Genomic DNA, 70049 nt, shown 5'->3' with positions numbered 1-70049 from the left:
TTCTCTGAGCACAGACACCATCTTCCACCGAAATCAGAAACAATAGAATTAGAAAATGACCCCCCCCCCCAAAAAAAAAAAGACAGAAATTTAACATTTAGAGTTATGTCTTCTTTCAAAATACATCTAAAAACTTTCCAGGTCTCATCTTGCCTTTTATCCGTAAAGCAAGAGCCGCTTGAATCATCCCATTAGCAGAATTATGACAAGCTTTTCCTTTGCCAAAAATAGATGAAGCGCAACAAGCCCCTAATCCTCTTGAGAGGACTGCACCCATCTCCAGATTCAACAGGTGGTCTTGTAAAGGATAGCACTTTTCCTGGATCCAGTTTCTGTTGTGCTACTTATGCTGATTGTCTCAGCTCTGCTATAAATCTTTAAGCAAGGTCCAGGAAACCGGCGTTACTGTGTCCAATCAATTCAAGCGCGTTGAATCGGACCATACACAAGGAAGCACACTGTATGGGATCTTTGATTTTGTAGGGTTCGGGGACCAAAAGGGTTATGTCTTTTCTTCTAACCCTTTTAACACTCAAAAATGATTAAAACAGATCTTTATACAGTGCTTTGTAAAAGTAGTCAGATGGGTAGATTTTTTTTCAGGTTTTATCACCAACAAACTCTTAGGGTTTCCATAGCTTATTCAGAAAACAGTATTATGAACATCAGGGAAGACAAACTCATAGAGTTTTAAAGCAGATTTGGGTTACAAAATCGTATACAAGCTTTGAACATCATTGTTCAGTCTATCACCTGAAAATAGAAAGAGTCTGGCATCCAGTTAATCAGGAAGCTCATGAAAAAGCCTGCAAAAATGTGGAGGAATGTGCTCTGGTTATACAGCACAAATGTTCATATAAAGCTAAACTTTGTGACCTTCTGACATAAATCTTGCAATGCATGTCATCTTGAACCCAGGGGAGTCAGGCAGAGCTGATGAAAAAAAAACATGGATGGGCCAAAACACAGGGCAGCTCTGGAGGAAAAACTGCTAGATGCCTGACAGCAGCACAACAGTGAACATACATCCAAAGTAACAAGAAAATGGTTGATATAAAAGCATAAAAGCTCATCTGTTTGCTCGAATGGCCTTGTCAAAGTCAAAAGGCTAATCTCTACAGACGACTGGTGCTCCCGTGTTTTTTTTTTTTTTTTTTTTATCCCTCCCTGAGTTCTGCCTCTCCCTTTTGCTGACCGTAATGGAGACCAGCAGGGGGTCCAGACTGGCTCTGAAGCGATGGCAGCGTTTTTATTTATTTATTTTATTTTTTCCAACATTGTCACCCAGAAACAGGAGCAGTGGCGGGGGACAGAGGGACACTTCAAATTCTGTCCACTTCAGAGAGCCCACTGATCAAGACTGACTGCCTGCAGGAGAAATAAAGCAAATGGATGCATTGCGATTGTATTAGATTTCTTCAACAGTCTAAATTTTCCGTCTGTAACATTTTAAGCGACCCGGTTGCATGCCGAACATTAATGACAGCAAAGCGACGCAGGAGGTTTGAACTAGGACCGGTGAGGGGGGCGGCTCGCCAGACTGCATGGCTGGTTGAAGGAGCTCCTCCCACCTTCTTCTGCTCCCCCTGACGCTGCAGCAGAGGACTTCAGCTGTTCTCCGGCAGCATTTCACCTCTGCACAGATCAGCAGCAGCAGCAGCGGCGGCGGCAGAGGCATGCAGCGCAGGAGAGAGAGCCAGCCCGCAGCAACGCACTCTGCCCCGGCTCTGTAGCCGGAGGGAGACCCGTCAGGACACTGAGAAATCAAAGGACCTTTTATCATTGGACACGTTTTCTCTCATTTCTTTTTTTCTTATTATTTTCTCACGGAAAAGCTTTTTGTGTTGCCAGGGAGGAGAAGGTCCGAGCAGGTAAGCAGCAGCAGCAGCAGCAGCAGACAATATAACCTTGAGCGCTCGATCATTTTGCAGCTGCATTTTTATTATGATTAGTATTTTTTTTTTCATTATTTGTTTTTGCTCGTTTGTTTCTTCCAGTATACCTGGCTTTCTGAACCACGCTCTTTATTCTCATTTGATTTGATGTGATAAAGATGAAGGGGGAAAAAAACGTATCAAAAATGTTCTGTTTACGGTAATGAAAAAGGGTGAATGGGGGGGGGGGGGGGGTTCTACCAATTTACTCTTTGGATCCAGTAAAAACGAAGCAATTTGATCGTTTTTCAGAGCCTCAACCCTCTTAACACGTGTAGTGTGTTCATGGCATACCTTACACGAGTTTAGTCAGAACCTGAAAAGATAAAACCCGCTGGGAGTTGGAAGTTTTTGGGAAGTTTTGGCGGACGCCCCCCAGCCACCCCCTTCTCTCTCTGACTATAAGCAGAAGAACAGGTTGCGCCCCCCTCACCTCCCCTCCACTCCCCTCCTCTTCCTCCCTCCTCTTCCTTGGTGAATGAAGGGGCTGCTGTGTGGGTGAGCAGGCGTGACGAATGCAGCGCCCGTTCAAAGTGAGTGTGTGCACACACTCCCGTGACCTGGTTATCAGACTGGAACATAGACAAATGCACGTCCTATTATTGTGATCATGAATGAATGGATGACTTTTTCAGAGTGTGATGTCCAATTAGGCTTTTGTGGACACTGCAGCACATAGACTGTAAGGCTCAAAAAGTGACCCCAGTGAGGGTCTAGTGCACGCTTTCTGTTAGCAGACAGATTGATTATTTAGATGAGGTGCAGCTTTACCTGTTTTCAGAGTGTTACTGTAAGACGCCTCGCTGCCACATCTTGTTTTTAAAGTGCACACATTTAGCTTGGAGCAATGCATACAACGCAAGACTTTGAAACCCTCATGAGGAACGAGGATGATCACTTCAAGGTCCATGATGTCTGCCTCAGGTGGCACCAAAAGCTTTAAATTCCACATCCACCCTCTAGCCAGTGACTCCTGACATACTAGTGAAAAATGTATTCATGTTTTTTTTTTTTTCGTCAGGGCTCGTTGCAAGGTTGATATTGTGCTTTTCTCTGCCTCTGTGTGTGTGCTTCATACAAGGAAGTGAGAAATGCTGGACCTTGAGCTTGAGGAGGTGTGGGGAATGTAGAATGAGGGGTCTATCTTCGATCAAAGGAGAACCGACCACGGTCAACAAGAAGCAAGAACACCGTTCCTTAAAAATCTTAAGTCTTGTGTGGCTCTATTTCAGACAACTCGTAAGAGGTTGTACAGTCCAGGACCCCCCACTAGGTCTATCAGCTCGTTGTGATAGTGTTCTGAAAACGTCTGAGTCTGTAGACGGCCATCTGATCGCATGACTCGTGGACAACACCACGAGATGTTGGACAATGCTCTGCTTCCTCTGATGTCGCAGGAACGGTTAAACAAACAGTGAGCTCGAGGGTGCTTTCCTGCTTCAGACTAAGTCAGAAAAAACAAAGAAAATGTAAACAGGTGTTATCTTTACCAACAGAGAAACTCCTTATGACTACTATAAAATTAGTAGATCTCAAGATTATTCTGCTGGTGCCATAGAAAATATCTTTTTTTTTCAAATCACAAAACACACAACTGCATTATTTTAATATGTATTACTTTTTATGTAGCTGTGCATTAAATACACAATTACAGCTTTCTTTCAAAAAGGTTTTGCTTATTGTCTCCCTTTCTCAAATATTCAGCCTCTGAATAATGAGCCGTATTCAGCTCAAGGTGCGACCACACCACTCAACAAGGTGTGGTCGCACCTTGTTGAGAAGCACTCGTACTGTGTTAAGATTATTAAAAGACCCTCAGTTACAAAGTGACAAACAAGTCCTCTGAAATGTTGTCAGTCCAGTCAAACAGGGCATGACCAATCAGAAGGAGGAGGTGTCCGCGTGTGTATGTGTGTGCGGCTCAGTTTTTGTTTGTTAGCAAGGGAGGACGCATGTGGAGCTGGAGATGTGGGTGTGCGTTGTTGCACATTGGCGGGGGAAGGGAGCTTGTTCTGGGTGTAAGATTCATCCTGGTGAGACTTGTGCCTTTAGACATTCCTGACATTCCGACCTCTGGGATGTTTGAGGCTCCTCCGTCTTCTCCTTGCTTGTCGGGGGGCTGCTGAGGACTCTTTGTAGGGCTTTCATGTTGCTGGGCTCACTTCGGCGAGCCTTTTGGTTGAACGGAGACCACATGCCCTCTAATTTAGGAGGCCATGGGAACATATAGCATAGCACATATTTGGTCATCTTGAGTTACATCTCGGGATGACCCTTAAGTTCTTATTGCTTGGCTGTCGTGGGGCTTGTTTCACTGAATTTCTTTTATCACTGGAGTCTTTGTTCTAAAGCCGACATTTAGACTTTTTTGTAAAACATTATTAGTTTTTGTAAAGCATTATTAGTTGCGAAATGTAAAGGGTGAGCTGATAAATGTTTGTTGTGGCACTCAAAGTTAAAATGATCTAATTTGATCTCATAATTTGATCTCTTAATTATGTCTCCTTCTCCTCCTTCTTCTCCCATCTTCTGATGTTCCTCCTCACCAGCCATGAGAGCTTGTCCTCTGTCTGGAAGATTCCTTCGCCACCTCCTCTGACCAAATCAGACTCTCAGCAAACCGAAGATGTCAGCCTGTGGCGACTTTGCAGAACACGTGTGGAAACCTGGCTCTTGCAAGAACTGCTTCCACCCGCTCAGTGCACACAAGACTGGCCGCGTCTCTGATGACAACGTCCCGCCGGCTTGTTTGAAGAGCAGCTTGGGAGGTGATGAGGAGGGTGGAGTGACTGCACCTTCGCCCTACAGCAAGCCGACCATTGCTGTCAAACCCACCATGATGAGCTTTGACACAAGTGAGACAAAAGATGTGAACATGAACATAGAACAGGTGAGCTTCTTAAATGATTGCCTTTACTTCACTTTCTGACTTTTTTTTTCCTGGCTTTTAATGAGGTCTCTTTATTTTATTTTTTTTTTTTGTAGCAGGACAACCCAAAGAGTCCAAGTGAGCGAATGGGTCTGAAGAAGCTTCAAAACATGTCGCCACTCTACATTGATGATAATAATGATTGCAACAAGGCCCATAAAGAGGCGGGTCTTCAAAACCCTAATGCCAAGATTGACTACAACAGCTGCCTCTCCTTGTCCCCCAGTATCCTGCCCAAAGACTCTCTCTTCATTAGTAATGTTTATGTCAGCCAGGAGGAAGGAAGAGGTTCAAAGAGTTTCAAGAAAAATGCCAATGGAGACTCATGCTGGCAGCAGAATAATGCATCAGCTATTGGGCCAAAGAGCACTTACAATGAAAGGAGTAATTTTAGGGAGTCCAATGAATCAACAGCGGAGATCCCTTTGTCAGTGGATGGTGTTCCTTCTGAACATACCACAGTTTATCGCAACCCTTTGTGCAGAAGTGGCATCAACACAATAATACCCAGCACTTCCACTGCCTACACCACAGTTTCCAGTGTGGACTCTACAAATCACATTAGTCCAACATCAATCAGTCCCATTCCTGCTCTGTCTAAACAGAACAGCTTCTCAGACTCTCCTTCTTCCTATCACAGCAGTACTGATTCCCTGCCTGGGCCTGATGGATCAATAGAACAACAGAATGGGCTAGGGATGCACCAAAGTCCATCAGCCAATGGTAGTCCAGAGTCAACTCCAAGCTCTCCGAGTGTTCAGGAAGACTCTGAACCAATATATGCTGAAAGCACCAAGAGGAAGCTTAAGCCCCAAGGAAATGGACCGGTTTCCTGTCCTGAGTCCCAAAACCAGATTAAGCAGTCCAAGTGCTCGGAATCTGAATGTTCTGGAGAGAGTCAGCGCGCCACCATCACCGTAATGGCTGCTCACACAGAGGAAAACAATAGAACATTTTTCCTAAGCAGCCCAGATTCAGGTGTTGGCACCCAGTGCCACTTTAGCCCTACAGCATGCAAAGATCCCAGTAGCCCAGCCTTCCGTTGGCCCAGTCCCAGCTACAGTGCACCTTCTCTTGGCAGAGAACCTTCTTTGTCCCCCAACCTGCACCCAAAGCCCCAGTCTAGTCCACCTATTCCACCCAAGAGAAGTTCTCGCTCCCCAAAACTAGGTACCTCTAGCCTCTCACCATCCATGTCTTCTCCAATCCTCCTTCCTGAATTCCCTAAACTTGGCACATCTAGTCTCTCAGCATCCTTATCCTCACCTATCCCGCTCCCAGAACTCCCCATGCTCTTCCTCGTCTCTGCGAGAGAAGGACACTTCAAGGGCCCCGCAGACAACCAGTGTGCAACATCCGGACAATTACACAAGTCCAGCCACCACAGCCCTGGCTGGAACTGCCGCATTGAGGAAGAAGAGGAGGAGGAAGACCGGAAAGGGATGGAGAAGAAGAAGAAGCAAGTTGCCACTAGTTTGGGAACAACCTCCCAGGGGACAGGACTCATCAATGGAGCTGCTGTCTGGAAGGAGGCCAATGACTGTAAGACCCACAGCAGTCCCCCTCCGACGACAGAGCCAGGCACGGCCCCCCCGGCTGCCTCCAACAATGATGCCTGTCAGCGGGAAACCGAGGGCACCAGCACAGAGGAGGAGGGCAAGCATAACGAGAGCATGCCGACCAAGCAGCCGTTGCATGGAGGCTCGACAGAGCTGCTGGCAGGGGGGAAAGGAGTTCCCAACCTTGACCTCAACCCACCACCTCCCCCACCTAAAAAGCTGCACAGGTAAGAATAACAAAGATGTTGTTTGGCTTTATGCTCTGGGTCAATAACATTCAAACTAGAATGCCCACAAACATGGCGTCTTGTTTTTTATTAAATTTCATAAATCCAAAAGCAATATAATTAACGTTTTTACATTTTTTTAAAAAAAAGTATGACATTGGCTGGCCAGGAGAAGTATGCAGAGGCAAAACTATAAAGATAAAGTCAAAACTATAAAGATAATGAGGTGTCAATGTTTAAAGTACAATTTTAGATGTTTGTGCTCTGAAAATCTGTACTTTCAGGAAAATTTGGGTTTTCAATTCCTCATACTTGTGTTGCAGTATAAACAATCTTTATCCACATGGTGGGCAAATTGCATCAAAATCTCAGACGTCTTAAGCAGCAGTGAGTCTAAATTATTATTTACCTTCAGACAGCGGCATTATCGAAAATCCTCTAGTTTAAACACAATTTGGATGTCGTTGCCCATTTGAGACCATTTTATTCCACTTTGGCATGCACAAGTCTAGGAAATGGTCTTAGCAGATAATTTAGCACTTTGCCCATGCAGTAGGTCTAAATTCAGATATGGGATTTGCTCCCATGTCTGGTGTGTATATATAGCTGCGTTGCCGCTACAGTGCACACTCTCACTTCTTGCGTTTAGATGCACCTTAGTGCAGTCATCTTCCATGTGAAACCTTCAGTGCCTTCTCCTTTCATAGCATCATTATTCAGCCTTGAATTGGCCTCCATTCTGACGCTGTGTGATCATTCAAACCATTGGGGCATAATCCTCAATGCATGCCTTGTTCTGTTCCTACTGGTATTGTGACTTCTTCAGTTCTAATTAATGCACAAAATAGGCCTGGTGGATAGTCCGCTGCTGTGTCACGTTGCTATAAACTGTTTTGGCTACTGAACAATAAGTGTCATTGTCAAATAAACTGGCTTTTTATTCAGTTTTTTGTTGTTGTTCATCATACACAGACAAAGCTTTTTTTAAAAAAACATTTGTTTACAGCCTTTCAATATTAACCAACATATTTGCACTGTAGACATACTTCATGTTCCTGAAGTCCACATCTGTTTTTTCTTCCACTTAACATTTGTATTTTTGCCCAGTTACCATGTGGACAAGAATACATTCTGCAGTCTGAGTCAGCAATCCACAGCAGAAAAAGAAAAGGGGCCCTCGGTTTGGTATTTAAAAGAGGATCAAATGATTCCCCTGAAATAGACTTTTCTTTGTCTGGGCTGGTGAAGATGAGGTGTAATTCACCTCCAACCAACTTTCTTTTAATAATAAGTTTTGTCCACTTGAATCAGACACCAAAAGTCTGCTATTGTCAAAAATGGCTGATCTGGTTCTGTGGAGTAGAGGGAGGGTTGAGAGGAATATCATCTTGACCTTTAAACCAGCAATAATAATAGGGCACAAGTTAATACTAATTAATAGGAACTGTTGCAAATGCAATACTAGCCACTTTGAATTTCTCAAACTGCTTTATCATAGATTCAACAAGGTGCTGGAAACCTTTTTAGAGCGTTTGGTCCCATCTTGGGATGATGGCAATACACGGTTGCTGCAGGTTTGTTGGATCATCCATGATACAAATCTCTTGTTCCAGCACATGTGATTGGTGAAGCTGAAATATAGGGAACTCCTCAAGATGTTCAAGAACCCAGTTTGAGATAATTTGTGGGCATAAAACCTCCCACCAATCTGCTTTAGGGTTCAACAATGTGTTTTCATAAATGCTATTCTGCTAACCTTGAGGGTATCAACCTTGAAATCAAAGGCATTTTTGCACACTCAACTGCCTTTCACTTAATATTTTCTCTCTTTTTTTGACCGTTTTCTATGACCCTGAGAAATGACTGTGCATGTAAATCCAACCTGGTCAGCAGTTTCTGAAATGTACAGACCTGCCCATCTTGGCAATAGTATGCTACATTCAAAGCGGCTTTAATGTGCCACTTTCTTCATTCTGGTGCTTGATTTTAACTTCAACAGCCTATCTTCACCACTAAACATCAGAAGGCATGAGTTGCTGCCACAAGCAATTGAAGAGCTTTGCCAGTGATTGTGGAGTGTAGTGTGGGTTATTTTATAGCTTCGTGTTTCAGTATCCATAATAATTTCTAGTTTGAAGTGTTCCAGTATACATTTGATACCATTCTTGATTATTGTTGGTCAGTAGAAAAAACTATTCTCATGTTTCAATTTGAAATATTTAACAGACACAACTATTGGTTTGCATCAAGCTTGATGCTGTATAGCTTGATGCAAACCAATATAGTTGATATTTTTTTCAGTTTTTCCCCAAGTACAAAAAATAAAACTATAAATAAACTGTCAGAAGATCCAAAATGCAAAAAAACACTGTAGTTTCTTTGATGCATCTGATAATAGATGCATTACCCTAACATAAAATGTTATTGTACTAAGTACATTCAATTTTGAGATATTGACATTCTAACCATCAACATTGTTTAAGTATATTTGAAGATTTCCTCTTATTCTCTACCATTTTGTGCTCATCAAATTTGATGAGCATATTGCATAAGATCTAAATGCTTTTTAAATCAAAATGGACAGATTGTTCACTTGGGTACATCTTGTGTTGGATTTTGAAGAGCATAAAACATTTTCATTTATAAGTCTGCAGGATTCATAAATAGTTGACCACATTTACATAGAAAACTGAGAACAGATGATGCACCAGCTTCGTGAAGGAGTGTCCCATTTCTCAGAACCCCCTACCTGACTTAAGTGCCAAGGCATACAGAGAGGTGTGAGAATGGCCTTAGGACATGGAAATGATATTCAGCCTTTAGTTTGGTCAAATAACAAGGGTGTTTATCAGAACAATAAGTCATAGAATATAATTTTTGTCTTTTTTTCAGATTTTATTGGCAGAAGTTGTATTAATATTTGTTTAATGAATGGAAAATCTTGACCACCACACAAAGTCACATGTACATTGTCTCTTGCGAGGGAACACTTTGATTCTCTGAATCATTTAAAAGCCACAGATGGCTGGAAGAATCTGCCTCCCAGAGTTTTATCATGGTTGCAAATGGCACATCGTTATCTTTGTTATCTATTATATCTGGCACCGCACTGCGTAGTGTGTCAGTCTAAGACGTCTGTGTTTGTACCTGTGCCCTGTGTCCGAAGTAGTTTTCATAACGAAGAAGGTGTGTCAGCTGGCCATTGATTGCTGCCAGGAGGCGGGGCTTAAGCGAGCAGATTGTTGCCCCTGGCAGCTCCCAAACTGTTCCCGCTTGGATATCAATTACAACCAGTAGAAGTAGAATTTATAGACCAGCCTCCTGGATTCAAGTCCAACGAGTTGGACTTCGGTTTGAGCTGCTTCCTACTCAGTAAACACATATTCCAAGATGCTCTGCCCCTCCCTTCACAGAGCCAACCTTGTTTTACGTTTTAATCTTTTTCTGCAGCACAACAGATAGCATCTTGTTGATGCTGGACACACTTAAAGTTTACTCCACTCTGGCCGCTGAACAAGAGAATGCTAAATATAAGACACAAGTGCTTATATTCCACACATCTATCGGATGCAGTTGCTTTTCCTGCTGAGACACTTTAAATATCCTCATGACTCGCGTGGAACCAGAGTTGTGTTACTACACATGACAGGGCTTTAGAGAGCCACCAGTCTGATCCAGGGGCCAATTCTGTGTGACTGCCGACCCGGCAAGGACCTCTGCTTCGGCAGCATGAGGTGAGCACCTGATAGCTGATTTCTTTTTCTTTTTTCTTTTTATGTTTTAGAATTAGACATGGAAATTTACTGGACTTTTTTTATGAGCAGACTCATGATGGGAAATGATGTGCTTGTGGTTCAGTATTGGCTATAAAAAAAAAGAAAAAAAAACTACACTGAACAACTTTTTTTTCAGAAGCGTATGTGTTTTCACACCTTAATCAACAGCTTGGTTACTGAAGTAAAAGTGCTGCTTTGACTTTTATTTTCCCAACCTGCATGTGTGTTAAGGTAGCTGTAAGCTGAAGAAAACCTGAAAGGTAACATGTACGTTTGCTCTTATAGATGAGAAGTGACAAAAGGAAATGTACAGAAAAGCCTCAGAGTGCCGTTAAGAAGTAGACGTCTGACTGAGGGGGGCAATAACAAGCCCGACTGGAGCCATGTACAAAAGATAACATGAATTTGTGTCAAACATTAATGGGTCTTTGGTTTATATGACTTGATAGCCATGGTAACTCTACTCCAGTCAAAGCAAAGGAACAATCGGTTTCTTTCTTCTCTGGACTATATTGTAATGTGCGGGAATTCCACAACAAGGGTAAAACGTAATCCAACACAGAAGATAATAAACTTTGTATTTCAGGATTAAAATTGATAGCAGAACAAAACAAAGTTTAATACCGATTAAGCATTTGAGTAGAACAATCTTAGTGTTCAAGTATCACTGCAGAAGCAACACTTTTTGTTTTTATATTACTATTGTTGTCCCTGAAACCATTATATTTTTACTCAAGGCTGTCCTACTCTGAGAATCGCAAAGCAGCCCTTGGGATAGATCATACAAATCTCTAATGTATATAAATTTAAGAATATTTTAATATAAAATCTTTGGTTAATTACTGTTTGTTAGGGGATATTAGAAAATGATTCAGTGATGTTGTGACAAATCTACATTTGGTGCAAATGTGATTTTAACTGTCAATGATCTTTCGTATCTGCATATGTTATTGCCATGCAAAGTCAATTCAATCTATCATGCAAGCAATTTGTGTTTGAATAACAGGCGAGTTGCTGAACTTTTGCGCACATTACCAAATGTGAGAAATGTGCTTCTCTGACGGCGTCACATCATTTGTTTCACCACAAATAGGGCCTCTAATTTCAATACAGGAAGCGAAACCAGTTGAATGAGTCACAACACCACCATGGCTGCAGCTTTAGTCTGTCTCTCCTTTAACCCAGAAGGCTATCTGCAGCCAGCTGCATGTAACTCCACTCTGGTCTGTTTTTAAAGTCCTGTTGCCCTGCTTCTTTTAAAGACAACGTCACGACTCGGTGTGTGTAAACAGACGGAGGCTGCCATGCACTGCAAGGGTATCTGTTGATATTTAGAGTCTGTGTGGTTTCTGGGTTGATAAGTGGAGACACCTCGCTTGACAAGTTTATCACAGTACTTTATGCCGGCAGGAAGGATGATTAAATCTACGTAGAGGAAATGGGCAGCCAGGATGTTTAGGCTAAAAGTGAGCGTTCCACTCGTGGGAATGAATGCGAAATTCACTGGCAAACCACAACGTTTTGAGAATACTTATCAATCTTCGCACATGTTTCAACACAGCAAAGGACAACAATTTTTTTATGCATGTTTTGAATACAAAATTGCTCAGCTTGAGAGACACACTCATGGACTTGCAATCCGTACATTCATTACCATTTGTCCCGTGCCTCAGCTCTTCCCCTGCCTTTCATCACATCTCTTTTGTCTGCAAAACGACAGCAGATCCTCTAGCTAGCACACTGGCCACTGAGCGAATACCTCACCCTTTGTCTCCCTCACTGCACTCAACTCCTCCTGTCCACCTCTTCTGTTTGTTCTGCTGATTTATGTAGGAATTGAAGTCATGGAGGAGTCATTTTGAAATGACAGAGAGGAACAATTATGATAAAGGATAGTAACGGGTTCTAGCCCTCCACCCCTCCGAGGCATTTAGGTGTATAATGAGGCGAGTGAATGGCTGTCAGTCGGCCTAATTTCTCAGCTTCTGGATTAAAACCCTGTTCATGGAGCCTTTTCGTTAGCAATGTGAAAGGCCGTCATGTCAGTCAGGAAGTAAAAAGAAGGAAGGAAACGCTTCTCCCTCAAATATGAAAAGGAATAAGTGTTAATGTTTTAAAAATTTGGGTGGTGTTTTATGTCCTACTTGCGATTATGAAACCAAAGCTCTGCTCCATCAAGGTTGAATGTTTTCCCACGTTTTATCACAGAACGGTTATAGTTTTTATGGGTATTTTATGTGCAAAGTAAATGGGAAATGGCTTGTACTTAGTGCTTCAATCACACACACACATCCACACGCTGATGGAGAGTAGCCATAGCTGTGAAGGAGAAAAAATGTGGCTGGCTTTCAGAGTTTGTTTTTTTTTAACAAAGAAAAATCTGTAAAATAGCATTGAGCCACTTTTACTCTGACATGCCTAAAAAAATCCAGTACAAACAATTGTCTTCTTGCTTGTGTTTCTTTTAATTAATTGTGTAATTGCCTTTCCTTTTTTCTCATGCAATAAGATGTTTTGTGTTTAGGATGTCAGGACATTGTAAACATCACTTTTGTTTTTTAAATCAACTTGTGGCCGCAGTGGTTAGAGTTCAGCAAAAGTTCCAGAGCTTCGACGAGTCACACGCTGCAGTTTTTATAAGTTTGTAAACATGTTATTCGTGAGGATCATTCTGTTTCAGCAATAAATAAGCTCAGAATAAAGAAGTGTACCTCACTGTGAGGAAGTGGAACCACTTCTGACCATTGAAAGTAATAACAAGTGTACTCTTTTGACCAGATTTATCCAAAACACAGAGGAAGTGAATCAGTTCCACATTTACAAACGGTCACATCAAAACATTACTATTTCTGCATCAAAAAGTGCAGATCCGCCGAACCAATCATTTTGAAATTAGTTCACAAAATAGTTTTTTTTTTCCCCTTGTTACTTTAATTTGCTACATTGTCTCTTTCAGGGTGAGTGGTAAGATGAGCGGCAGCACTGTGGAGTTGAACTGCAGCAGCCAGCGCGGGTCAGCAGAGAGCCCTGTGTCGTCCGTACGGAGCCTGGGCAGCATTAGCCTCCCAGCTGCATCCACTGACAACCTGACAGCTGACACCGGTAAGTCAGTCACAACAAATCGCGTCCAGGTAAGAGGATTTACTCCAGCAGGGACATGCACAGAGAATCCAAAGCATTGTCTCGTGTTTATAGGGGTTAGTCGCACCACTGCTCCCTCACGTTCGACCCACCGAAAGAGGAAATGTTGTGCTGCAAGGTTATGTTTGCCCACTTATCTCTTGCCTTCTTTATTTTGTTATGACTGGGTGTGTTGGAGATTTCTAAAGTCTTCAAACATGTGACGTGGCTCGCACAGTGAGTGGCATTTGTCCTTGGCGTATTGGCTTTAAACCTTGGTGGCTCCCAGACGCTTGTAATTGCTGCAACTTCCTGTGCAATGCTGTTTGAAGAGATAATTATGGACTCTGATAACGAGGAAAAAAAGGGTTTGGCTACATCCTACAGAGTACGTCTTTTTTTTTCTGCCTTTACGCGTCTCCCCTCACTGTGAAAGCGGTTATTGAAGACTGCACAGCGCAATTACCTTGTCGTCTGCCTCCTGTAATGCGAAGCCTTTAATTGAATTGAATGGATCATAATCGGGTGGAAGATGTTTTGAGTGTTGACGTGAATCAGAGGTTGTGGAAATTTCCAGCTCTTCTGAGGAAACGAGGTATGTGTTTATAGCTAAGCAGTTAGATAAGGGGGTTGGATGGCCTAACGAGGTTTACGGTAAGAAATATATGAATGAGTCAGATTTAGGCAAATAGGAATTAGGAATAGTACTTAGAATTCAGCTTGTTTTCTAGGTAGTCAAGGTATTCCTGGATGATCATTTTCATTTTTATTGCAAAGATCCTCCAAAAATAATTTTGGTAATATAAAAAAAAGTACTCAATCAGACTGAGATCATCACAGAAGCCACTAATGTAATTTTTTTTTCTCCTTCTTAGGGTCTCGAGATGCTACGTGGATGTCTTGTTCGTCACCGTTTCCCAGAACTCCTGTGGCATCAGCTCCTGGTTCTCCTCACTTGTCCTCCTTCAGCAGCGTAAGCACCCAACCGCCTCCTCTGCCAGAGAAGAAAATGGTCAACCGCACCGTGTCGGCTCCAGACACCGCCAATGGGAAATCTTTCATCCGAGCCTACCCGCGCCTTCCGTTCGCCGGATCGGAGAGCAATGTGTGTCGCTCCACTGATGCCGGTTCCCGCGCCAGCCTGCCATCGAGTCCTGTTGACCCCCGGCCTGTTTTCTCCTCCAACGAGTCCCTGGAGCGCTGCCACCTCCCTCTGGCTAGGCCCTCGAGGTCCCGGACTCTGGAAGAGCAGCAAAAGACCCAGGGGCGGTTAGGCGGGCACTGCCGAACCAGCATCACCTGCTTGTCCTCGCCGCAGCTTAGCGCGCCTTTTTCTGCCTCGGAAGCCGGCTCGGCGCCAAACCTTGGCTCCAGCATGCAGCTCCAGACTCTTCTGAGCAACATCGACAGCAGGGAAGGGGTGTACTCCAAACTGGGCGGCCTGTATGCGGAGTCCCTACGACGCTTGGCCCTGAAATGTGAAGATCACTTTACTCGCTCCCAGAAGAATCCGCTCAGGTTTGACGAAAGCAACTGGTCGCTATTCAGACTTACTTCCAACAAGCCGAGCTGCAACGCAGGAGATGCTGTGTACTACTCTGCTGCCTGCGCCTCAGACCCCAGGAACTCCTACGCTGTGAAGGTAATCCTTAAACAAAATAATGTTGCGCTTGGTCCAACTGACAACTGAACAGCTAGTGAACTGTCTGAGAATTTACAATAAAAAAGAGTTTTACTTTATTACAGAGCACTCAGAACATAGTTTGCATTAGGATTATCCCGATTCGATATTAATATTGGAAATTGGTCAGATATCAACCAAAAAAGGGAGTATTGGATTATATCGGCATGCATCCAAAATCTCCGACGTAAGCCCGCCAACAAAACTCTGTGCTCCAGCGTTTAGTCTTCCCCAGCATTTCTCTTCTGCAGTGCTTGTATCTTGCATGCAGATTCATTGGAAAATAATAAATAAGTCAGTTGTACTCTTACCTATTGTTGTTGACTATCGTTTTCTGTTCGAGTACTGTCACGTGATCAAGGCATTTTTAACACTCTACACTACAAAATAAGTAACACAATTACGTATGAGCCATATTGGGATCGTATTGAGTTAATATTGGTATTGGCCAATAGTGAAAGCTGTAATATTGGTATTGTATCAAAAGTGAAAAAGTCTCATCACCTGTAATGTTCGAGTTTTTCCATTTTTGTTACACCTTGAAAAGTTTGACTAAATTAGAAACTTAATAAAGTTACTAAAGAAGTAACTTAAAAAAGTTTTCAAACTTTTTTTAATGCCAGAATTAAAAAGAGAACTTCCTACCCGGCTAAACAATTATAATCTTGCCACTAAGTAACTAAGTTACATTTTCATCATGAAACAAATGAGCAAAAAAAGGTTTCTTGATGCCTTAATTCAGGCGTGAAACTCTAATTTTATAACACCCAGCAGCAGAGGGAGTTAGTGATCTTTGGCCACAATCTTGTGTTCAGTCTGCACTGTAGCAAACTCCAAGTAACCACTAACTGAACAAAGTACTTTCACTACTGCTTTGGGTTTTGAAACAAACCACAGCATCAGGATCGATGTTTGCTTGGGGTTAAGAGCTCCATCATCCCGGGTCAGCCTGCAGGAGAGTTAATGTTTCTCCAGAATTAAAAGGAGTCAGAGGACGCGTTTCTGGTATCTGATCAGGATGGCCAGTTCAAGTCACCCTTTGCAGGTTCCTTCGACACATCCAACTGAAAAAACACCAGGGAGTTTGAAGGCTAAGCTTCTGGCGAGAAATGTATATAAGCACAATAAGTAGAAGTAAAATGCAGTCTTGCGTCAGCAGCAATGTCTGTCTCAGCATTGAAAGGAAACGCATAATCTGGACTCACAGTCTGATGTAGCAATAGGAGAAGCTTTAAAGTGGAGAGAAAATTTAAAAATCCTTTTTTATTCACATCAATAGTCTTTGATGTGAATTCAAAGACTGTTGACAGGATTACAGGAAGTTAAAACAGAGAACAACGAATGAAGCATTACAAATTAAATTGCTGTGTGGAGTCTATTCACTCCCGTTACCTTAGCTATTGTCTAGTGGGTGTGAATGTATAAAACGGTTTGAGCGTTCAAAGAAAAGCTGTGTAGAAATGAAAAACATGTGGTTGCAGTGTTGTTGGTCTACAGGTGGGATGGTCCCATTGCTGTTCAAACCTTCAGACCCCAGAAAGTAAACAAGTGGCGAGCAGGGCGTGGATTCAGTCTCACTGATCTTTGTGCTCGAGTCTTTATTGCGGTACAAAGCAGCAGCTCTTTGTGCTGCGTGTGTTAACACCACAGGCTAGCCTTCCAGACTGTTGCTTAATATCTCCAGCCACAATTAATCTTTACATTCCAGGAAGGATTTACAGTCAGACAAACCACTGTTGTCAAGGCCAGCCCTCACACACACACACAATGCAGCATGAGAACATCATTCAGAACTGCTGATGATATATATTTCTGCAGCCACTTTGTGTTTAATAGGCTGTCTGTGGTGTTTAATTATCTTTATGTTTCAGACATGTTGATTCTTAAAATCTGTTCCCAATAAATGTTTTTAGGAGAGATTAGCAATCCAACCATAGCCACAATAAAAACATTGTTAACATTTTATGAGAATGGCTTTTGGTGATGTTGAGTGTTTCCCATGACAGTCTTTTAAAATATTTAAAGGGATGGTCCAGGATTGTTTTTTTTTAAAGTTTCTTTGAAAAAAATGCAAGCAGTTAATAACTTGCCTATAAAGGAAAAAAAATTAGGTTCAACCTTATGGCTGGTCTGCAGAGGCAAAAACCGAAGCAGACTTCAGTCAACAACTCCGATCTCAAAAACATTGTCATGGTTTCTGCGCCATGACCACCATCATGTTTGAACCATTATTTACAAAGGAGCAGATTATTTTGAACAACAATGGTTTACATGTTTCATTCTTTATGATTCACAGGAAGTGATGCAACACCTCAACCCTTCTTTTCTCATGTGAATAATCCTTAGTTAATGGATATAGGCCCTCCCACCTGACAGTTGTTCGTAGGTATATTAAACATTGTTTACTAAACCTGATTAGATTTTTTTATTCCCTGGGCTTCTAAAAGTCTACTTTGGAGACAAGTTTCAGTCTTTGGGTCCAAATATGTATTTACTCTTAATTCAAGTCCAGCCCTTGAGAGTTACCATCCTGCAACTTTCAGAGGTTTTCCTGCTCCAACACACCTGAGTCAAATGCATGGCTTGTTAGCAGGTCTGTTGAGAGCTGATCCTGGTCTGTTGGAGTGAGGATGCATCTAAAAGTTGCAGAATGGTTGCTCTCGACGGTGCTTCGATTGCTCTAATTGAAGGTACAGAGCGAAGACTGGCAACCCGTCCAGGGTCTCAACCAATGATTGTAGACTACAGATTATCCCCATCCCCAAAGAAAAGCAGGAATAGACAATGAATGACTTCTAAAGGTGTCCTACTGCAATCAAAATATTGTATGTGTGTGTATATATAAATCAAAAGCTGGGGGGAAAAAATGCTATTATTCCCATTGACAAATATTTTTTTTATCATCAAGAACATATGTCTACCTTTTTACATGCAATTTGTCTTTGTCTTTTCTCACTTCTGCCTTATGTCACTTGCTCCACAGATCTGTAAGAGTTCATCCAATGATGCCAAACAGGGTCATCTCTATGGTCTGACAGTGCAGCAGAGCATCCCTCCTCACTTTAACATCCAGCAGGATTGTGGTCACTTCCTCGCCTGTGTTCCTCAGAGCATGCTGCCCTCAAACAAAGTCTCTCTGCCTGCTGCGCCGGCTCCTACACCGCCCCAGTGCGCAGCATCTGCTCAGGGTCAGCAGGCAGAGCAAGAGAGAGTGGTGGTCATCACGCCCGAGATTCCCCATCAGACCACCGCTGACTTTGTTCGGGAGTGGGAGGCGTTCCATAAGACTCAGCCCGAGGTCTACGAACGTCGTGTTTGCTTCCTGCTTCTGCAACTCTGCAATGGCCTTGAGCACCTGAAGGAGCACGGGGTCACGCACCGTGACCTGTGTTTAGAAAACCTGCTGTTGATCCCTCACCAACAAAGGCCCTCCCACCTAAATCAGCAGAGCGCCGCTGATGGCAGTGCTTGTAACGGTGCAGCGGCTGTAGACGTTCAGCGCCACCTCCCCCGTCTCCTCATCAGCAACTTCGCCAAGGCCAAGCGGCGCTCCTCAGAGGACGCTGCTTCGACAAACGGGGACCCTCGCATCAAGCGCGACCACGCCAGACTGGCGCCCGAGATCGTCTCTGCTGCTCAGTATCGTAAATTTGACGAGTTCCAGGCTGGCATCTTGATCTACGAGCTTCTCCACCTGCCCAACCCGTTTGAGGTGAGTCCAGCGCTGAGGGAACAGGACTACCGCTGCGAGGACTTGCCTCCTGTGCCCCCTATATCCATTTACTCCTCGGGCCTCCAGAGGCTCGCACAGCTCCTCCTGCAACCCGACCCCATCAAGCGCATCCATATCCAGGAGGCTAAGCGGATACTACAGAGCCTGCTTTGGGGCCCCCGGAAAGACCTGATGGAGCAGCAGTGGGAACGGCATAGGCGAGGCGGGGCCTTTGTCGACGGGTCCCGAAACGAAGGCCTGCTCAACTGGCTGGATGTGAAACGGGCCCTGCTGATGATGAAGTTCGCCGAGCGCTCGCTGGAGCCAGAGAGGAACGCGGAGCTGGAGGATTGGCTGTGCTGTCAGTACTTTTCCACAGCTCACCCTCTGTCTCTCTGCCACACGGCCGAACTGCTCTACTCCCTAAAGTGACAGCTCACGGGTGCGAGCCGCGTTGAAGTCATGTGTGAACTTGTGAACGTGCGAATGAGAGTCAAAGATAATGTCCAGACACTACGCACTGAACTGTGAACCTGATAATGTTACTTCTGCGTGCATGAGAGCCATAAATCAAACCGTCTACACGCACTGTGCTGGAGTTTCTTCACCAATGGCAGCCTCCGTGAAGACAGGATAAGAGGACCCTGACATTGTAGAGATGCACCAATCAAAATGTGGGGCCTAATTTACAAAATCTGCTTTTTTTAAAGGCTTGGACCTGTTGATAGGGATTTCTCTTAAGAGCAGAAAATAGAAGATCAGGATTCTGCCATGAGTGTTTAATCCTTTATATTGGGAGTAAAGGCTTCATCTGTGTGTGTGCGTGCGTGTGTGTGTGTGTGTGTGAGAGGGACAAATTGCTGCAAACCAGGTTACTGTCATCTGAAAAAAGGGTCACATAGTTAACATTTTCTACCAGCATTAGGGTCAAATTTTGGTGATCAGGCACACCTGACACTGCTGTTTCCATGGTTATTTAAACAGAATCTCGGTCCTGACGTTAACTCTTAGGTTGCCAAAGTTTCCAAAAGCAGCATTTTCTACAACAGGCAGAAGTTAGTAGCTTGAAAGGAAAAACCACTGCATCTTTGTTGTACCTCAATCAGCGCCCCGTTATCTGCTCTCTTGCAGCCGAGATGAAACCATATTGTCGAAAGTTTAAACGTTCCTCACATCTTTGTTTCCCCTCAGTATAGTTACCACAGTTAGCCATACAAAGAATGGCTAACTGTGAGACGACTTCCACCTGTAGCGACTTCCTCAGCAAATCATGTTGTCAGCATATCCTGGTAGCTTCTGTTGTGGTGCATTCACTGATCAGGCTGGTCATTGGTCAAAGCTGATCAAGCTTTCAGCCAACTTTCTAGGTGCATCGCTACAAAAACATGATTGACAAAGTACCATTACCAAAGTTTCTTATTTAACATTCTGTGTATTTAATAAATAGATGTGGAGGCACTGTGGAAGCTTGTTAACTTATAACCTGATAATGTGTCTGTCTATAACGCGTAGTTGTCTAAACATGCAGCTCATTTTTCTCCATTTACATCTAGTTTCTTCTCAAAATAAGATGTTTGAACTTGTACCTTCTTCTCCACACTTTAAGCCGCGGGCACATAGTGCTGTACTGTGAAAGCAACTGGTTACTGGTTTACTGGCCAGAACGATCAAACACACCTGCTTCTTTCTGTATTGACTGACAAAGTTTTCCCAAGCCCGACTGACTTCCATCGCACATTTAAACGTTCTGACATTTGTTGAGGTGCCTTTTGTTCTTTGTATACGTTCCAGTGATTCGAACCAAGTGTAAATATATTTCATTTGTCCTTTGTGAAACTGGCCTTTCACAGAATGTTCCGATAACAACTTTGTACAGTTATTTGTAAATGATTTTCAAAAGCAAACGTGAGCCCAAGCAGGTCTTAAAAAGCCATGAATATGAGCAGCAGGTATTATTTATGACATATTTTTGTTTTCCTACGCAAGTCACTGGAAGTTTTTCTGAGTTCACTCTTTTTTTTTTTGTATACATTTCTGTTTGACTATTGTTGGATGCAGAAAAAGGCTCAAATGATCATTTTTTTCCTGTTTTTTAATTTTTTATCCCCAATAAAAACGTTCAAATGAACTGTTTAGTAAACAGCCTGCACGAAGGTGTTTGCTCACAACTAATTTAGATTTCTAACAAGAAGAAACATGCTCTGAACTAATGCATAACGGATTTGATTTTCCTTTTCTTGATTTTCTTGTGTGTGTCTCCTATTTACTTCGCTCAATAAACTGTGCATATATTTTCCCACAGTTATATTTGACGTTTTGACATTCTTTGTCCAAGTTAATAGATATTTTTAAAAATGGGCATTGGTGTAGAATTGTCTTTGTTGCAGCCCCACCTCGTGGTGCTGAAGATTATTGCGCCTGAAGAATATTCTCATACAAACCGTGGCAAAGATCTTTTTTTTTTTTTTACAAACAAATCATAGCAAAATGATAGGTGTAGTACTTTCACAAAATATAAGCAGATTTTCCACTTATTTATTCTGTTTATGCACAATAAAGTCTAAGTAGAGCATCACTTTAGCTGCTACTGGAACTTTAACAAGTAACAAGAGCAGATGCTTAAAACAATGTGTTTATATTCAATTTAATATCTTTCTATTGCAGCCATAAAGTGCATTTTTGTATATTGTTGCCAGTGCTGTTGCTTTAATTTTGGCCAACATAATAAACATGCTTCCAACAATGAACTATATTCTGCCAGTGTTGGCAGAAAGTGGCTGTGAGAAGCTAATGCAGTTGAGTTATATAAATATGTACATAGCTTTTTTTGTTTTATCACAAATTAGTTTATAAAGTGAACATTTTAGTTCAGGTTCTCCTCAGAAACATAGAAGTTTATAAGGGTACATTTGACACATAAAGGCACAGAGAAAATAATTTATGTAAAAGTTGTATATTAATGACTAAATTGGAGATGTGTTCTCTGCGAATTACTAAAAAGATGCTAACATTTCTCAATAAAAGTTTTAAGGTGAAACAAATGTGTAAAAAAAAAAAAGAAGAAAAAAAGTAGCATTTTCACAGTGCAAATGTTTGCTGTTGTGAAAAGATGCAGTTGTGAAAGATGCAGGTGCACCACCCATTATTCAACCTTTAACAAGTTGGTTGTGGTGAGGAACCTCAATTGGCCTCGGGCCAAAACAGAGATCTGCCCTATGCCCCCACCCACCCATGTGTCTCCTCTGTGCTGCCACCGACTCCCCCTCACACCGGCCCACCCCCACAGCTTTCTGCTTCACGTCGCTCCTTCAAACCACCGGGTGCTCCTCTGTCATAGGTGGAACCATGTTGCTAGGGTGTTTAGGCCAATGGAGTGGCCTGGTCTCCCGTCTCCCTCACACACACACTCCCACCAAGTAAAGGAGTGTGTCAAGTACCCAACTAACCCACCAGAACCCCCACCCACCTTTTGGAAGTTGTGCACCCCATTACTCCCGGCATAAAACTTACAGCACTACAAAAAGAGATCATGTTGCCAATAAATCATGGAGAAGATGCTTTGGGGTGCACCTGAATGTAAGGTCATGCAGCATCCAAAAAGCCAAAAAACCTATAAATATTAATATGAGGTTTTCAAAGGGTTCAGTTAAAAACCTGGCCTCAATCTAAATTGAGAAAATCTATTACCTACATGTAGCATTGCTTGAATAAATGTGAAGAAATTTAAGCAACAGGGCTAACAATCCTCCACAGCATTATCAAAGACCAGTTTTCAGAAAAATTAAATGTTTGATGCCTTTCATACAAAGGATGGCACAGCCAGTGATGTTTAGGAAGCAGCCATTCCCTTGTCCACATCGTAGAGCCAGGTTGATTTGTGTCACTTAAAAAAATAAAAAATTGTGTCACTTTCCCTCACATCCTTTAAGAAAATCATTTCAAAACTGCATTTTATACTTTTTAACCTGAAATATTTTTGGGCAACAAAACATGCAAAAATAGAATTAGCCTGTAAAGGGCCAAATACTTATTCCTACTCCATTTTAATTTTTAGGGCTGTTTCCTTGGCAAGTGAAAAAGCCTGCAAGTTATGGCTAAATATTTAAACAGAAAATGTGAACATTTTCTTTATATGGCAATAAAATGATGCAATTTTTTTAATTCCTACACTTCAGTCATAGATGTGAAGATTTTTTTGTGTGCATCTGTGTAGAGATTTTTTTTCAATTGTCATCCACTCTTATACAGACTTCAGATTCGCTTCCATGCTTGGATGACACATCTACAGCTTCCTTTGGATGTTTCCTCTTCCTTAAATTGTAGCTTTTCCTGTTTCTGCAGCAAAACTTGCCTACAATCCAACTGCAGCAAAATTACAGTTAAATCATGGCCTCATCTACCTTCAGCAGCTTTCACATCAAATACTTGCATTTCAACTACAGTTTTGCTGTGGGAGCAGCCTTTAATTAGATGAGAAAAAAAATAAATTCAGCCAACCATCCAGTCATTCATTCCAACTGAATATTATTTCTTTTGAGCTTCATTGATTTTTTATTTTTTTTAAATACATGGTTACTTTTAAGTTGTTCTTTAACGTATTATCCGATGTATTTATTTAATTTTTTTATGGAGCAAATAAGAAGCCTAGCAAGTTTTACAGGACCACCCAAAAGCATTTTGGTCTTATTCTGCCACCTGGTGGACCACATTTGTCATAACATTCAAGATTTCAGATTTTGAATATAAAAAAAGTCTGTGCATCAAAGTAAATAACATCCCATCAGTATTAATTTTACAAATGAACATATGAGAATTATTTTTGCTCTGAAATCTTAAAACTTGACATCATCATAAACTGCTAAACTTTATTTAGCATTAAAACATTTCAAGCACGGTATTAACATCCACTAAGTTGTCCTAAAAGTGTGAAAAAAAGATGTAATCAAGCACTTGTGGTTTTACAACATGCTCAGATCTGAAAGTTTAAACTTGCTTGATCATGAAAAATAAGTCAGCTTCTGAATGACTTACCACCGTCATGCTAAAAGCCTAGAAGGTGAAAGAAATGTACTGAGAAAAAATGCATTCAATCATATTTGTTTACATTAAGTGTTACAGATGACCCGTTTGTACGCAGCATGTGGTACAGTCGATCACCAGGTCCTCGGGCGGGACGCAGGTGAGATCAGCCCAGGTAAGGAAGAGGATTGGAGAAGAGAAGTGGGATATTTGGCAGGGTGGGATGGGAGATGGGTACAGGAATAGGGATTTCTTGGAAGAGGCTTCCAAGAAATCCTTGGAAAGGATTCAGGGTTAAGTTAGGGGTCACATATGGGGATGGGGAGGGCTGATTTCGAGGCTTTGTGTTCATTTCTTGGGTTTAGCCTCCAGGGGTTGGCCAATATCTTTCCCACGCAGCTTTCGGCCTGACATAAAAAAAAAAAAGAACAAATAAGAAATGGAAAAAGACAGAAAACTTAATACTAAACATAAGATATTTCTTTCAAATTCTTTGAACACACTGTAACTAATAATTTACAACCTAGACTTCCATTAACACAGTAGAAGATTTTTCTGAATTCTGAATTTATTGTCAAATATAACAGGCAAACAACCCATTTCCACGTTCAGTTCTGGACCCATACCAATGTGGCGTGTCTAACGATTTCAACTAATGCTTCAAGATTAAAATAAATTGAAAAAAAAGGGGTTCAGACAGCAATCTTGTTCACCTTTTCAATGAGAGTCTTCCAGTAAGTAACCCAACATTAAAACTCCACATGTATTTCTTGTCCTGCATAATGTGTACTGTATGCAGTGTTCTCGTGTTTACGTACATCAAGAACCTTTCTTACCAATGACTCTCTCAATTTTTCCCATGACCTGGTTGTTGGGTATCGCCTTTCCGCTTTCATAGTCGGCAATCACTTGAGGCTTCTCGTTAATTTTCTGAGTGTAAAAAAAGGTCAGAAAACATGCTTAAACAAGTCAAAACTAAGACAATGTGTTTAACTCCTATAACTACAAGTGTGTTTATCAGAGAGCGTCAGTAAAACATTACAAGTAGCCACAGAAGGTCAGGATGCAAAGTGTGTAGACTCACTGTGGCGAGGTCTTTCTGGGTCATTCCCTTCTCCTGTCTGCCTTGCTGAATGACCTTGCCCACCTCCAAAGGAACCCTCTCGTGGTGTAGCTCCTCTGTCTCCCTGTCCAGCTTGGCAGTATTTTTGGTCACGAGGTGCTGCTTATTCTGTCCTGCAGACCCTGTGTGACAAGGACCGGTTCGAGGCACTTAGCAGACTTGCAAATGAAGCTTTTGAGTTTAGTGTGATGAGCGAAAAATTGCATAAACATTACTTAAAGCTGTTTAAAACTTGTCTTTTTGTAACGAGTTACATTTTTTAGTCGTCTCAATATCCTCCCCACGTCTCTGAGCAGCAGTGATTGCCTGGAGGAAAGACAAAAACAAAAGAGGATAGGTAAACAATATGTCTCCAAACTAATTGCTGTTTTATTGGTGGTAAAATTGAATTATGACTATGTTTATGGTAAGCTCTATCTGCTTTCGTTTGTCACTTCCAAGGATGAGGCTAATAAATAACAAATCTGCTTATCTTGGTGTATTGACGCAACAAAATGGCACCATTGCCATCTGGCATTTATACCCACTCAGCATTATCTCTCAGCTCACTCAAAACAAAAAAATATTTCCACATCAGAGAGATCAGTGTCATTCTGGCACAGATGTTTGCCTACAAAACTGTTTACACTGCACAGAGATGTACTTAGATCCACGTCACGTGATTCACATTTTGTCATACTATAACTACAAACTTTTGTAACATACCAAGCTCAGCCTAATCATTTGGACACTTCCCTTTCAAACCTAGATTTTTCAACTGAATTCAAACCACATGTTTGATTGGTTCAGATAAATACACTAATTTCATCTGGTTGTTGTCTCCACAACTATTACTTCTGTACCAATAATGACGTTTTGTGAACTGTTTAGTGTGTCTAACGCTTAAAAACGAAACGGCACTGCTCATACTTTCACTTCCACACATGTCAAAGAATAATCTGTGTTGCAAGAAACATTTCCATCGGCAGCATTAATACCTCCATATGTGGAGCAACATTAACCGTCGCATATGTTGACTTTAAGCCGCACCACGCGATGCAGAAATCCGACACATGAACAAGAATAAAACCAGTTTCCACGACAACAAACGCAGACAACTCGAGCGCGCCGTTTAATGTCTCGCAAGACAACGATTCAAGGGGGAAACGACACGACCAACAAGCCAAACAAACGGTTTTACTCGTACTTTCCACTGACCTGTTTGGACTTGGCCTGGGCAGCAGTAGGGCCCTTCTTCCTCAACACAGTCACCGTGTCCCAGTCGCTTTCGGCCATGTTTTCAAGGGTCCGGTCGGTTTTCGTGGTATTTGTGAATCGTTACAAAAGTTCAAATGCGCTCAGTCTGTCTGGAAGTGAACCTTTTAAATAAGACAATGTACAAGCAGCAGTAGTTCAGCGAGTCAGCTCCTTCCAGAAATATTACCCACGCGTTCTGCCAAACCTTTATTTATAACCTACGGTTAACAGCGACCTCACGGTGGGTCAACAACAGCGCCCTCTTCTGCTTGAGCGCAGTAGTGCTTGTGTATGGCAAATCATTAGAACATATAATCGAGCACTAGTCCCATATAAGACATGAATGAGATTTCTCCGACAAAATGGCTTTCGTAATGAACGGAAATTTACTTAATAATATCAGTAGGATTATAGGTATCTATGTTTACTTCTTTTTAAACACACAATGTTTTATTTTTTTGTTTCTTGTATTGTTGTTGTGTTTATGTTCATTATTATTATTTATTTGTTGCTACAGTCTGTTTTTACCCTCAGATCTATCCCCAAGCCGAATACAATCTATATCTCCAAGGCAGCGTAGTCAGTTACTCGCCTATAACAATAGGTTTAAACATTTTTGTTTGTTTTGTTTATTGTATGTTTTATGACCGTACTTTCATTGCCAGTTTCATTACAATGCCAGTTACAGAAACCAACATCAAATTTCTAATTAGTACCCCAAAAATGTGCGAATTAAGTTGATTCTGATTCTTTGGTGCATCTATAAAATCTAGCTCCCTGCAACATTTTTAAACGTGAAATTCTGCTAGTACCAAACTTATCAAAAGTCTGTCATTTTATATGCGACCACAGACTCTTTGAGCCCCACCATATTTTATGACTGGGGTTTTAAAATATTGATGCTCTCTTAATCATAACTTCCATATAGGATCTCATTATAATTTGAAATTTTTAAAATTCAATTGTCTATTCCTCAGATTATGCAAGCTACAGTAGCAGTTGAAAGTAAACAGGACTGGACTTTTCCATAGAATATTGGACTTTTTCCATAGTCCAATACAACTGACTGCTAATAAGCTTTTGTTGTTGGTCTGATGTTCCTGTTTAGACCTTTCAGGTACAATTATGTTCCAATCAGCCTTTTATTCCATTGGCTCATTGATTACATGGGAAAGTTGATTGCCATACAACATGATAGTTTCTTATTTACAAGTGAGCATTACATCAGAAAGTGGGGAGAAAAAAAAACATAAAAACACATCTACTTATATCATTGCTACAAAATTATTCACAACAGTACGTATATTTATGAGCTGCATTCTGAACAAATCCAACAGAACATAATTTGGAAAAACTACTTGTTTTATTTTGTAGGATTAAACAGCAACATTTTCAGAAATCTCATATTCTTAAAGTGGGACATCGTTAACGTACAGCTAAAGACAGCAGCAATGGAAGTGCTCGTCGTAACCATATGCAGGTGCTCTTTTGGAAATTCAGGTATGCTACTTCTAGGCACACTGCCCTGCCTGCTTCAGCACACCTGATCTCTACTGACGACTGGTTAATAGGCTTTTGCTGAACTGTAATCATCCGAATCAGGCGTGTTAAAGCAGGGAAACACCTAAAGAAATGTAGCATGCCTCAAAGACCAGGGTAGGGAAACACTGTGCCGACTGATGAAGGCAGAGCTTTTTACTTTAAATAAAAAAATTTAAAAAAAGGGGGAAACTGTTTTTCTGAAAAAGCAGAGAGCCTAATGAAAATAATAGCTAAATCCTAATTCTACTTTTTGGATTACATTGGTCCCTTGGTGTGTAAAAGATTCAAGGTTCTCCTTCACCAATTACAGGACATTTCAGAGGCAGCATCGCTGTTACGCCGCATACGAACTGGGGACCAGCCGAACTCAGACAGAGCATCGTCCGCCTGCTGACGTCCCAGACGGAAACTTTGTCTTGAACCCCGTCTGGATGTCCACGCCCGAGGTTTTGGATTCATCTGGAGACATTGAGAGAGGTTCATAAATAAAAGAAGAAAAAGTACGATGCACCTGGCTGAAGCTGGATCTACAAGCAAGAACGTATTCACAGCATACAAGCTCCCAAAAAGAATGTAATAATCTGCTTCCTACCTGAACGAAAACAGCTGTGTTCATGTGAAGAGTCTCAACTCGATCAGATAGGTGATTTAACCATTCCAAATGGTCACTGATAGACTGGCTCAGATCACTGTTGCTCTACTTTAGGAGAGGGGAAAAAAAGCATCACATGGAATACAAACACAAATTTAGCTAGATTTATTTATTAAATATGAGGGTTGAAAGAAACGCACCCCAGACAAGTTGTCTTTCACTTCAACTGCAGCGAGACGAATGTGCTCAAGTTTGTCAATTTGTTCTTTCAGCCGATCGTCAAGCTCCTGCATCATCATCAGGCCCTCGTCCGCTCTGACAGAACCCTTAGTGGCCATCCTAGGGTCTGGGACAAATGACTGGTTATTTACAAAAATCACAACCTGTACTTTTCTTTTTTTTAAATGAAATTTTGCTGCCAAATTGTTGTATATCTAAATGGTATTTCTGAGCACATTCTGCTCAGAAATACATTGGCAAACATTTGACCTTATATTTCGTTAAACTCATTAACAAGTTAAAGAAGCGGCATAGCAACTCCAGAGAGTAGCAAGTTTCTTTAGTAAAAGACCTTTGCAAGAATATTTACTTGGGCAACATTTTTACGCTATTGAGAAGGACATTTTGCTATGTATGTATGTATGGATGGATGGATGGATGGATGGATGGATGGATGGATGGATGGATGACAGTGACCTTGAATCCGATACTGGTGGCTAGTAATGTGTCCCACCTGGATGTTTCAATGACATTAAACTTAATTTATGCTTCAGCTCCAAGTTCAAAATTAGAAAATGACCTTATACGAACCAAAAGCAGATGTTTAAAGCACAAAGAAAGTTTCCGGGTGAGGATGAATCTGATGGATGACCGTTTTGACGTAAAATGGTCACCAAAACACAAGATGGTGAAAACAAACTGGTCAGTGTCCCAAATCAACGAAGAAGTGTGTATTCAAAGCTTATGAGCTGCCGAGCTGTTCTTCTTACCGCTTACTTTGCAGCTGTTCTGAGGCTGCATCGGTCGTTCACCCACGACATCTCATTTTTAAACCCGTCGCTTTATTTGCACGAGCGGCGAAACATCAAACACACGTCGACAACCGCGAGGAAAATTAGATTGGATAAAAACCAAATTACCTTTTTGTTCCTGAGGTAAACACACTCAGAATGCCTGGAGGTAGATCACAAAGAATACAGGGGCTGCAGAAGAATCCCCCTTTTCCGCATTCCCGAAGGGAAAACTTTGGTCCTCCCGCCTACATGCCTCATGAACTCTTCAGAATAATTTTTTTATGGAAAAAAAAAAACGAGTATGTGAAAAATAGTATGAGCATGGACTACGTTAACCTAAGTACGGAATAATGAAATATCTTGGGACATATCAGAATAAAAGCTGGATTCATCATTTTCTTGTAAAAACAAAAAACACATTTGTTTCTCCTCACAATTTTTTGTTCAACCGCGTGGTGGCAGTGTTGCACCTATGACATGGTTCGCCGACCGGTATAAATAAATACAGAGGAAGACTCGGGGAAATAAGTCCCAGCAGAGCACGCACTCTCTCTAATAACCTGCAACGAAAAATGGCACTTCCTATTATGCGATTTTATTTTTTTTTTACAGCTGCTAAGAAACTGGATTAATATGTTTTCTGAGCCTGCCACATTGTCAGTAGTTCATATATTTTGTTTTTCGAACATAATTTCATTAAATTATGCAGATGACGTAATAAAAACTTGAAATTATAGCAAAAATTGGCACCGATCGGGGTTTTTTTTGTTGGCCGATTCCGATTGTAGGGAAAACACCCGCCATCAAAAAGCAACACTTCATGAATTTCAAAACGATGTTGGTGTTTTTCTGAACTTGTGAAGGGACTATTCAAAGCAAGTGACAGTGAATTTACAAGAATTGAACATCAATTCTTGCTTCCCACAAGTTATGGATGGAAAAAAAAAAAACTTACAATAAATGTGAAAAAATATAACTAAATAATATACAAAATATATAAGTTCATATCAACAATACATTTAAGAAATCACAACCGCTTTATTTTTCTTTCAAGAAGCTGTTTTTTTTTTTTAAATCAAGGGAAAGTACTGACCAAATATCTGAAAAGAGCGATAAAATGTCGAATGAGATGCAGTGGTCCTCTGACAAAAAAAAAAAAAAAAAGAACAATGTATCACTTAAGAACAAAAAATAGTCAGGGTAGCATCTTTCAGACATGATGAAAAAAAAAAAGGGTGAATTTTTTCAGATATCTATGAAAACACTCCAAGCCCAACAGATCCAAAGGAAAGCAGTTCATGTTAAGAACAGTGACTTGCTGAACATCAAATTCTTTATCGTGCCACAATGTTTAAAATGAAACGTGAGTTTTTGACCTGTCACCCCAGTTAATAAAGCATGACTGTACAGTTAAGTATGCATTTACATAAAAACCAGTGAAACATTGTCGTAAAGATAAACATTTTGTAGTGTCACGGAGCGTGGTGGTTACATCGAACCAGTGATGACATTGGTACAGAGTTCCAAAGTGCTGATTCTCACCTAAAAAAAAAACAAAAAAAAGAAAATAAAAACCTGTGAAATCCACGGAACAGCTGAGCTCACACACAAAACATTAAAAGAAGCAAAAAAGCCCAGGAAAGGCTTTACTTTCCTGCAGCAAGCAATGCTTGATGCCCCTTGCAGCAAGTTTAAAAATAGTCTAAAAGGCCCTCCTGTTTAGGTTTACAGTTAGATAAGGTTCAGAGACCAGATGCTAATTAATTGAACTGCTTCTTCACAATTCCCAACTGGGCTGTTCAACAGAATCTCAATTCTAGTTTAAGAAATATTTCCCAGAAGCCCAGAAAACTTCCCAGGAAAGTTCAGCTAATCCCCAGCCAGAGGAATGTAGAGAAAATAATCATTTCATGTAAACAAGCGAGTTCGTTATAACCAAAGCAAAGCAACAGGGAAGTTATTTCACCGAGCTATTGGAGGGTTTCTTACATGAACTTTGAGCCCTTCCATCCCTTTCTGAAAAATAATGTCGCCAGATGCTAGAAGAGTCCTGCAATGTCACACACGGTCAGCTCATCACATGCACACGCCGTTAATGTCAGCGACGTTTCCATGGAAGAAATAGGATTTTGTCAAAAGTCTGACCTCTTCCTTTGATTTCACAAATAGAGCAGAGTGAGCAACAAAATGCAAAAACCAAAGAACAGTTTTATGAAAAGAAGGGTTTCTTTCTTCTAACCTAAGCATTTCCGACAACTTCATGGGGTTTGTTATGTGCCTCCTTGGATGCAATTATGGGATGATGCACAATGTTAACATGCGAGAAATAAATGTATGTTTTTAAATAATGAATTAATAAAACAAGTATTTCACAGGTGGCTTGAACAGGTGGTCATGAAGGTAACCTTTATTTACTAGCAAACTCTGAAAGGAAATGACAAAAAAAAAAAAAGAAAAAGTGCCCCGCTGCATTTCAAAGTTGTTAAATAGGAAGTAACACTTTGCGTCTTACAGTAGGTTATGTTATCAAGTGTCCGGTCTGTTCTGTAGGGCTACAGTTCATATACAGGAAGCAAATACAGTTTGGCAAAACAGCATGAAAAGTGAACCATCTGAGTTAGCCGTCTTTCTTTTTCCACACTTACCAAGAAAAACACAAAACAAGTATATATATATATATATTTTTTTTCTTCCCCAAACCAATTTCTCCTTAAAAGGGTCTAATAATAAGTTAAAGTGGGACCTTGGAGAAATCAGCTTAAAAGATGGTCTGTGTTTATGTATAATATATATATATATTCATATTTATATATATATATGTATCTCTATAATTGGTGTGAAATAATAGTGTCCAGTTCTGGAAGTCCATGGTTAATTCATTGTAACTGCATGTTTGCCCCCGCTATGCTTCGGAGCCGTGGGATAATGAGGGTGTTTCAAAGGCTCGCACGTTTCGTGGAGGATCTTTGAGTTTGGCAGGCTTGGCGGTGATGAGGATCTTCAAGGTCCATTGTTATGCCTTGCCCTCTTCTACTTTGACAGCCTGGGGTTTAATGGCTCCAGTGCGTGCTGGCTTGGCTTGACCTGTGGAGGGTAAGGGTTCTTGGAGTTTGCTGGTCATGCCCCCTGGTGGTGATTTGCCCTCCCCCACCACTTTGCGCACTTCTCGCAATGCTTTGCTCTGCACAAGAAAAAAACAAAATCACAGTGATGTAACCTCTGCTCCTAATATAATTATTACTCAATAGCACAATGTCTCCTAAATGTAAAGGCCGCTTTATGTTAAGTGAATGTGTAATTTAACACATCTGGAGTTAAATGAGTTTTTCACCATTAAACTAACTTGGACAAAGCTTATGGTCAATATGAAATGATCCTGTACAAAATAAATGTATTTCTGTGAAATGGTGTGAGTCCCTGTTTAAAATTGTCCTAAAATATATGAAATCAGTCATATAATATAACTGTTAACTCATTAGTTTAATTATTAATGCATTAAATGGTCAATTTATTCAGATCTTGGAAGCATAAAAAACATCCTAAATGTTATTTAAATTTCCCAAAACTAAATCAAGAGCTATCCAACACCAATATCACAAAACAGAAATGTTGAAAGCCAGGAACTCAAACACAAAACACGTGAGTATTTCTCTACCGACAAAATAAATCTAGGATTTGGTTTAGTCAATCACAACTGACATGACAAATAAACTGTTCAGAAATTCTTCACCGCAAACCTAAAGTGAATCAAGGAGGTTTAATCAAAAGCAGGAACAAAAAAGCAGTTTAGATACAAAACGATATCTCATCAAATCTTAACCATGCACAAGCATTCCTTATATCAGATTATTACAAAAAAATATTTTAGATAGTAGCATTTAATTACAATTAAAGACATATTCTTACAAAGGGAGAAAGAGTTAAAACATTGAGCGCAGTCATATTAATAACTTAAGACAAGTTACTAGAATTAATATAAACAAGAAAATTATACCATGCTACTTAAAACTGGCCATTATTCCAGGTCAAAAGGAAGAAAAATACAAAAAGCATTGAGAACAGAGAGTAGAGAAAAAGAATTAAAATAAATTACCTATATTTATAGTGGGTGGCTCACCTTCATGCCATCCTCTGGCCCCTTGACTGTGGGCTCAGGGACTGAAGGAGGGGTGGAATGGGAGGGGTCGCGGCCGGGGTTAGGGTAAGTAGGGGAGCGAATGATGACGGGCTTGTTGACCTGCATGATAGGTCTCTGAATGGGGCTGGGGAAGGGGCCGGTGGTGGGGGGCCGCATGTGCATGACCATGCTGCCTTGAGCAGTCGATACCTGGTAATTATGAAAGAATGAGGGCAGGAAAAAAAATAGATTAGCAGTGGGAAATAAACAGCACATATTTACCACTTCATTAGAAAACTGCACACTCCAATGATCAGATTTCTCTATTCTGTATGTACTTTCATAATTTTAAATACAAAAAAATAACCTTTAGGACTGCCGAAGTTTAAAAAATATGATATGGACACAAAAGCATCTGAACAAAAACAGAAAAAAAAATACATACCTGCTGAGTAAAAAGAGTAGGCAGAGGTCCAACAGGCCCACCAGGACCAGAAGGCTTTCCACTGGGGCTTGCAGATCCAGGCCTGAACAAGAATAGATGCTTATTTAGAGCAATATGATGCAATATATATGCATTCTTAATTCTATCACAATAATTCAGTACAATAAGAATAAGAACAATAAAAACTTCTAATCACCTGTAAGAACCTCCAGATAAACCTGGGGAATGATTGGGCTTCTCAGAGAACTGGAATCCTTTCATTTCCATTTGTGAGCCCTGATGAAAACAACACAACAATAAAAAAAACGGTTAAAAGGCGATAAAAAAAGACAAAAATGAACAGAAGGATGCAAAACAAGAATCAAGAAAGACTCACCTCTCTGCTTCCTGTCATGACTGCAGCCTGGGAGCCTGGTGGTAGCATCCGGCGTGGCAGGTTCTGTCCCTGTTGCAGCTGGATGGACTGGGGAAGGATGAGGTGCTGCTGAGCTGAACCGTAACGCAGCTGCGATCCAGGAAGGGGCATCGTCACCTGGTGACATAAAACAATGGGCCATTTCATTAACAACAAAGCAAAGTTTTTACACGTCTTAAAAGTGAAGCTGCAGCACCTTGTGCATGTTTTCAGCTTACAATCACAAAACGCAGTGCATTTCATCCGACACGAATAGTGCATGACAAAATGGAAGAAAAATTATTTTTTATTATTATTTCTAAGTAAAGGTCCAAAAATGTTGGTGTGCTTGTATTTCTGACATCATGAGTAAATTCTATTGTGTTTTTTAGACCTTGTGATGTTTGTTCACTAATGTTGTCCAATAGACCTAATACTTCATACACTTTTCCACACAGTAAAATTCAGGCATTTTCAAGGTAAATTTTGAAACTTTTCCAGCACCACATCTTGGAGTTACAAAAAAATATTCGTCAGATTTTTTGCCATTTAGCAAATGCAAATGATTTGGTAATTCCAACTGATCTAAAACGCAAATTTGGTTTGATTTAACTTCATATAGCAAATGTTAGATTGCATTTTTATTTCTCTCTCAATGCATAACAACATCTGTAATTATACTGAGATTAAAATAAAACATAGGTGGACAATTTTTACTACCTTAAGATCTGAAGGCAACTGGTTAACTTTTTTTTAGTAGTATCAGAATAAAAGCAGGCGAATACAAATCCATGTTACGTCAAAATCTTAAATTCATTAAAAGTATATCTGAGTTCACCTGGATGAGTTGAGAGTCCATCAGTTGAGAGGAACCCATTCCAGGCCCCTGGTTCATCTGACCGTCGTAAACAAGCTGCTGGCTGCCGTTCAGAGGCTGGTAGTGTGAGCCCGACTGGGATTTCACCATATCTGATGGCTGCATGCCAGGAAAAGCAGAGTAAGGACCCTTAAGGGGGGCCCCACCAGACAGCACCATGGGGTTGGGCTGCGACAGGTTGGGGTGCATGTAAACCTGGGACCTGAACCGAGGAAGAAAGACGACCATCATCAAACTTGCACGGTATACCACAGAGAAGGTTATAATAAATAAATGAGTGGTGGTCAATGAAACGCTTCAGCTTCCAGTACCTGAAGGGGGGGATGGAGTTAAACATCTCTTGCGACTGAGAGACAGGCAGACCTCCACGAAGCCCCAGCTGAGCTTGAGCCTGAAGAGATGTGTGCAAAGAGATGGGAATCTGCTGAGCTGCTGCGGCCTGAATGGGTGAGAAAGTGCAACATTATAGCAATGTGTTGACGCGGAGGGTGTGTGTGTGTGTGGATTTGGTTTATTTTTTTTTACCTGTGGATAGGTCTGCTGCTGGGTCATGGTGGGAGGAACAAGGCGTGGCTGACTCGGAAACACATGACCGTCCATATACAACGGAGGAATAGGATTACCTACATTAAGGTGAGGAAGCACACAGTTCTGAGTTCAGTTCTGACTGAACCACTCGGGAATAATTAAACCTATTAAATCCTACCTTGCATGGACATGGAAGGTGCCACTGACGCAACAGGCATTGGAGGCATGGAAACCCCAAAAGAGCTGTAGCTGACTCCGGTGGATGACCCAGCACTGCAGGGAGGCTGAGCGCCTGAAGCATTACCACCGGGGGAGCCCTGCTCCGGGAGAGACTGCGAATTCTCCCAGGCTTTACGTGCCGACTCCATCTGCGGAGAAAAGAACCGAAGTAGAATTTCACACATAGCCTTTCTAGTATGAGCCAACAAATCTACATGGTGGAAATGGTACTGCAGAAACAGACAGATTTTTGCAATCAATGACTCCATGTATTGTTATGCTGATTAATCGTTTAAATAAATTGTCATGCTCTGCAGATATTTTTTTTTTTTAAATATCTGCAGATTGTCCTACACAATATTAGAAAAAAATTAAAAAGATGCAAATAAACAAATTGTCCCTTTTTAAAGCAAGGAAGTACATATTTTATTGCCTAAAATGTTATAACACGGCATTCCTTCAGCATACACTTGATCATTCGTAGCAAAATATTGCAAACATTGGTAGAAAATGACTGCTCTCAGTATGTTGCTCCAACAGAAAAGAGCTTTTTTGAGTGTGTATACTCCAGTTAATTAATCAGCAGAAAAATTGGTTGTTTCAATCCTCGATTCATTACAATTATTCCAATGAGTTGTTCCAGCCCCACAAAATATACACATTGCTTTGTCTTTACACAAATCAAATCGAGATACCTTGAGAGTGAGGTCAGCAGTGGGGAAGATGGTATTGAGGCTGATGCCAGGCTGCAGGTGGTTAGAACGCAGCATTGGGATGCTCTGATTTAGAGACGTCTGTTTTGGAAAAGTTTAGAATGAATTAATTTGCACCTTCATAAAAACATACACACAGAAAAAAAATTTCACAGTTGCACATTTTATTTTGCCTGTATTTCTCACTCTTTGATATGTAATGTGTCAAAATACTCACATCAGTGCTAAGCGTATCCTGAAGCTTGTTAACAGGATTGGAGACGGGTACTGGGGTAGAGCCTGGCGGCAGGCTGAAATCAGAATCTTTGGCACTGACACCGAACTCAATTGGAGGCACAGGAAGTACACTGTCCACATGGAGATCCACACCGTTGACTGGTGTTATCGGGCCACCTTCCAGTCTGTCCACACCTTCTGAGCCCTTGCGGTTCTTCAGGGAACGCTCATTCCCGATGGGTCCTGGTTTGTGCTGTTCTTTACTCTGTTCTGGACCAGCATCGGAATCCTGGTGGAGGAGGTGATGTTATATTTACATTTCTTTGAGTGAGATTTATCCTAAAAATGATCTATTAGTTGATAGCCACAAACACCAGAAACAACTAATTAACATTCTAATAACTGTATTCAAGAGCGGTAAACACAGAGTTGCATGCATGCTACCTCAGAGTTGGGTTCACTCCCAGTGTAGGACACCTGTTTAGTCCATGAGTCTCCCCCTGAAGACTGCACAGAGAGAGCTACAAAAGAAACAGGAAGACAGGAAATTATTGGCTAAGAATAAAAAATGCAATCACATTTTAACATTATTTTTGTTTCTTCGTTCAATATAATATTTGCCGATCAGATAAAAATATGATGGCAAACAAAAAAATATTACCTGAACTGTTGGTCTCCCAGATTTCTGTTCCGAGATTGTTCGGTGAAGAAATTGCTTCCTCCGTTTGCTCGAGGCTCATGCTTCCCTGCTTTTTGATGAAGCGTGGCGGTATCTTGGAAGAGGTCGTTCTGTTCTTGACCTGCACCTAACAAAAAGAAACAAAACAAAACAAAAAAAACTGAGGAAATTGTTTTAAGCTAGACATTACACTACATTTCAGCATAATACCTACTGTAGCAAAACTGATTTATTCTGCTTGTTTGTCTTTTCACAGACATACATTATAGGCACAAATAAGGAAGACAATTTTTCAGACTAGAATTCATGTATGTATTCTGCACTAAATCAGAGTGAATTTTAGATTTGTGGGCAATTTAGGGTTCAGTAACTACGAGTGTTATAGACAACTGGATCACTGGCTTGGGTCAATTATTCATAAAGTATATTTGATAATCAATTCTGCAAGATGCTTATAACAATACAGAGATTGCAAAAGAACAACATGTAAAATGCCTTTCTACAAATGTAACTTTTACATTACCTTACTGTAATCTTAAGAAGTTGTTAAAAAATGCTTACTATTAATATACATAGTAATTCAAGATGTATTAACAGACTGCTGAGAAAAACAGCAGACTGTTTTCCACAAATACACTTTAATCTCTGTCTTTGAAAAATAAATACTTAAGAGAGCAAGAAACTAATATGATGGTTTACAACACTGTGGGAGCTTCTAACGATTCTGGAGCAATCATCTGTGACAGGTGAGGGCATCTACTCCAGAGAGAATACATCCACTAGGGTGAATCTATGTTAACATCATTTTCAGAGTTATATGGGCACTTGTGTGGCCCACAAGTGCTTTCAACTTAATCTTCTCCTACTGGTAGAATGTTTTCACACAGATAAATGGTCTGCTCCACACTGATTGGACACATTGATGGAAAATTTACTTCTAAAACATTGTAGCCTAATTCACCAAAATATTTATTAACCAGTGACCATTTTCTCTTAAAAACAAACAAAAAAAAAACCTGTAATGTATTGTCCCCAACCATTTTTCTTAGCATATGTTTAACTTACAGAAGGACCCTGTTCTTTTCTCCGCCTTTCATCCTCCTGAGGACGTCGTTGCTTTTTCGACAAGGCATCCTGGTATCCATCTGGGTCCACGTTCTGTCCCACTGCATCAGCATCAACTATTAAAAGAGGTCGGCAGTCAATACAAAGGACAAGAAACTACTTCTGTTCATTAACACCTATGCTTTCTGTGTGTGAGAAACAAAGCAAAAGCAGACCATGGATCTGACCTAAAGGACAGCTTTAACAACTGTTGCTTTATTTCAATCAAAATAAGACAAAAATAAAACTCACTGGGGTAGCTGCTGAGTTCATATTGCGTGAGAGGTTCAACAATGTCCGTCTTGATCGATCCAGGTTTCATTTCTTTGTCTAATTTCTTCCCTGTAAGTTCACTGGGGTCCCTGTCCTCCGTTGGGGGTTCTAAGCTATAGACTGGACCAGTCTCATCTGGGCTCCTGCTGATGTATAAACAGAGGCAGTAAAGAAGTATTTTAACTGATGCCAGTGAATCAAAAATGTGAAAGGATTACATAAACCCATACAAAGGATGGTATAACTAGAATTCGCCTCACCTCTTGCAAGATGTCCCTCCGTTCTGCCAACTGTCACTCCTGTTAGACGAAGAAGTGGCGGGATTTTCAGGTGTGCGTACCATCTTGCTTGCTTCTAGCAGGGAAGGCTCTCCTTTTCTGTTCTGTCTTTCGACCAGCGGTCTCTGACTAGAGAAGCTTCTCTTTGAAAGCTCCCTCTTCTCACTGGAGCCGGGTTCACTGTGACCAGAGTCTGAGGGAATGTCAGCATGTCCCTGCACAGCTAGATTCCCACTGCCACCTTGCTTCCCTCTCCAGTCACCAAAGTCGCTGTTTTCTGATCCTGTATCCCATTCTTCAGTCTGTCCATACTGGCTGGAGCGTCCTGAGAAGTGACCACTGGGCCAGTGGTCATCTCCGCTACCTTTGGGGCGTGTAGGCCAGGGATTTGCAAAGTCTCCATTGACGTACTCATCACTCGTCCACTGGTTTGAACCGGGTTCCCGTTCTTGTCGTAAGCGTCGGAAACGGGGAGGCTTGTCTTGACGTGGGGGACGCCGCCGTCTTAGCATCTGTCTGTCAGGGTTGTCGTTCTCAAAGTAGTATTCTCCTTCACGGTCCTCACCACCATTTTCTGTGAAAGAGCCTGAAAATTTCTGAGTGTACTTGAGAGCATCGCGTTCCACTGGAGGTCTGCGTGAATACGCAACCTCAGCTCCAGGTCCATAACCGTTCTCTTGCATCGAGCTACTGTTGCTGTTGAACTGGGGTCCCCGGCCCCTCCAGGAAGATATGTCCCTCGACCCTCCAAAGGTTCGATTGTAACTGTTAGTTGTATTCAGTCTGGGGGGCAGAACACGACCTCCAAAGCCCCTCATTCTTGCCTTTTCTCTATTATCTGAGGCTGTCTGTTCATCGGTGTACACCTTGTTGGACCTCCAAGAGTCTCTATCGGCCTTACGAACCTCACCGGACTCTGTGTAACCTTCTCTGTTTTCCGCTTCCTTCTGGCGCCGCCTCTTGGGAAGTTCTTCATACTCCGATGCTTCGCTCAAGGTCTCACTGACATTTCGTCTGCGAGGTTTGCCTCTCTGGAACTCGTCAACCTTCAAGAGGTCTCTGGGTGGTCCTCGACCTCTAGCAGGTCTCGGAGCACCACCGCTGTTGTTGTTATACGCTCCTCTGAGGTTATCCCCACCTCGGCCACCACGGGTTCCACCTCTGGAACTAAATTCCCTGAAGCCTCGACTGCGACCTCTACCTCCTCCTCTGATGGAACTAAACGCTTGTTCTTCATCGATGAATATCCAGTTATTGCGCCGGGGGGCCTGAGGATCTCGGTTATTTTCCTGGCCCTCTCTAAGTAACTGGCTCCTGCCACTGCCCAGGTGGGTTTCCTTAGGGAAGTCATCACTGTGGGTGCTAAGAGGCCGATCCGTTTTGCTAAGAACCGGTGACTGCCGCAACCTCTCCTCAGGCTGTTTCTCAACAACAGGTGATGCTGGACGCCTGTTACTGGCAGGCTGATTATCTTTCTTCAAATCATAAACATTAGTGAGAACTTCCTTCTCCAGACGATAGGGGACAGGCTTCTCTTCAGGTTCAGGTTTCGGCTTTTCATTTTCCTTGTCTTCCAATTTGAGAGCCTTAAGGACAGGCTTCTTGATGGGCCCAGTTCTACGAATCAATGTCCGACCACTCGTCTCAGATGTCTGGTTGACGCTATTGCTAGAACTAGCTTCGGGCCACTGGCTTGGTGAACTGAGGCCTCCTCCATCTCTTTTCCAATTGTCCTTGGACCCATCTAAGGTGTCATAAGAGTCAAGAGCATCTTTCAGGTGTTTGTCTCTTGGGTCTTGCTTTGCGCCTTCACTCTTCTGGCAGAGGTTTTGAGCGGTGGTAAGAAGGTCAGTGTCATGGTGTTTGCGTTCTTTATCAGAGTCTCGGCTATAGTAAGCATTATGGGTATGATCGTCACTATTATGAGTCAAACTCTGATTGGTCCCATCTTCAAAAGAGTCCCGTTGTGCAGGGGCAATATGACCTCTATAAAAAAAAAGGGGGGGACGAAAGCAAGCAAAATCAGTAATCACTTTTATCTTTTTAATTAGAAAGAAGGTTCTTACTGTGATTCTGTTATTTAGTTTTCCAGATTCAAATTGTCATTATATTGTCATTAAGCATTTGTAGCCCATTTTTGAAGGAGTGAGGGAGGAATTGATGCATGGACCAACAAACCGATAGCTGGTAAAGGCAAATATTTTTTCAACTAGTATTTTGCTTTTAATATGTCTATATCCTGAAAATACTTAAATCTAATCCATTTGAAAACTGTGTAGCAGTTTTCTTTCGAACTTTTAATATATTTTTTAAGCCCGATCAAACATAGAAGACCAGTTATTTCTACCTTGACAGTTTTCTAAAAATTACACGGTCCTCCTTTATTAATTTTAGCAATTTAAAATGTACATGTTATATGTTATTTTTTTTAAACGCATAAACTAACCTTTGCCCTGTCAGATCACTATCAGAAGTTTCATGCTGTCTCTGATAGGGTGGAGTGAAGCTGCGTAGAGGGTAGCCATCTTGATTCCAAACTGGGTAAGGCTCAGTAGACGGTGCCCGTCTCTCTTGGTGTAGGTTGGAATGACATCCCTCATCAGAGCTAGGACTGTTCAGGTGGTCTTGATGCACAATGGGTTTTACCATTCCTGATACAGCAATGAAAAAGTTTAAATACATTTTTAGTATAGTTGCAATTGCTTGTGAGGTTCTTCTAAAGTTCAGTGACCAATAGCTAATTTTACAACATTGCTTATTCATCACACAACATAGATTTCTAAACTAGATTTCTAAATAGATTTATTTGTTTACCTGAAGACTGAATAGAACCAGGGTAGTAGTCCACTGGGGAGCGGCCTTGTGTCATGCGTGGATCCATGAATGGTGGCATCATCATCCAGCGGGGATCAAACCCAAGCACATGTTGGGGATAATAGCCCCGCTGGCTATGACTTGAGCTTGAGGGATGACTGGACTGCTGCCAATGCTGCATTTTGGAGGCTTGTTCCTACAGAGTGTGCAGAGCATACAAAAAGTTGAGAAATGTTCCAAGCATTAAAGTTTTTCAAAGTCTGATGAATTCTCTGCCAAAATAAGACTGAGAAAAGAAAAAAAATCTCTTCATGAAAGGAAAATATTTTATTACTCAATGGAGATAAATCTGTTTCGGACCTGCTGCTGGTGGTGCTGTTGCTGCTTTTGAAAGCGGGGTGGAACTGGTTTGGACGCTTGGCGTCCACTGTAGTCATCTGAAGGGGAAGAAAGTTCCGGGCCATCATCATCACTGCTAAGATGGTGCTCTTCACGATAGCTATGGCCAAAGGAGTTGACTGGCAGACACTCGCTTCCTTCTGCAGATCATCAAATGACAAGACAATCCTCAACACCTGATAACCTTTTGTGATTTTTTTTTTTTTAATTTGGATTTTTTTTGTTTGTTCCACCTTTTGTGCTATACTGCCAGTTTTCATTATGGCCTTTACTGTGTTCCCGGTTAGGAGAAAGTGGGGCTTCTTTCCCCTCGGCCTCCTTCGGAATATCTTCCGTCTTTGATGCAGGTCTTTCAGACTTCCCAAACTTCTCGTCTAACTTTTTGAGTTTCTCAGCACAGGCAGCTAGTCGCTCTTCCCGAGCACGCCTCTCCTCCTCCTCTCGCCGTCTCCGGGCTCTCTCAACAGCCTCGGATACTTCAGGGGACACGTATTTTGCCCTGGCTGGTGCTTGACTCTGAGACCGCTGGTGATCGTCTGAGTCAGTTGGTGGTTCGCTGTGGTTTTTCTGCAGGGCAGAAACAGTTGAAAGTACATAATTTGGGCTTCCTTGTTTTTCTACATTTGACTCGAATTACGACAAAAGTCTAAAAAAATAAGATCACACAGAATGAATCTCAAAAGAGTTACATCAAAGTAGGAGAGATGCCATATTGTGAGTCATTACCTGACTATCAGTAGAGAGATATCTGCTGATGGGTTTCCTATGGGACTCATGGTGATGTTGGGAAGAATAATTGTCATCTGCGCCCTCCTGAGAGTAAGGTGCTTCTCCTGAACTAAGAGAGGACTGGCAGTCTCGCTGGTTTTCTTTCTTTCTCTCCCACTCAGCCCTAAGATACAAAAGTTTAACCAAAAACATATGAATAAGGTTGTGGCTATGCATCAGAGCAATACGAAGCAATGGAGCAAGAGCTCTTACCACATTTTATTTTTATCGCTACAGGAGTGTTCTTCTTCATCATCACTGAACTTGAGCTTCTCGCTGTAGTCAACTTCTTCGTGAAGACCTGAAGGGAAAAGTAAAGCAAGAAAAAAAGCAACAATGTCAGATCATTTATGACACGTCAACAATTTTAATTAATATCAAGTGTACATTAATTGTTTAGAATTGATGTCAAGCAGTTCGAATAAAAGAGACGATGATTTTGTACAACTAAAAGTTCTGTATCCAACTTTTAGTTTTGTCTAGATGATTGCTCTTAATGCAGCATAAGACCGAGTGGTTTTTAGGATACTAAACATTGTAAATCATAAACAAGAATCTATTTCACAGAGAGGATAATTACACCTCCAACAAAAGGAAAAACAACAGCATTATATTAGTAGAAGAAATACTGACCGGCCCATCCGTCCTCACAATCGTTGTCGAGGTCATCCAGATCCTTTAGGTCCTCTGGGTTAATAATGGCTGGACGCGCTGGTCTGTCGCTGGGCCTGCGGATGGGCTGAGAAGAAAGACGAGGAGGAGCACGGACAAAGCGGTTCTCTCTTCTTAAATCGCCGCTGTAATCACAGTTTGAAAAATATATAATTAACAACAGCTCATCTAGTTTAAAGAAATAATCTTTACAGTTTACATATTGTACTTACTTGACAAGTTCAGGTTTGGCATAGCTTGGTCTAAAAGTGGGCTTGCTGTCAAATCGTGCTGTGGTTGCTGCGCTGGTAGTAACATTGTCAGCAGTTGGCGTTTCACGCGCCTCTTTCGCACACATCTGAAAATGTCAAATTGAATATGTTGCGTCAGCTGTAAACCAAGTTCTTTGTGAGTCTGTCCACGAAAGCCTATAAAGCTGAGGACAAAAAAGCACTTACAAATGCAGGCAACATGTCGTGGTAGACAGCGGTTGAAGTGTGATGAAGTTGATACTGGAGGGCAGTAGGGACGGCTGGTCTGCGGACTGGCTGGGCGGGTCTGAGGGAAGGCTCCTTGGGGTCGAGGCTCGGTGACTGAGCGGTCACTGCGGTAGCAGAGGTGGTGCCGGTGGCAGAGGAAGGGTGCGATGAGGCCGGCGGAGAGCCAGTCTCACCCAGGGCAGTGGTCTTACCCTCAGGATCTGCTGGCAGGCTGAGGGTGAGGGAGGAGGGCTGAAGGTTCCTGCCACCACCTTCCCTCCAACTCGTCACATCTTCAAAGCAAGATAAAACCAGAGAGGTTTTTTTGGTTGTCGCTTCACCCTCAAAGTCAAAAACAACATGATGTTTCTGATGTGACACCTTAGGATAATATTGTTACATAGAGTCATCTATTTCTGAAATGTTCACATATCGATGTCTAAACTTGAAAAAGCGGTCATTTATTTACAGGTAAACAAAAAGAAAAATACCTTGTCCTTACATAGAAGATAAAAAACAGATGTGCATTTTATTCCAAGTGTTATTACAAATTATTACACCCAACCTCTATAATTAGTATTTGGACGTCCAAACAGCCTGCTGTAGGACTCATTGAAACGTTTCAGGGATATTGGAAACTTATTTTAGAATGTTGTAGTTTGTTTGGACTATCAGACATGGGAATGTTGGTAAATGAATGTTCTCCACTTTCCAAGCAGTGGAAAGCTGAGTTCAAAATTATTTTAAAACCTCCATAGGTCTCGCATTAGACTCATGAGTTTCCACATTAAACTTTTGAATCTTCATGTAGAAGCCGACTTCAGAACGAAGCCTCTATTCATCAAGTTGAAATAATAGTCTGATCAGGATCTTTTCTTTCTGTAGGTTTACCATCTTTGTTTAAGTGATGCCATTTTAGGAGAGATGTCCTTGCTTACCAAGATATATTTTTTGTAGGGTTTTTGAAAGGATTTATTGGCTCGATCCAAACTCCATCTTGGACTTTATGAGCCCAAGATGGAGTTTTAAATGCGGGTCTGTAGACCCTTAAGAGGGTCTACAGGCAAAAATGTCCCAATTTTTGAAAATAGTAATTCACAGCATTGCTTTCCTCAATACATAAGTTTGTAAGTAAGAGCTAGACGTACTCTGAGGGCGGAGGCTTGGTCCGGGCCCATACGACGGATCGAAGCCGCTTCTTTCCTTGCCAACTCTGTCCTGTTCTCCAGCTGCCTTCAGGGTGGGAAATTCCTCGTGAGAGAAGGGCTGAAGTCGGTTTAAGGCCCTTGAACCTGAAGTTATGCAAAAAACATGTATCAACACAACTCAGCTTTATAGATTTCATGGATGAATGTTTAACAGGAAATGTGACATAAATCTTTAACTGCTGACTTCTTCTGGTGTGAAGGACACACCAGAAGTGACGTGAAAATTAAAGCACATCACTTTAATTTACATATATGACTAGGTAAAATTACTCTGCTCACCATCTTGCTCTACTGCCTTTCCATTTAGCTGGGCCCATTGCTTTGGTCCACCTGTGTTTGTGTTCTGTGAAAAGAATGAAATTAACTTGTTGGCCCAAATATTGATGACTTTGGCAAGGCAAAGATAGAACATCCTGGAGTCTAAACATCAACCTCTTCTATACAACATCTCATTTTTCCCAAAAAGTAGGAACTTTGAAATGACATTGTGGCTACATTTTATAGGAATTTTACGAGGAGGATTATTGAAATCCCAGTAACCGGAGATATTCCAGTTGATGTTTCTGATATTGAACTCAAAGTTCCTAAGTATAAATGAACTCAGAGAATCAACCTGTGCAAAAGAAAAAAAAAACAATGTAGGAGCTAAAGCAGTTGGTATCAGTTTAAAAGAAAGATAATCAGCCGTGCCTCCTGGTTGGCTACTGGTGAGGACTTCTGAAGATTGGAGACAGATTTCTGTAAAGCCTGCTGCGGCTGCGACTCCGGCAGCAGTGGCGTAGATGCACTGGAACTAAAAGGCAAAAACAGAAAAGAACAGTGTTAAAATTCAAGGTGACATCTGCTTATGATTTGCTTGACACATGGTGATTAGAATTGCTTGCAACTTTTTGCCCATGTACCTCTTTTGATCGGTTTGTTCCTGCTTGTTCGCCCATCCTGTACCGTCTTTGGGCACTATAATCACGTTGGGATCGTTTCCTTTGTTTTCAGACTTTAGACTAGGCAGGTGAGCAGGTGGGGGCATACGCCGGGCTGTTGCCACTTTGCCAAGACTCTGCAAGCCATGTCGCGTAACTACTAGGAGAGAGAGCAAGACCAGATTAAGAAATATAAGATTAAAGACAGCTGAGCTGAGAAAAGAAAAACGTGCACACGAACCTACCTGTATTTTTCTGAGATTCTATTGATTTTCCCTTGTACTTGTCAAATAGGCTGAGTGAGGAATACTTGCTTTTCCCATCCTTGGACTTGGTTAATTGCCCCAAACGATCGGACATTTCGATGTAATGTCATCGAGTATGAAAATTTTTCTTTGCGCCTCTTCCCAGTGCCTTCTGATTCTGCAAAGAATTATATAAAGAAATTCATATTTTATATATATATATATATATATATATATATATATATATATATATATATATATATATATACATATACATATATATATACATATATATATATATATATATATATATGTGTGTGTGTGTGTGTGTGTCAAATTTTAAACTTTTTAAATATAGAATATTTTCAAACATTGAATAAAATTTCACTTAGGCTGCAGTCACACTGCCACCTGAAGTGACCGAATTCAGTTTTGTTTTTTTTTTTGTCAAATTGGATTTTATGTGCTAAGGCCGTTCGCATTTCCAAATACATGTAACCTGTATGTGTTCTCCAGTGTGAATAGGCAAAAACATTTTCCAGAAATGTGGAATTCTTATTGTAATCCATCATGGTTGTTGATTCTCTAACCGCTTGCACATATCAAGACAGAGAATAGTGATGTTTGTTGAGTATCAGTGACGTTCAGTTCGGATGAATGTGACCTGGCCGTTAGGTCGCATTCGAAAATAATCTGACCTGTGTTGTTCAGAATGTCATGAATAGATCAGATACAGGTCGCATTATGTAAAAAAAAATAAATAAAAAAATGGAATTGGGTCATTTCAGGCTACAGTGTGAACGCAGCCTTTGACTCCGGTTTGTATTCACCGGCCCATCATGTTTGACACGTAGTTGGTGTCAGATTGATGCCAGTTTGAAAAAGTAGAAGGAGCACACTGGAAAAAAACAAAACAAAAAAACAACATCTAAGTAGGTATGGGTGCATCCCTTGAATCCCATGCATGACATTTGATGTAGACTTTGCCAATTTACTTCAAAACATAACACTGGTCTATGCAGACTTTTGTAGTAATTTGAATGAAAAAACAGCTTAATAGGTGACAAGTGTTGGTTCAGGCCAGCTTTTGTATTACTTTCATAAATTTATGATTCACAGCATGTGAAACGTATAACAAGAATAATGCTGACACAGAGTTACTGTACAGAACAGCAGCACCTGTGTTACAAACTCAAGATCCCAGACTTTTTAGCAATATCTGAACAGAACCAAAAAATCAGTGTAAATCCCAGGTATTGAAAGAGCACAGACATAAGCAATGTGTCTTTCTGCAGCTCCATACAATGTCAAATTGCAAGTTGAATACCTTTGTTACCTACACCAGATTTAATGGCTGATATATTAAAATTTCTCCAAAAAGGTTAGAAAAATGGCAGTAATGGAAAACAATATCAAAAGTATGTTATCCTGATAATATGCAGCTTTGAACACGACAAACAAGATGTGCTGCAATTGACTGCAACTCAAGCGTTCCTCTTAGTTCAGTGCTTCACAATAAACTATTTGTCATGCATTTGTTTAAATTGTTTAAACTGAAATAAAGCTTTCAACCCAGTTACTATTATTGGGGGCTTTATGGGTGTTTACTATGTGTAGTTCAGAGTATTGGTAAAGGATGTGGGAGCAGGGAATCGTTTAGGTTTTACTTGATTATTATTGATACAGATATTTCTGTATCAATAGCCACATCAACTTTTATTTCTTGGAATAGTAGATATAACTCAAGAACAAGTATAGGATATATCACACTGATTGTAAACACTTCTTTTCCCCTGAAAATATTTATAAGGCCCAGGCATTCGTCTCAACTCAGATTTCACTTCTAAACACAAAATCAGCAAAAAAAACAACAAAGAAAGCCTATTATTGTGTTACATTTAATCTTTTTAGTTTTTGTTCATTAAAGGTACTTTGCAAGTGATTTGACAATCAGGAACTTATTATTGGACAAAAGTAATTGTTTTCTGTGGTTTTTTGAATTAATTTTTTGTTTTGGTATTTTTTGCAGAGTTGACAGAATGCCCATTTTGAAACAGCCACATTCACAGTGTTAATTTTCAACTGCTCAATTTAACTTTGTATCATCCAGAGATAAGAATGTCTTGAACATTTTCCCGAAAACATAAATATCTGTATCAAAATACTGCTTTGAAATAAAATATCTAGACACCTACAAAATATGTGTCACAAAAGTAATTGCAACATGTTTAAAAGAACACATAAGACACTTAAACACAAAGCAAACACATTGACTTCCAATCAGACCACACCATACAGATTCGCAGATGTCACACTTATCTTAACAGATTCAGCATAAATTAAAAATGTGATCTGTCTAGAAGAGCAGTGACATACAGATTATTCACAATACGGACATATCTACTTTTGATAGAAAAGTAAATTATTAATCAATGTATCATTTCAATATGTGGTCTGAGAAAAGCAAGAATCCTGATACCTTTCAGCAACTCGTATTTACTTTTACCTACAATACAACTCGTGAACATAAACTATATGTATTAGATCATGAAATGCATCAGAAAAAATGAGATAAAAATTTGTGAAAACATCTAATGCTAATATAAACAAAGGTTTATATTAGCACTTTGTAGGACACTGAAATATTCGTTATCCAGCTGTAAACATAACGGGACACGATGGCATTTAATCCGAGAATTAGTCAATAACGTGTTGGAGGCCACCCGAGACTGGACTCCGCATAGGCGTTTCACTCTGACTTAAAACGAAGTACATCCATCCGCAAAGAACTTCAATTGTACATTTATGAATGGATAAATGGCGGTTATTTCTCCGACGAAATATTGCACATTTTATTTTACAAAAAAGTATCTACAAATACCAAATTTCAAGCTAGCAGCTGCTTCATTTTTGTACATTAGAAACTTCAAAGCTAACACTTTAGATCCAAAAACATATAATTTCACATTTAGAAATCACGTAAGCGCATACCAGAATGCACTACAGCATAATGAATCATAATAACTCCGCTTAAGCAATTCGTATCGACTTGTCAGTTGTTTAGCTGAAAGCTAGTACTAATGCTAATGCTAGCATTGAAATCTGACAACAAACACTTAGCTGGGAAAAGCCCGAACAATAATTTTTTTAAGAATAATATTATATTGAATTATAACCTCAACAAATAAGATGGTATGATATCTAAATATGACACTTAAAATCGATAAGAATATTTAATGTGTAACCGCTAACCTTGGATATGGTATTCTGACGGCTAAATCAGAAACCCTATGTAAACATCAAATGCTAGCGAGTGTCTCTTGTAGCTTTATTTTTTATTGCAGTTCCATCAATTTTACTGTAACTCTGTTGTCTTTGGTTGCATTTATTTTTATAAAGACGAAAAGAGCAGACATTTTGCCTCAGCTAACTGCCTTCGACAGCCGAAGCTTGTTGGAGGAAAACTAGCGAAACGACAATCCCGTTAAACTTCCAGCGTACTGCTGCAAAGCCAACCCCATACAGGCCAGAAATTTGACAGTGCATTTCAGTTCGAGAACATATAATTTAATGTGGATTTTTAGTTTTAGTCACTGTGAAGCCCTTGTGTCGAAGTAATAATTTTCAACCTTTGCTGGGCTTTTTGAACGGGCTGTAGACGGCGACGGGGAATGTAGGACAAGGCGATTAAAAATGGCTGCTGCCCAGAACAAAGCAACCATAAAACTGAGCAGCCGAGAAAAAAAATACGAGGCAGACAATTTGACACAACTCCGAATTTCGGACTCACCGGATTAAACAATTTAAGAATGTCTTCTGCTCAGTGACAGTGATATAGTTCCACAAAACGTTGTCTATTCGGAGGATGGATTGCGATTGTAAAGCTCAATCTTCATAGGTTGAACCGATCGTAGAGTTGTTGCTGGGGTCCTACCCGGCCTGAGAATGAAGAACACAGTGCAGGCTGGATTGACTCGGCTAACATCGGCGTACGTAAACGAGGCGAGTTCAGCGGTTGCCACCTGCTGGTCAAATTTAATCATTACACAAACATCCAACGAATTATTAAAAAAAAAAGAAAAAACAGGATCAAAATTAAAAGTTCATGCTTGATCAAATGATAAAAGGCTTCATGAAAACAATTTTTTAAGTAATTCAAGCACTACTGTGACCTCTATTTAACAGCACAAATTCTCCGAAGCTAATACTTTTTTTTTTTTTTTACCAAAGCGTATTAATAGCTTAAACACTAATGTTTGAGCAGAAGTGCGGGTAGTTTGAAGAGTAAGAGAAGCTATTACTTTCTTATCATGTGCAACATGAGATAAATATATAATAATTTAATGAACAGACTTTGATGTAAAATCAGACTCATTATAGATTTAGTTTGTCTTTGATAAACATTTTTTTTTAAAAAAGCAGATATATGTCATGGTGAGTTTTCGTATTTGTTTCCGCCCCCCACCCTCATCATTTTCTACAGGCTGGAATATAAAGCTATCTGACAACATTGCATTCAGATAGCTTTGCCAAAATCGTATTATTATTATTATTATTATTATTATTATTATTATTATTATTATATTATTATTATTATTATTATTATTTATTTTATTTATTTTATTTATTTTTTCAGCCAGCAATGACATTTTTTGACACAAAAACAACTGCCACTGTCCTCCAGAGGGCACTCTCCTCCAACCAGCAAAATTATAATTTATCTGGAAGCTGTGCTGGTATCTAAAACTCAGCTTTTGAAAACACACAAGGAGTTTTTATCAAACTGTTGTATTTTCATGGATCATATGTAACAGAGGTCTGAAGTTATCATTGGGGATGCTCACGAAGGCTTGCGAAAATATGGCAAAATAATTTAATAGTAACCATAATAACATGCACTGAGCTGCAGATGCGATATATGAGGTATGAGGCACCTAAAGATTGTTGAGTCTTAATCTAACTGAAACACAGCTCAAAATTAGGAGAAAGACACAACAGATGGGCATGTGGGGTCTGTGAACACTGACTGCATGCACATGGCCGATACAGTCCAGAGGCACAATATTTTTGTTGTACGCCAGGCAAGCCTAAAGGCCTTGATTTTGAAGGAATGACTCTTGCACATGTTCAGAAGCAAACCATTCTGTTGATACAGAGCTGCAAAAATTCTGGCATTTTAGAGCAAATTTGAATTTTAACAAGTTGTTTACAAGTTGCTTATCTTTTTATGTCTTCATTTGGAAGAAACTGTTTGCTGTTCTGGTTTATCTAGGAAATGTTCTCAGTTGCTGGACACTGATGGATCCCCTCAAATATTTTTTGAAAAGACTTTTCAGAAAAGGTTTTTTGTTTTTTTGTCTTTTGCTGTGAAACATGCAAGGAAACACTCTCTCTCTTTTGACTCATCATAACTACAGGACTTTGCAAACATTTTCAACAGCATGTGAACCTTTTTCACTTTTTATCATGTTGCAACAACAAAACCTAACAATTTTACATAGGATTTGTTTTTTGTTAATAGACCAACTTGGCAGACAACTTTGTAATGCAATGATTTCTGTAAAGGTTCAGGAAGTAGGATAAGGAGTTTCAGTTCCTCATTATGTTAAAGACCACAAGGCATTGCATTAGTGCTGCTTCCTTTTAGAAATAATACAGCTTTTTGTTTAGTTTGTGAATATTTGGGTCCCAGTATAATTGAAGTATGAAGAATCAATAGATTGAAATGGTATGAATGAATACAATTTTGGCCATGTCCAACATTTCACATGGTAGAGAGATCTCATGTTGCATATGCAGTAATTTAGGGACAACTTTAAACAGCTACTTCGAAAAATTTACCGGTATGTGCTTGTTTCTCCGGCACATACATTTCAAGTTGTGTGAAAACTTTGAGAAGATACTGTAACTTAGGATTTCACCGAATACACTTTTTTTCTTCTTCTTTTGCTGACCCTGTTGAATTACATGTGATACAGTGAAGTGCATGTGATGGTTGAAGCGAATGAATGTATTAGAATGAGCCGCTGGGATTCAGGAAAACATCTCATTAATAATATATATTCCTGGATAGAATTGGTCAACCTCAAGAAACCCAAGTCACGATCATTTGTGCATGAAAAAACTGTTTTTGTTGTTGGGAATTTTGTGCCACAGAATTGATAAAACCCAAAGACATATTTTGCAACTGTACATCTGGTTTTATTTTTGAGATGCAGCAACAAAGTGTAAACATTGTACACAGATTTCTGCACAGTACAAAGCTAACTCATGTACACTATACATTGTTCATTTTAAATATCAAACAAGTTCCACCAAAAAGTAAGAAAGAAAACAAAACACACTTCATATGCACACATATGCTGCAGCTTTTCAGCGAGTCAGAGAGCCTTTAATGACAAACCAATACAATTTGTGAGGTTCATTTTTGAAAGTATAAGAAAAATGTTGAATTCTCCTTGGTATCTGTGCACAAATGGTTCAAATCAGCTGCATAAAAAAGGGTAAAGAGTGGAACTTCACAATAAAAAGTGCAAAAAATCAATCAAAAATATACAAATATTACATCAGTGCCAAATAAGAATGATGAAATGTAGGATATGTACTACAACCAACTCCCTACACTGTTCATTATGGTGTCAGTTTAAAAAAAATCAAAGAAAGGAAGTGGAAGAATGAGACATAGCAAAATTGAATGGAGGCAAGATCCAATCAAGAACCAGAAGAGAAATTCCAGGTTAAATTACTGATGAAAACAGGATAACATTTTTGAGATTTTTTGTCTTCAGTGTTTGCTAAACCTGGGGATTAAAGATAAAATCTAGAACTTAGTAAGCTGTATGAAAATCCTGAAGGGTCCAGGGGCCCATGTGACTTTTTAATTTTTTTTTAATTTATTTATTTTCTGCTTATTGCATGCAAGTCAGCATCTGCATCCAAATATCAGCTTTCTGTGGTCACAGCTTAGTAAAACCTCCCTGCTGCATAAATAGCTCCTTGAGACCAAAGAGCAAAGTCTGCAGTATTGCACAGTTGAAATATTAGTTGCAGCATCATGTAAGCCGAGCAAAGCTCAATAAAAAGGGCTCCAGCTGAGTGTACTTATGGATATGAGAGTCTGACAAGTGTTTGAGGACAGCCATACCGTCTCCATCAGACTGAAGTGAAACATGCCCAGAGCGAAGCCACACACCATGTCAGTTAGGTGGTGTTTACCCAGGAGCACTCGAGAAATGCCCACCAGGAAGGCCCACAGCACCAACAGGATGCGCAGCGGCACGGCCAGGACCAGGTGAGACAGCAGGAATTTGGAGACCATGGCAGCCCGACTGGCATGAGCAGCAGGGAAAGCGTACACATCCATGGCGACGCAATCCAAGAAGCCCGGCGTCATCTCCCACGGTCCTCTGCGCTTCACCAGTCTCTGGACTCCAGCCACCGTCATGACATCAAGAATGAGGGCTATAAGAAAAAAAGAGAGTGTGAGAATCAAAATCTTAATGCTGTGCATAAAATGTTCAAAGAGTTTCACTGCATAAATGTTTCCACTAAGGGAGTCATTAGTTTATATCCACGACATTGACAGTAGCTCTGACTTTTCCTTTTAGCTTTTCTTTTTAAAGATTTGCGATATGCAATGTGCGATGTTAAATACAAAAAAGTGGAAATATACACTGTATTAGAAATAGTAAAAACACAGATTTGCTGAAAATAACAGGCAACAAAACAGTCTAATAAATGACGTGAAATAATTCACTCCTAAAATTGTGTTTGTGCCATTTTAAAACTAAATAGTGCATCTTCCTCTGAAAAACATTTGCTACTGATTGACCAGGAAACACCCGGAGGCAGTGGTATGGTATATTCATACTGTATATATGAAGATTCTAATACATCTGCTTTGCTATAGTCAAAAGTATGCATTCACTGGTGATTCTGGCCAGATTCATTCAAAATTATGATATAGTTTACCAAAACAGATGACATGCAGTCAATTGCTGGAATCAGCTTTTCTATTTTTAATTCCCTTGCTTTTCAGTAAAGTTTAATGTCACTTAGAAGTTCTCTCATTTCTTGGAATATGTCAAGTTATCGATCTTTGGTATTTGTTCAAGCATGGATGCAGTAATCTGACTTTCACATGGGTTAAGATAAGCTGTACAATGTCCTGCTTTACACCTCTGGATAATCACTGCAAGTGATTTTTAAAGGCTATGAACCTGTGTGTACTTGTTTCATTATTTTAAGGTCTCGCAATCCTGCTGAGTCTGAAAACAACTGGAATAAATGTGTAAAGAGATATCTTGGTGACTAAGAATAACCAGTGTGGCATACAATAATACCAAGAAACATTTGCTCCAAGTTCGCATGCCAGAGATTTGTAGAGTATTTATAACTCAGCGACAGTCCCAGAAATATCCACGACCCCTTTGCTATCTCCAACTTCAAGTCTGCCATTGTCGCTCACTTAAAATCAACTCTTTGACAAACTGGTTTTGGTGCCCTGATTCAGCGTTCTCATAATGCTATTTATTCCAGCCGCAAGACACTGAACATATGCAGCCAGAGTTACCAAGGGAATGGTTTAAATCAAAACATATTCATTTGTTAGAATGGCCCAGTCAAAGTACAAACCTTAATCCAAAACAGAATAGGGCAGAATGGGTTGGTTGAAAAATGCAACACAATATAAGTGTCTCATATCAGTTGATATTGATAATAATTTATTAGGGTTTTTTTTTTTTTTGCTTGTTTGTTTTAGATGTCTGAAATTGTGCCAGACTGGCAGCATGACCTTTCCTGTTTCATCCACAATTTTCTCTCCACGCCCTTGTTTATTTTTAAGCAGTACTGAGGCACAGTGGGGGAAGTTTAAACTGTTGCTGCACATGTTACTCAACAGGCTAATGCTAGGTAACCAAAGAGTGAGTGACTTAGCTAATGCCACAGACCTTGCTAAGCTGACCGTGAGACTTTGAACAGCTAAAGTCTTTCCTCTGCTTACATCCCCCAGAAAGCTGCGTGGCTTTGGGTTGGAGTTAGCTGAAAATAATTATTATTGAATATTCTATCAAACATATTATCTATAAATATTGCTCATGTGGCCATTACGACATATACTGTTAGTTATCCAGACCTAAGAGAATCTGTGGCAAAACTTGATATTCAGAGATCCTCTTCATCCTATCCAGATTAGTTTATTCAATTTAGAAAAAGAAAAGGGCAAACAAATTCACTCTCTGACAGATAGCAGACATGGCCCAAAACATTTCCAGGTGGAATGTAAGGTGGTTTTACAGACTATGGAGGTGGGAGGGTAAGTTCCTGCACTACTAAGCACTACTTTGTGTTGGTCTGTCACATAAAATTCCAATAAAATGCAATTGCAATTTCAGTCGTGACGTGTTCAACGGTGACAGAAGTTTATAAATATGAATGATTCTGCAAGGCATTCAAAATGTGGTTTCAGGAGGTTATCTAAATATTCAAATATTCGATTTCATTTTAAAGATTCAGATATTACAATTTTATTTGAAAAATACCAAAATACGAGGAGTAAAAAGGCATTGGCTTTCCAACAAACAAATTTTCAATACAACCTGATTATAGGACAGATATGTTGTGTTCATTAAGAATTATAAAAAGCATGTTTCTCTAACTCAGAGAATTGAAATTCTTTGCAAATTTTGAGACATTTTAATAAAACTGAATAAACTATTTATAGTGTTTTCTGCTAAACCTACAGCGATTGATAATAATGCAAAAACCTCTGCATAAAAAGGGAAGTGATAGTTTCAACAAGCACAAGTATGAACAAGCACTGGAGCTCAAATAATACCCCAAACACAATGCAACAGTGTCCTAAATCCAGAGATTTGTTGGCTTCCAATCAGTTCCAGCATGGCCTCAGTGAGCAGATTTGTGATTTCCATGTGATTAATCTGTATTTTATACTGAGACTGAGCATTTGACTGCATACATGTGACTGCAAACACATCTGTGACATCTGTGTGTCACAGATGATTGAGGCTACGCATATAACCTAGCATCAAATATGAAACTAGAAAAACATCTTATTGTAATTGGAAAATATCAAATTTTTAGTTTGATGTTTGTCTTATGTGTCCAAAATAAATTGAATATGGGAAAGACGCTGATAACTCTGAAATGTAATTATTTTTTTTGAGGAATGTCAGGATTCTTGTTTCTGTCTGAAGCCAGTGGACAAACAAAACCAAAATTAAAATAATAATAATAATAAAATAAAAAATATGATCGAACTATCTGGTCTCTGTGGAGAGACAAAAAAAAAAGGAGTGGAAAAGAAACAGCAGCCTTCCCAAACACTCTCAGTGTAGGCAAACATATGGCAAAAAGTCTAAAATATTTTCGAAAGTCATCGAAGCAGTTTTTAACATATGGCAGTAAGCAAAGCCAAAGTTTCAAAGTGAAAAAATTTTGAGATAAAATTGAACTTTCTAAAAGATAGTAAGCTATCAAACTTCTTGACAATAAAATAATTTTTTAAAATGCTAAATACAAGAGTTATTGTTCATTGTGCAAGTACATTTTTCTTGATCCACATGTTCCAAATATTGAATTGATAAACTTTATACAGATTGGTAAAGCCTTTACACAACCCACCTTTCACATGGGATTAAAATCACACAAAAAGAAGGGATTTTCCAAGATTTCACTCTACCTACGCTTGAATGTTTTTAAGTTGTTCTTGCATTATTTTGGAGCTTGCATTATTTTGAGCATATCATAGGCATGGACTTTCTACATTACTCATATCCCTAAACCTTTTCCACATGTTGCCACTTTACAACAACAGCAAACCTACTTTAACATGGCATTAATCACATTAATCACTCAGGCAGTGAAGAGGACCATGCAACTCTGGAGGAGCTGCCCTGTACCACAGTTCAGGTTGAATAATGACTAATTAATTAAACGTGTAATCCACAAATCTGGCCTTTGTCGAAGAAGGGCAAAAACAAACATGTTGTTGAAAGTAATGAATTAGAATTTCCCACTGCAGTTTGCCACAAGCCTACAGAGCAAACATGTTTCTTATAAGTCTTAAAATTGAACTTGCATCAGAAAAATTTATGGAACAAAAAAGTGACACTGTACATCATCCTGGACACACCTTCCCTATGGTGTAGCATGGTGGTGGCAGCATCATGCTATATGGAATGCTTTTCTTCAGCATAAGAAGCTTTTGGTGTGGCTATACACTGTGTACTTTTTTCTCATAAAAATATAGAAAAAATATAGAACCTGTTAATAATGTAAACATCCTGATCCTTGATTTAACTGTGACCAAGTGAAAATATATATATATTTTAAGTTATTTAAAAATGCCATTTAATTTAGAATTTTCTGCTCACAGTGGGAGAATCAGGATCATTAATCGCTGCTTTCACCCATGTTTCTGTTTTTGTGAAACAATAATGCATTTCTGATGATAACACTTACAATAAACCCTTGTATTAAACCAAAGGTTATTAGCTGAAAACATTTTAGCTGATGTGTCAGATTTTATAAGAATTTATGCGTGAGACAAAGAAACAAAGCAGCGGCAAAAGTGGATGCGAATCAGAATCATTCCCAAATAATGACCCGATGTGCTGCAACTTGGTGGACGTGATGTGGTATTTATTTACCCAGCAGCAGATTGACGAGAACCTCCTGACCAGCCAGAGTGTTGCTCCGTGTCAGACATACGATAGTGCCAATGATCCACGTGATGCCGTGCCCCGTGAGCGCCAGCAGGGCCACCATGGACCTGCAGCCTCCCCAGGAGGACGCCGTGGAGGCGCACACCCCCATTCGTTTGGACAGGCAGATGTCAATGGCGAGGAGGGAGTTCATTGCTATCCCTTTGAAGGAAGGGTTGAGCTGCATGCAGTCTTCCTCTGGCATCTTGGTGGACTCTCTTCTGTCCTTGCTGCCGCCCTCGGTAGGTTCTTCGCTCTTCTGGATCGCTTGGTGCTTGGTTTGAGGCGCGCGTTTCGGACCGCAGCGGCTCTCCGGGGGCCCGGCGCCGCCGCGGAGGGGCTGATGATTCAGAGACATGAACTCGGGTCTGCTCAGGACGCTGTTCCTCTCCCGCGCCCTGGATCTCACGTTGTTCGCCGAGGGCATGTTCGGTCGGAATCGAGTTTTCCTTCTGAGGCCCCAATAAAAGATAAAATCCCCGGAAGGTAATTCAGGTGGCTCGAGTTCACCACGACGGCCCACTGTCTCGGAATAACACCAGTCCTCCCCCTCCTGTGGCCTTAATAGCTATATTTAGTGTGTGGGGAATGCGCGATGTCCATGTTGTTTATATCAAGCAGACGGGCAGAGCGCAGCTATTGAATGGCACCAGCTTCCAGCCAATCCCGAGAACCTACAGCATGAGCACAAAAAACAAAACAAACAAAACAAAACAAAAACAAAAAAAACCAAGCAAATATCAACATGAGCATTTCAGATAGGCGCAACAATACAAGAACAGCTCAGCAATTAACTCGCAAGCCGCGGCGCTGTGGTCTCACCTCCGGCATCACATCCTCCCGGCAGCAGCCGTCACACATCTCTCACATCCTGGGAGCGAGTCGCCATATTCTGGACGTAGCAAAACCCGAGAGAGTATGAAGAAAGGAGGGAGACAATGCAGCTGTGTCCGTGCTGCATATGGTGCTGCGGCGCAGGTTTTGACGTAGTTCACGCACAACCAGGATTCAGATGAAGCGGTGCGCCATGACGTAAAGAGGAGTTCTCCAAGGTGCTTAAAAAAAAACAAAACAAAACAAAAAAAAACACCCACAACACAAAGTTAATATAGGCTCATTTCTTGTGGATCTCCAAACGCCACAATTTATAGTAATCATAATAATAATAAAAACCTTTATTAAATAATAATTAGGGTAAATTATCATTAGAATAGAACAAGTACATGATTTATTTCATATTAAAACACATTTTTTATTTTCCAAACCAAATATTTAATGTTATTTCACTATTTCTCTAATAATTTCTGCAATGTATCACTTGACCCTATCCATCGCAAACAATGGGCTTAACTAGGTATATTGTGGTCAACACCAGCAGGTTAACCTTTCAAATGTGATCTGGTTGAAGAGGCAGTGACAGTTTTAATTATGTCCTGCTGATCTGCAGTAAATCCACGATACTTGGCAAAGTTGTCTGCCAAGTATTTTAAAATACTTCAGGAGACATATTTATGTACATTGAGGTCCTACGTATTATTTATTACATCTCGGTTTAACTGAGCAAGTTAGGAATTTACAACAGTGTTAAACAGAAAATGGAAATGTTGACAATTAGACCCCACCTGAGTGCAAATAAAGTTTAGAACTTCAAATATGCCTTTAGAAACTATAAGGTTGGGCAAAATAGGCCAGTGACGATTTCAGCGATCACAATAGTAGAACTGACAACTTTACAAAATATAAGATTTGCCACCATTTCACGACATCTGACATTGTCTAAAAATAAACAAACAAACCAAAAAACAGTTTGGCTTCTCAGAATTATTTTAAATAGGGCCACATTTTGCTAATGACTCAGATGTTTTTAAAACTGATGTGCATTTAATTACGATTGACCCATCCACAGAGGTCAGTGACGGACAATCGTCAGCTTTATGTCACAGTTCCTTACAGAAGTATTCAAACGCCCTGTGAACTGGCTCTCATTTTGTAACGTTACAAGAAGAAAAACAGTTTTCAATTTGTAGGCCGAATGATTTTGATGAAATTTTGAAAAAAGCATTAGAACAAAAGTGTCAGTTTATATGTGTTAGGGTTAGCTGACAGTTGTATAGAAAGGTGGTTTTACAAAGTATCGACTTGGAAGGGCTGGATACAAGTGCATTGCAGCACTTTTTATATTCTCATTTCCAAAAGACTTAAAAAATCATTTCCCTGTCACATCACCTATATGCTATTTCATGTTGTTATATTCAAAAAAAACACCAACAACAAAAAAACGCAATCAAATGCAATAAAGTTAGTGTGATTGTAACGTGAAAAAAGGAGAGAAGAAGTTGCATTATGTGGTACTTCATATAGTCTATATATAGAGAGCTGTCTGTTATGCAGTAATTATGGTGAAGCTCACGCTGCCTACATTTCCCAGCGTGCTCAAGGCGGAAGTGTCGTCATGGAGATGCTTATAAAGCTGCTTCTCCGGCGGCTCTGCGAGCAGCGGGGTGAACCTGCCGTCGTTCCGATGGGACGGTGACAGAGATCTATCTGACAGCTCGCTCAGGAACCTCACTCCAACAGCTGCGTAACGACCCGAAATGCGCGCACGCGACCCACTGGCTTCAACAATGTGACAAGATGCATTGTTTGGATTAGGTCTGTCATCTTTTTTTCTTTTTTCTTTTTTTTTTGTTGTGGATTTCTTGATTTCGGACTTTTTCCGTTTTTTTTAAAAGAAAATATAGTCCTATGTTACCGATGGAACAGGGGCCAAATCGTTGACCCTACAGTGTCCTTTGGATGTCGCCCGTGTCATCGTGAACTCTGCCGGGGATGGCTCTCCTCTCTCGGCGGGACGGTTACCGCAGCCGCCGCCGTGGAGAAGAATAACGGGAGGAGGAGAGGGGAGGAGGGGGGGTAACGGAATTACCTCTCAGACCGAAGAGCTGTGCGAGTCGACGCCTTGCTCATGTAGACTCCAGGAATTTTACGCTGGAGACGCTGGATATATTGCACCCTATATTGTTTTATAGGTAGACCTCGATTTGCATGCTGTTTTTTCTTTCTTTCTTTTTTCTTTCTTTTTTTTTTTTAAATCGGCTATAAATAGACAAAACTCCTGCATTCACACTGCACGAACCCTTAATCCGACATACAGCTGTCTTAACTCGTTAAGTCACATTTCCATGCGGAATTGGGGCTCTAAATGGAGAGCATGTGGACTGGAGCCTGTCCATGCCTCAGACAGTCGCTTCATTTAGATTCACGACGGCGATCTTTGATCATGATTCACGTCACCGGCTGGACGTCGTCGTCTTTCCTGCGGATTATCTTCTGATGAATTATACAAACGGAAATCCGACTCCAAGATGTAACATTGGCAGCTCTTTTAATAATTTAGCTCAGAATTACCGGCGGCCTCTCGACGAGCTTGTCAAATCGGTGTGTAGACCCCCCCACTCTTCTCCGTGCAGTTGTTTTTGTATCTTGACAGCATGCGGCGCATCAGCTGCGCGCGTCAGAAAAGTTGCGATGGCCAACTTCTGCAAGTGAAGTTGCGTTTTCGCACCGGAAAGCATGCGCTCTGCGGCTGTGAAGCTTCTCTATTGGCTTGCCTTCCTCTGCTGTCACAGTATCGGATCGACGCATGACCATTTTTGTCATCCTTGATATATAAAGGCGTTTTTGGTTTTGTAGACCTTTTTTTAAATTATTATTATTATTATTATTATTGGAGGGTTAGGGAGGGAGAAAGGAGCGTGTTAGGTCCAAAAACTCATGGTGATTCTTCCCTGCTGTTTCCATGCGTCTTTCTTCTTCTCCTCCGCCTCCTTCTCCAGAGCTTTGGGCGCTTTTGTGGACTGTGTTACAATTCAGTGCGATGGGCTGCATTCAGAGTCTCAAGTGTAAGCCCAAAAGTTTCCGAGACAGCGTCCTCGTCCTGGACCTGAACACGTCCATCGACTCCAAACCCACCAGCATCGACGAGGCGTCCAGCGTGGTCCTGCGCTACCGGACGCCGCACTTCCGAGCTCAAGCGCGGCTCCTGGTGCCGCCCATGGCGGCCGACGAGACGTGGACCATCGGGTGGATCCAGGCGTGTAACCATATGATGTTCTACAATACATACGGGGACAAAGGGCTGTGAGTATACGCGCCGGGCTCTTTTGGCACGTTTTGAGTGAGTGCTGGTGTTAAAACAATGTAAAATAAATAAATGATATAAAGTAAAATAAAATTGAACTCAACAGAAGAATTTTAATAAAATCATTAATTTATGTAAATTTACTTTTTAAAATTAGACATGTTATTTTTTTTAGATGACATATTTGTACAGTATGATTAATAATAGTAAATATTATAATTATTAAATGTATTATTTAAGTGGCAACATATAATAAGAAATTGAACTTAGTGTTTTGACTTATTTTCTGTCCTTGGATTGACAGAAAGACTTCTTGTTTTACTTTAATATCATTACCCAGTGATATTAATGTTTGATTAGAGCAGAAAATCACGGTTGGAACTGTATCTCATCCTAGAATAAATAAATAAATACATTTTATGGACATTTTAAACAGGGGGATTAAATTATGCACAAATAATTGAAATCAGAGTGGTCCTTTCAGGAAAAAAAATTAAAAAGTATTTTGAAATTAAAAAATAATTGTTCAGTCTTAAAATACAGAGAGCAGGAATGACTGAAAGAGTGAGATGAGAGCCTGGCTGCCAAGAGGGAGACCTTTTTTTTTTTTTTTTTTTTTTTTTCCTATTTTTTTGTCTAATTTTATTGGCTGAAGGTTTGAATTCCTGTTTTCGTGCAACAAGTAATGCTGAAATGACTTGGCAGAGGAAATGTTGCTCAGAAGTGAAACTCTTGCAGCGTCTGGAGTTTCACAAGAACACCTGTGGGTGTTTTTTTTTTTTCTTTTGCATTGTCTGCAAAAAAAAAAGGACATTTTCAAAGCTAAATGAGCAAGAGCTCTCCCCTACTCAGAGATGTGAGTATTTAGATTTAGATGAATAATAATTGCAGTGACCTTTCATGGTGACAGCTAGTGTTGTCCTTCCGTTTCCTCTATGTCAGACATGCAGTCCTCGTCTTATTTACTGTGGGCGTCCACACGCTGATCAGAATACGCTTTATCTGTAGAGAAGAGGATGTCTGCGTGCTGCAGCACTAAGATTAGAGCCAGACACCCCCACCCATGTGTATGGGCCAACATGTTTCTTTCCCCCGTCAGATTCCTGCTTCAGTAACTTCTCCTGTGTGATGGACAGTGATGGATAAAGGGAAACATTAACCTTTAAAAATTCAGCTTCGTTTGTACACCCAATCTGCAGGCGCATCTGTCAGAATGTCATCAAAAACTTGATTTCCTTTCATTTATTTCAGAGTGGAACTTATGTGTTGTGTGGAGTCATTACACATAAAAACATATATGTTTTCAAGTGTTTATTTCTGTAAAATATGATGGTTATGGCTCACACTTAATGAAAACCTCAAATGTATTTGTTTATTTATTTATAAAGAAATTTATGAATAAATAAATACATTTCAAGTATACATAATGTTATTAAAATGAGGGTTTTCTTTTGGTAGTGTAGGCATGTCCCAAAAATAAAATTAGCTTCTCCCTAGTTTGTCTGCAGAAGGAAGTAGGGATTTCTCTAATATGTCCAGGTAGACAGCTGCTCTGACAGCTGCTTTATACTACATAATGGATCAACACCAGCAGATGACATGGCTTTCCAAATACACCGAAGTTTCTGCTTCTCTCGTCTTCCTCTGGAAACTTGATTTCCAAATAAGATGCAAAATTGACTTTCTCCGGAAACAGGATGTTGGACCTTTGAGCAACTTCTAGTATTCGGGGAAGACTTCGAAGATTTAATGTTCAGGAATGGCTTAACACAGATATGTTTGTGTGGTGACTCTTAACACTTCACAAGCCTTTGGCTTTTGAATCTTCTCCAAACTCTCTAATGGGCTTTGCCACACAATCATTTAAAGGCTAAGGTCATTTCTCTTGCTTGTTCACCTTTTTCTTTTACTCTCTTTTTTTCTTCCACTCAATTTTCCATTTATTGATTTATTCTGTGAAAAGCCTGCTTCTCCTTAATTATGAAGACCACAGCATAAAATGGTTGCATTAAAGAGATTCCTTTTTTTATTGGTCTGATGTAATGTTAAAATTTTCTGAGAAATTTGGGGTTTTTGTCAGCTGGAAGCCATTATCATTTTAGGGAAACAGTAGGTGTTGTTGGTTGGATGAATCAAATACTTTGTGACCACTGTAATATAGTTATTTGTGTTGGGTGACGTTGGACATGAAGTTAGGCTGTGGAAAAGCAAATCCAGGCATTGGTGAGCAATAAATGCTCTTAAAATTAACAAGATAAAAAGCACTGGAGATATTGGACTTTCTCAGTTTTCATCCTGAGAAAACTGAGAAATGATCTGCGTTAACCCAGATCATTGTGCTCCTTTGGGTCATCAAGCATTTACAGAAACAGCCTTCACTGTATTACTAAAAAAAAAGTTTTGTCATGGCTACATCTCGCTATGATATCTAAGAAAAATCTACTAAATAAGTCATTTTAGTAAATGTATGTGCCACAGCCCAAAAGTACCCCACATACCCATTTTCTGCAGTTCAAAAGTTACCATCAAGATGTTGTAGAAGTTGAATTCTCGTTGCTTAAATCTCATACCACATAGTTGCTTTTGGTGGTGATAATGGCCCAGCATGCTGTAATTACACAGAACAGCTGAGGATGGTAATATTAATAATTTCTCTGTTGGGTTTGGACGGTGCACATTCATCACTCCCATGTGCACCGTTGGGATATTGCGAGGTACAGTTTGGTTGGTTTTGACATCCCGTGTGCGTCTGTTGGGAGGCAGGCATATCCTTGCATGCATGTAGGAATGAAAAGGAAAAAGAAACTGCTGTTTAAAGCTCAGACTTTACACAAAAAGGCTTCTCAGTTTTCTTAATGTAAACACTCATCGACTCTGCCTCTTGGATACATTTACTTTGCCCTACCTTTGTAGGTATCTGTACTTATCTACAATATGCAAAGTAACAGGAAAAGGCAAAGAGGTCTAGCAGTGGTTGCAGATATGTGTTTTGTCTCCCATGAAGGAAACCTGTGCAAATTCATTCATTTAACCTGGGTGTTGAAGTAATCACAAAACATGCACCGCTTACAAATCTTCAAGCTTGAGTTTATGTTCGGAAAGGCAAGCAAACAGGAAGTGTACACTAGTTGTGGTTTCCACACTCGCAGTGACAACTCCGGAGCGGGTGGAGGTATCCACGCTTTACCTATGTTCACTGCTTAGTGCTTCCTGTCTCCTTTAAATATTTTGATGCCAGGTGTAGTAAATGCTGCATTTGAGCAGAAGTTTTCAAGACAGCGCTCTCCTTATCCATAGGCACCAGTTGTTTTGAATGCTTTACTTTTTGTTGCCGACATAGGCGTGTGGACATTTTTATATATATTTTGTGATAAATTAAAGTGAAGAGACTTTAAATAAACAGCCCAGTTTCTCGGCTTTCCCATTTTGAAGAGTAGCTAAGAGAAAATGGGCTTTGTGCCACATGCTTTTGTAACAACTTGGATTAATAATTTGTGCAATAGAAATTGTAGGGATGCCACTGATTTTTCCACCCACGCTTTTGTTTTCTGCATTATTCAGCGTGAGTTCATGCCACAGCAATAAAAGGTGCATTTAATTAATAAAGCTTCTTCCACATAAAATTATGTTTGTAAATTTAGGATAGAGAGGCAGTAAGTCGTGTGGCAGTAAGTCGTGTGGCCGTTCATTGCACCGCTTCACCTCTATTCTGCTGATCCTCCAAATCAGGGAATGAAAGGTAATCCATTCTCACATTACAGACAGGAAATCAATGTTGGACAGAACAGAGGGACTGAGTCACTTAAGTTGTTTTTGTCACCTGCTGTATGTGTCAAAATATTTCATTACTGCATTGTAATTTAAGTCAGTAGGAAGAAAACCAGAGCTAAGCCGTCAGGCTTTGAATCGGCTTTGTGCAGTTGATACATTTCTCCCGGTGATTTTGCCACAGTCGTCAAGCTTTGCGGATCCTTTTTACTTTTTTTTAACTTTTATTATTATTATTTTTTTAAAGACGAGATATTTTCTGCACCAAGGTGACCCAGCCAAAAGTTTTCGGATCAATACCTTCTGCAGGAGACGGCTCTTCAGCTCAGGTCCTCAAACAGCAGATCAGTCAGTGGTCTGGATTGTGCAGCTCACGCTGCCTGCTTCGCAATCAGTTGTGCTGTATTTTCTTTGAGTAGTTAACATAAATGACCTGAACTGTTGTTTTGCACATTGTGAAAATTCTGCTTCAAATGGCAGCATCATTACAACAGAGACTTGGAGGACACCTGCATGCGTTTGCATATCGCTGTTGCTGAACAGGCCTAAATACTGCAAAGCCTTGCAAGGTTTTCTGCTGTGTGTTATCTGATTTGCATTGACGGAGGGAGATGTGACTCTGTCTTTTACGCTTAAAAAAAGTCTATCAGATTCATTTATTTTTTTCTGTGCATGACAATCTGTCTGGACAGCTCACGCTAAGATGAAGCAACTTAAAAGAGATAAAAAATAGACTTTGCTGCACAGTGTGAGTTCAACTGAACTATGACAGAACCAAAAGTTGTTACTTTTAGCTTGCCATTGTTTAATTGAGGCTTTATAAACTTGTCAGACTTCAAGGGATGATCAGATTTTTGAGGAAAAAAAAATTACACCTCATAAAACATAAGCATGTTCTACCTCTTTTATAAATGGTGAAGCGTTACTCTCCTCGCTCATTTTTCAGGCCCCTATCCTATGATTCGCTTTACTAACTGTGTTCATTTGTCTCAATTTGTATTCTGCAGAGATTTGTAAAAGGCTGCCAGTAGTTATAAATTCAGTATGTTCAATGAAAAACAGCTGTTACAAGCTTAAAAGGTTGAAACTTTGCCATTACACGTTCTCCCATCATGGACTGAAGTTGGCTGGATCAGTTCTCCTTCATCAATTTGACAAAATATATATTGATGTTCTTGGGCTGATGGCTTCTTTTCATTCCAGACTTTTTCATGTATGATATAATCAAAACTACAAAACTAAAAAATCGTGAAGGTCAAATTGAAATGACCAGAACCTGTTGAGGCAGCCTATACGAACAACCAACATCTCCTTGAAAGAAATAGTTTTCATTTAAATTGTTTTTGACATTGTATGTCTTTCTGCCCGATTGTTGTCAGATTTCTAAATATGAGTTGTGTCACCTTGCATTTCAAATAAGACCTCCATAATTTCAAAGATTGTAATCGGAGCATATAAACTAAACATTTTCAGAGTACAGTTTTCATACATTTACCCTTGATTACTTAAAAAAAAAGAAAAAAAGCTGAGTTTCTTTTTAAATCCTAATCTGTGTCTCTATTTCTATTATCCAGGTCAAGCTGGGAGCTTCCAGACCTGGATGATGGCAAGATCCAAGCAATCAGTGACTCAGATGGCGTCAACTACCCATGGTATGGCAACACAACAGAGACCTGCACTGTGGTAGGGCCCACCAAGAAGGACACCAAGTTCACAGTCAGCATGAACGACAATTTTTACCCCAGCGTGACTTGGGGAATACCGGTCAGCGACAGCAACGTGCCTCTGCTCAGCAGCATCCGACGTGACCAGAGCTTTACCACGTGGCTGGTTGCCATCAACCAAGCCACCTCAGAGACAGTCGTCCTCCGGACAATCCGTTGGAGGATGCGGCTTCATATTCAGGTGGACCCAGAGAGGCCTCTGGGTCAAAGGGCTGTTTTAAAGGAGCCTCTGTTCCAGGAACAGCCTAAGATACTGGTCCAGAATGAACCCATCCCCCCCAACGCCATGGTGAAGCCCAACGCCAATGACGCCCAGGTGCTTATGTGGCGGCCAAAGAAAGGTGATCCCATGGTGGTCATCCCATCTAAATACTGATCTGCTCCTCTGACCAGACTGGCCTTTGATACCTGCTCTACTTCATCCCTTAACTCTATGTTTTGTTTACGTTTCGCTCTCCGTTTTCACTATCCTCAGTGCTTTAATCCGTTTTTAATTTTAATTTTTTCCCCCCCAATTCTTTGCTTCTATAATCCCCAATGTCAGTTAAATAAAGACTGGCAAACACGAGCAAGAGGTTAATAAACCACAGCAGACGAAAGGACCAGATGATCCTTTTGAGGAAGGAATTTACTGCAATTAACTGCAACCATTCTACCTTCAAACATAGCTTGGGTCTCACTGTGCTGACATGCAAAAATGAACAGAAGCAGTGTTGAATTTTTAGTTTTACACTCTGGCTAACGGAGCCAGCTGATTAGACCGTAGGTGAGGTTAAGCGAGATATGAGTATGTGTGCAGACATGCTGCACAAGTTGTGTACAAATACCAGTGGTATTTTTAATTTTTTTTTTTTTACTAATGTGATTATTTATAGGCTGGAAGAGGGTGCATTCACTTGTGTTTTATGTTGTTTGGTTATTTACATGACGAAATGCAATGAGTGACTTAGATTTTAGTCATTTTTAAGGAATTCTAGATCTTTGATCCATGCTGCCTTAAGTTTACATCGCTTTCCACTGCAAACGTTTTCGCCTTAAACTGAAGTGCAATGCAGTTATTTAGTCGCCGGTCCCAATTCTTCCAGATGCTCGGTGCTGGCACGTGTGGGTATAGGACTGGAACCAGAGCACAAATGAACATGTTCAGATTGAATCTTTGACGTGCAGAGGAATCCAACGTCTCACCCCCGGCGTTATACGTGGAAAACAGTTATACAATCAAACTAACTCACTGTGTTGGGTTTCAAGTGCATTATGCAACAAACGAGATGCTCTGTGAAGCCATCAGTTGTACTTAGCACAGTAAACTAAGAACATCTGGAGAAAAATCTAGTGAAAGCACAGTTAACCTCATTTTTGTCACTTTATTCTGCCGACAGGCTGTTGTAGAATTGACTGCATCAATCCATCTCAGGGCCCCTGTTTTATTTCCTCCTTGTCTATTTTCATCTAGCTTTGTCTTCCACGCTTCTTCCTACCACTGTAGCCTACAAAGGACAAAGAGCAGTTTCCTTTTTATTTACGTGTAGCTAAAAACAAGAATCTGTCTTTGAAGAAACTCCTCATGTACAACAGTATCCTCTACCCTTTCTCACTTTTTTTTTCTCTCCGCTGTCGGGGCTGACTAGTAGAACAGGAAGCGGGCGAATTTAATGCCGACTGCTCGGCTGGCATATAGATGACCCACTTCTCTTCTCTGCCTGTCGTAGCTCTCGCTGCATGCCGGGCCTGTCTTCCTTCATTTTACAGCCAGCGAGAGTTAACGCAGGCACACATGCATGAGTAAAGAGCTCCGGTCAGCTACACATCGGTGCCCAACAACCCAATGCTCATTTATCTAGAAATGGTAAATGAGCATTTCCTCTCATAATTTTGGTTTTGAGAGGAAACCAGAATTAGA

General features: G+C 40.4%; 5 protein-coding genes across 10 annotated transcripts; 2 read left to right on the top strand and 3 right to left on the bottom strand.

Moving 5' to 3' along the window:
- Positions 1-1630: 1630 nt before the first annotated feature.
- LOC129366390 (inactive tyrosine-protein kinase PRAG1) lies at positions 1631-21243 on the top strand. 2 transcript variants are annotated; one of them, XM_055040205.1, is made up of 6 exons: positions 1631-1871; positions 4484-4824; positions 4923-6649; positions 13382-13527; positions 14421-15187; positions 18210-21243. In XM_055040205.1, the coding sequence occupies exons 2-6, from the start codon at positions 4561-4563 to the stop codon at positions 19368-19370; spliced, it is 4065 nt and encodes a 1354-aa protein (XP_054896180.1). In that variant the 5' UTR covers positions 1631-1871; positions 4484-4560; the 3' UTR covers positions 19371-21243. The 2 variants fall into 2 exon arrangements, with proteins under 2 accessions (XP_054896180.1, XP_054896179.1); XM_055040204.1 differs by having other exon boundaries at positions 4920-6649.
- A 2546-nt stretch (positions 21244-23789) lies between these two features.
- edf1 (endothelial differentiation-related factor 1) lies at positions 23790-26564 on the bottom strand. Its single transcript, XM_055040206.1, has 5 exons — positions 26278-26564; positions 25335-25386; positions 25042-25202; positions 24794-24887; positions 23790-24364 (listed from the first exon to the last, which is right to left on the bottom strand). Exons 1-5 carry the CDS (start codon positions 26353-26355, stop codon positions 24306-24308), a joined length of 444 nt encoding a protein of 147 aa, XP_054896181.1. The 5' UTR covers positions 26356-26564; the 3' UTR covers positions 23790-24305.
- Positions 26565-30481: 3917 nt separating this feature from the next.
- On the bottom strand, positions 30482-50758 carry prrc2b (proline-rich coiled-coil 2B). Of its 4 annotated transcripts, none has more exons than XM_055040178.1 (31): positions 50581-50758; positions 46791-46968; positions 46528-46705; positions 46316-46418; positions 45905-45968; positions 45566-45709; positions 44397-44710; positions 44172-44296; positions 43921-44084; positions 43501-43588; positions 43246-43411; positions 42753-43086; positions 42481-42659; positions 42121-42316; positions 41753-41957; positions 39289-41292; positions 39008-39174; positions 38717-38832; positions 37634-37778; positions 37417-37493; positions 36974-37261; positions 36739-36837; positions 36003-36192; positions 35822-35919; positions 35608-35735; positions 35258-35498; positions 34402-34557; positions 34222-34301; positions 34026-34107; positions 33581-33790; positions 30482-32644 (listed from the first exon to the last, which is right to left on the bottom strand). In XM_055040178.1, the coding sequence occupies exons 2-31, from the start codon at positions 46903-46905 to the stop codon at positions 32477-32479; spliced, it is 6624 nt and encodes a 2207-aa protein (XP_054896153.1). In that variant the 5' UTR covers positions 46906-46968; positions 50581-50758; the 3' UTR covers positions 30482-32476. The 4 variants fall into 4 exon arrangements, with proteins under 4 accessions (XP_054896153.1, XP_054896155.1, XP_054896154.1 ...); XM_055040180.1 differs by having other exon boundaries at positions 39008-39171; XM_055040179.1 differs by having other exon boundaries at positions 46528-46702.
- A 2211-nt stretch (positions 50759-52969) lies between these two features.
- Positions 52970-59556, bottom strand: LOC129366743 (inactive phospholipid phosphatase 7). The gene is made up of 3 exons (XM_055040748.1): positions 59339-59556; positions 58463-59190; positions 52970-54251 (listed from the first exon to the last, which is right to left on the bottom strand). The coding sequence occupies exons 2-3, from the start codon at positions 58941-58943 to the stop codon at positions 53863-53865; spliced, it is 870 nt and encodes a 289-aa protein (XP_054896723.1). The 5' UTR covers positions 58944-59190; positions 59339-59556; the 3' UTR covers positions 52970-53862.
- A 1417-nt stretch (positions 59557-60973) lies between these two features.
- fam78ab (family with sequence similarity 78 member Ab) lies at positions 60974-68717 on the top strand. 2 transcript variants are annotated; one of them, XM_055040405.1, is made up of 3 exons: positions 60974-61168; positions 62353-62656; positions 68000-68717. In XM_055040405.1, the coding sequence occupies exons 2-3, from the start codon at positions 62394-62396 to the stop codon at positions 68523-68525; spliced, it is 789 nt and encodes a 262-aa protein (XP_054896380.1). In that variant the 5' UTR covers positions 60974-61168; positions 62353-62393; the 3' UTR covers positions 68526-68717. The 2 variants fall into 2 exon arrangements, with proteins under 2 accessions (XP_054896380.1, XP_054896379.1); XM_055040404.1 differs by lacking the exon at positions 60974-61168 and having other exon boundaries at positions 61177-62656.
- Positions 68718-70049: the final 1332 nt, after the last annotated feature.

Source organism: Poeciliopsis prolifica, unplaced genomic scaffold (genome assembly GCF_027474105.1).
Source record: "Poeciliopsis prolifica strain line A6 unplaced genomic scaffold, Auburn_PproV2 SCAFFOLD015, whole genome shotgun sequence".
NCBI classification, from domain to species: Eukaryota; Metazoa; Chordata; class Actinopteri; order Cyprinodontiformes; family Poeciliidae; genus Poeciliopsis; species Poeciliopsis prolifica.
The sequence above is the reverse complement of the archived record's forward strand: the minus strand, read 5'-3'. Positions and strand labels throughout refer to the sequence as shown.

Excerpts from the sequence above, each read along its gene's own strand:
- LOC129366390 (XM_055040204.1), top strand. The coding sequence starts at position 4,561 with ATGTCAGCCTGTGGCGACTTTGCAGAACACGTGTGGAAACCTGGCTCT. Across the intron at positions 4,825-4,919 it reads TGAACATGAACATAGAACAG|CAGGACAACCCAAAGAGTCC; the intron begins GTGAGCTTCTTA and ends TTTTTTTTGTAG. Across the intron at positions 13,528-14,420 it reads CAACCTGACAGCTGACACCG|GGTCTCGAGATGCTACGTGG; the intron begins GTAAGTCAGTCA and ends TCTCCTTCTTAG.
- LOC129366743 (XM_055040748.1), bottom strand. The coding sequence starts at position 58,943 with ATGCCCTCGGCGAACAACGTGAGATCCAGGGCGCGGGAGAGGAACAGC. Across the intron at positions 54,252-58,462 it reads TCTCGTCAATCTGCTGCTGG|CCCTCATTCTTGATGTCATG; the intron begins GTAAATAAATAC and ends TTTTTCTTATAG.
- edf1 (XM_055040206.1), bottom strand. The coding sequence starts at position 26,355 with ATGGCCGAAAGCGACTGGGACACGGTGACTGTGTTGAGGAAGAAGGGC. Across the intron at positions 25,387-26,277 it reads CCCAGGCCAAGTCCAAACAG|GCAATCACTGCTGCTCAGAG; the intron begins GTCAGTGGAAAG and ends TCTTTCCTCCAG. Across the intron at positions 24,888-25,041 it reads CCCAGAAAGACCTCGCCACA|AAAATTAACGAGAAGCCTCA; the intron begins GTGAGTCTACAC and ends TTTTACACTCAG.
- fam78ab (XM_055040404.1), top strand. The coding sequence starts at position 62,316 with ATGCGTCTTTCTTCTTCTCCTCCGCCTCCTTCTCCAGAGCTTTGGGCG. Across the intron at positions 62,657-67,999 it reads ACATACGGGGACAAAGGGCT|GTCAAGCTGGGAGCTTCCAG; the intron begins GTGAGTATACGC and ends TCTATTATCCAG.
- prrc2b (XM_055040178.1), bottom strand. The coding sequence starts at position 46,905 with ATGTCCGATCGTTTGGGGCAATTAACCAAGTCCAAGGATGGGAAAAGC. Across the intron at positions 45,969-46,315 it reads CACCAGTAGCCAACCAGGAG|AACACAAACACAGGTGGACC; the intron begins GCACGGCTGATT and ends TTCTTTTCACAG. Across the intron at positions 37,262-37,416 it reads GGAGTGAACCCAACTCTGAG|GATTCCGATGCTGGTCCAGA; the intron begins GTAGCATGCATG and ends CTCCTCCACCAG.